General features: G+C 38.2%; 1 protein-coding gene across 2 annotated transcripts; it reads left to right on the top strand.

Moving 5' to 3' along the window:
* Positions 1 to 21,977: 21,977 nt before the first annotated feature.
* Positions 21,978 to 53,925, top strand: ZC4H2 (zinc finger C4H2-type containing; the record flags this gene model as incomplete). 2 transcript variants are annotated; one of them, XM_080719213.1, is made up of 5 exons in its annotated part: positions 21,978 to 22,113; positions 49,667 to 49,838; positions 51,333 to 51,505; positions 52,515 to 52,677; positions 53,812 to 53,925. In XM_080719213.1, the coding sequence occupies 5 exons, from the start codon at positions 22,061 to 22,063 to the stop codon at positions 53,923 to 53,925; spliced, it is 675 nt and encodes a 224-aa protein (XP_080575339.1). The 2 variants fall into 2 exon arrangements, with proteins under 2 accessions (XP_080575339.1, XP_080575338.1); XM_080719212.1 differs by having other exon boundaries at positions 22,061 to 22,113; positions 51,354 to 51,505.
* Positions 53,926 to 72,089: the final 18,164 nt, after the last annotated feature.

Genomic DNA, 72,089 nt, shown 5'->3' with positions numbered 1-72,089 from the left:
GGTTAGATGTGAAGCTAGATAAAAAATTTATAAGTAGTCATTCTGGAAATTGTTGTAGGTCAAATTCAAGGCCAAAGAAAGCTCATAGATAACAAAGATGGAAGTTTTGCATTAGTCAAAACCCAAGGTGACCAGGTTTGAACTAAGGTTTTGGAGGTGAAGGTAGATAGAAGCAAGTGGATTAGAGATTTTTAAAATAGGAATAATGAGCAAGATTGAGCCGCTATCGGAAATAAGTCATAACCTAAATATAAAACCTGAAACTAATAGAAAAAACATTTTAAAAATTAGTATATTGGTACAGACAATGACTTTTTAATATGATCACAAAGCACAGGAATCAAAATCACAAAATGGCAAATGGGATTGTATCAAAGTAAAAGGCATATGCACAGTCAAGGGAAAATCTAGCTGGTAAGATAATATCTATAGTATGAAAATATTTGCAGACTATTAATCTTACAGAATATTAATATCCAGAAAATTTAAGTAACTTAAAAAACTTAACAAAAACCAAGTAATACAATTTAAAGATGGGTAGCTGTGTGTGATGGCAAACACCTGTAATCCCAATAGTTGGGAGCCTGAAACAGGAGGATCTCAAGTTCTAGGACACCCATAGCAACTTAGTAAAATACTGTTTTAAAATAAAAAATAAAAAGCTGGGAGTGGTGGTGCATGCTTGTAATCTCAGTACTTGGCATGCTGAGACAGGAAGATCATAGGTTTGTGGTCAGCCTCAGAAACTTAGTGAGGCCTTCTACAACTTAGACCCTTTTTCAAAATAAAAATAAAAAAAATAGGGCTGGGGGAATAGCTCAGAGGAAAAATGCCCCTGGGTTCAATCCCCAGTACAAACAAACAAACAAACAAACAAACAAATAAATAAATAATAAGCCAGGCATGATGGTACATACCTGTAATCCCAGGACTTGGGAAGATTGCAGCTATGCAGCCAGCTTCAGTTACTTAGTGATAGCATCTGCAATTTTGTGAGTTCCTGTTTTAGAATAACAAATAAAAATAGAATTGGAGATGTAGCTCAGAGGTAAAATGTCCTGGGTTCAATCACCAGCACTTCAAAAATAAAAATAATAAAAAATAAAGAAAAAAGAAAATAGACTGCGATATAGCTTAAAAGTCGTTATAGAATGGCCCTTTGAAGAGCTCATAAATTGATGTTTGAAGTTGATGTAATTGAGTCATGAGGTTTATGGTTCCAGCAGTGGATAAATCCATTGTAATAGACTTATCTGGGTGATAGCCTAGGCTGATAGAGTGTGGATGGAGAAGGCGAGTCCCTGGGGGGTGCAGCCTTGGGGATTATATAAATAGTTCCTCTTCTCCATGAACTTACTCTTTCTTCCAGCCCCTATGATATGAGGAGCACAGCCCATGTGCTCTCCCTCTTTCTGCTTCTGGCTGCCATGCCCTGAGACCCATAATCCCCATGGACTGAACCTGAAAACATAAAAATATAAATCTTCCTTCCTCTAAGTTACATGATCAATTTTTAGGTGATAGCTCTAAGAATACTGACAGATACAGAAGTAGAATGCCACTAGGTTCAATCCCCAGTACTCTCCCACACATATACTCAAAGTGGCAAGTGATCTCAATAGACCATTTGCAAAGAAGAAATACAAAGAACCAACAAATATATGAAAACATTACTTAATATCATTATCCACCAGAGAAACAGTAATCAAAATTGCAATTAGATATTATGCCACCCCAGTTAGTATGACTATTATAGAAATAAAAACAAAAATGCCACCCCAGTTAGTATGACTATTATAAAAAATAAAAACAAAAATTATAAAAAAATAAAAACAAATGCTGGCAAGGATGTGGAGGGAAAGGAACACCATTAGTGGGAATGCAAATTAGTACAACTGCTATGGAGAATAGTATGGAGTTTTCTCATTAAACTAAAAATGGATCTGTCATATGATCTAGTCATCCCACTCTTGGGTACCTATCCAAAGGAAATGAAATCAGCATGCCAAAGGGATACTTGCATGTCCATGTTTATTGTGGCACTATTTTCAATAGCTAAGATATGGAATCAGCTGAGGTGCCCATCATCAGATAAATGTTTAAAAAATTTCAGATACATATACACTGGAATATTATTCTGCTATAAAGAATAATGAAATCCTGGGATTTTTTGAAGATTGATGAAATTAGAGAATATTATGTTGCATGAAATAAGCCAAATGCAGAAAAACGAGCACCACATGGTTTCTCTAATGTGGAGGCTAAAAATAAAAAAGTTGACTCGTTCATAGAATAATGATAGAAGTTGGGAATGTGTGTGGGAGGGGAGAGTGGCGAAAGGGAAGTTGCACTTGACCAGTGCACAGTGCACAGTGGACAGTGTATGCATGTGCATTGAATCCCATTCACATTTACAGCTAATACATGCTAATAAAAATATAATAATTATTTTAGCAGTAAATTATCAAAAATGACCACTAAGTTTCTGGTTTGGATGCTGTTAAGTTGCAAGTTTCTGGTTTGGATGCTGTTAAGCTGCTAAGTTGCAAGTTTGATCTGGTCCATTGAGTGTGGAGTGATGAGACATGCCCTTATTCCAGGAGGCCTATGCCTCTAGTAGTCAGTGGTGACCAAGTGAGTGCATGTAAGCTCTGAATGGAGACTTCCCCATAGTGCATCTGCCTATACAGCATCAACATATCCATATGTCTGATCTGCCTCTCCGCACAGTGGACAGTCCTGTCCAGTTTATGTACCAAAACAAAACAAAGATGGCTCTATGTCAGGTCCCAGGATTACCAAAGATAGCATTGTGACAAGGCCAAGAGTTGGAACACTATGAATCTCCAAGGGCATAATTAGTTACTTTCATATAACAGTGGCATTTAGCATAAAGGGAGGTGAGGGAGTCTAACTAATACTATGTTCTTACAGTCCCTACAGGTACTGTATTTGACCTTTATAGTTATTTTTAGTACTCTATCTTCATTTTCTCTTCCTTTCATAGTAGAATTCTGATTTTGTTTGGAAAAAAATGACCTGTCTACAATATTGTGTGTTGACTTGGCAAGACTATAAATCATGAAAGATACCCTACTCTATCCTTGATAATGGATATGCTCATGAACAAATTTAGCCAATGAGGTTGCTTTTTGTGAAACTACAAAACTTGAATGAAGCAATAAATTAATGGATAAAATATGTGAAGCTTATGCACTCCAGCCCCAGCACCCTGAAGAAACTGCCAGGAAGTCACTGCTATCCGGTTTGTGGATCTACCCTAGGTCCTATGCTTTTCCAGCCTTCCATTGAGTCTGGAGTTTCTAGACAGCCTCACATCTTCTTTTAGCTTAAATTAACCAGAGGCATTTCTTATTGCTTAGAATCAAAGAAAAACCCTTAATACAGGTATTTTAATCCAAGTCACTGATACTCATTAGTGATTATTATCCTTTAGCTCCAAACACATCTTTATAAAAACTCTGCTTTATGACCCGGGGCACTGTAAACCACATTTTCCTTTACCAAATGGCTCTCCGTTAAGCTCTGCTAATAGAGTACACTAAGAGGAAACTACAAGGGCAAAGGAGGAAAAAAAAGACTTTTCCTATCTATTGTTTCTGCTCCCATCAGCATTGCTCCAGCAATGGCCTTTCATTAGTCAGTGGCAGCTGAATTCAGTAGTGACTGGTTTCACTCTCTGGTTTCTGCCACACTTTCAGAACTCCCAAAACCAACTGCATCAATTTCCTGCAGAGACCCCAGCACCAGCAGGGTCTTTTTCTCAGGGAACTGGATTTTTGTTCCCCTATGATTCCTTCTTTAAATTTTTACAGTCAAGTAATCCCAATCTTTTCCCTTTATTTTACCAGCCACAGGGATATTAGCTGCTTCCTGCAGTTATCACTTCTGTAATACCATAGTGTCTTCATTTTGCTTTTTCTGCTCTCCAGTACAAATCCTTATATTATATTCTTTGTAAAAATAACATGTGTTCTCTATTTCTTGGAGGAACTTGAAGGTAGTATTGAGACATGGAAGGAGAGAAAGAGGGATAAATCAAGGGAAAGTGCAGATAATTTTATTTATGTTGGGCATGAAATATCTATAGTATATCTATGTGCAAATGACAAGGATGCAATTGTTCATATGAACCTGTAGTAAAGGAGATGCAAGCTGGAGTTAGCATCCTTAACATACAAGTAATTATTATTATTATTATTATTATTATTATTATTATTTTCTAGGCTCTAGGATCATTCTAGCTCTGAGTTACATTTCAGCTCACTTTATTTTTTTACTTTGAAACAGGGTCTTGCTAAGTTGCTGAGGCTCGCACTAAATTACTGACGCTGGCTCAAACCGGCAATCTTCCTGTCTCAGCCTTCATTGTACAGAGATTATGGGTATGTGCCACTACACCCCGCTACAAATAGTTATAAAGTTATGGAAGTGAATGAAATCATTTAAGGGGAGCATATAGACTGTAATCAGTAAGTATTTGGTGAGTGATTAAATGGATACATACCAAACAAAGAACTTGAGTCACTGAGGTTTTTTATGGAACACTCCTAACTTCTCAACTCCATTGCTTAGGATGGTTTAAATATATTTTTAATTCTTATTTACAGCTGAGAAACTGAATTTCCTCTTCATTGGTTTAATTTAAGTTGGGATTCCTCTGATTCTGGGTTTTAACTCAGAATTGCTTTTATTTTTATTATACATATATAACAAATGGAATTTAACCATTTTATGTATGCAATTCAGAGATAGTATTTTTACAATTATGCAAAAAAGACATTTATTTCTAAAAGATTTTCACTACCATACATAAACAGAAAATGTGATCCCATTAGGCAATAATTCCTCATTCCATGGTCCACCCCCAACTCCTGATAACTGCTAATATACTTTCTGTTTCTATGAATTTGTATATTACAGATATTTCATATCAAAATAATCAGACAATATTTTATATTTTGCCTCTGGCTTGTATCAATTATCAAATTGTTTTTTGAGATTCACCCATGTGCTAGCATGTATGATAGCTTTATTATTTTTATAGCTAAATTATTTCCCATTGTATGGCTATACCACATTTTGTTTAGCCATTCATCTGCTGAAGGACATGGATTGTTTCTATCTTTTGGCTCTTGTAAGTAATGCTACAGTGAACAATGGAATACAAATATCTCTCTGAGTTCCTGTTTTTTCTTAATTCCTGTTTTTATTCTTTAGAGAATGTATGTGTCATACAGGAATTTCATGTTTACCCTTTTGAGGAAGTCCCAAAATGTTTTCTATATAGTCTTTGCCATTTTACTTTTCCAACAGTGTCTGGGAGTTCAAATTTCTCCACAACATAACCAACACTTGTTATTTTTTTTCAAGTGAGAGCTATCCTACTAAGTGTGAGGAACTATCTCATTGTGGTTTTAATTTGCATGTCCCTAACAATTAATTTGTGTATCTGTTTTGGAGAAATGTCTATTCATATAATTTGTTGTTGTAGACTAAATGTTTGTTTTCCTCCAAATTCATATGCTGAAACTCTGATCACCAATATGATGGTATTGATCGGGAATTTTGTGGAGTAATTAAGTGTAAATGAGGTCATAAGAGTACGAACATATGATGGAATTAGTTTCTTTATTAGAAGAGACTAGAGCCCTCACTATCCACTGTGTGAGGGCACAGTGAGAAGTCAACTGATTCCAAGCTAAAGAGAGGCCTTATCACGGAAACAAATCAGGTGTCATCTCAGTCATGGATTTTCCAGCCTCTGGAACTGCTAAAATATATATATATATATATATATATATATATATATATATATATATATATATATATATTTCTGTTGTTTAATTTACACAATTTCTTATTATTCTTTTAATATGTTGTTCAATTTGGCTTACTGGTAATTTGTTAAGTATTTTTACATCTGTATTCATAAAGGATATTCTTTAATTTTCTTTCATTGTCATGTCTTTGTCTAGATTTGGTAGAAGGGTGATGCTAGCATTATATAATGAATTAGAAAATATTCACTCTTTTATTTTGAGAGTTTGAGGAAAAAGTATAAATATCTAAAATCATACATTTAAGTGGGGCCATCACTATGATCTTAAAAATTCAAAGGATTATAAGAGAATACTATGAAGAAGTATATGTCAAGAAATGATATGACATGGAAGAAATGGACTCATTTTTAGATACATAAAATTATCTAAAGTTAAGGTTTTGATTTAAAGCACCCCCTAATGAGAGGCTGAGACAGGAGGATCACAGTTCACTGACAGCCTCAGCTACTACTTAGTGAGGCCCTTTGCAACTCAGTGAGACCCTGTTTCAAAATAAAGAATATAAAAAATAGGGCTGGGGTTGTAGATTAGAGGTAGAATGTTCCTGGGTTCCATCCCCAGTACCGCAGAATAAATAAGTAAGTAAGTGAATAAATAAATCCATAAATTCCCCCAAAGCTTATGTGTTTAAAAGCATGTCAAAGCAGCAATGTTCAGATGTGAGGCAGGGATGGAGGAGGCTGCTCATTAGGCATGTGGTCTGGGGAGTTCTCTCTCTCTCTCTCTCTCTCTCTCTCTCTCTCTCTCTCTCTCTCTCTCTCTCTCTACTTTTGGACACCATGAAAAGAGAGACAAGTTCCTCTGCCTATGCCATCCTGTGGTTACCACCACAGGTTTATGCCTTGGAGCCAGCCCTATGGATTGAAACCTCAGAATCCATGCGTCTCCCACAACCTTTTCACCTCTAAATTGTTCTTGTTGGTTATTTTGTTCACAGCAATAGAAAAGCTCACCAAAACACTGATTCAATATGAAGTCGAAAATCTCAACAGAAAATATCAATAAAAGATATATAAAAGATATTGAATCAGTAAATAAGCATCCACATATAAACAAACAAATAAACATCCAAACACAAAGTCAAGGATCAGATGGCTTCACCATTGAATCCTCCCAAATATTTAAAGAAGAATTAACTCAAGGGTAATTTCTGATTTCAGATATTTGTGTTTTCTCTTTTTTTCCTAGTTTCCATTTCAAATTGTTCATCACTAGTGTATAGAAACACAGTTGATTTTTGTTTATTGGTCTTGTAACCTAAAATGTTGTTGAATAAATTTCTTAGTGAATAGCTTTATTGTGAATTATTTGGAATTTTCTCTATATGAGATCATGGCATCTCTTAGATATGGTTTTTCCTTTACAATTTGAATACCTTTTGGAAGATATTGGAAATTGGATCCAGAGGCATTCTACCTATGAGCTATACCCTAGCCCTTTTCATTTTTGAACAGAGTCTCATTAAGTTGCTACGGTCTTGCTAAATTTCTGAGACTGGCTTTGAACCTGTAATACTTTTGTCTTAGCCTCCCAAGTACTGGGATTTTAGATGTATGCCTCCACACCCAGCTCAGTTGAAGTATCTTTTTATTTCTCTTTCTTGTTTAATTCTTCTGGCTAGTATTTTTAGTGGAATGATGAATAACAGTGTTAAAAATGTACATCGTTTTGTTCCTGATCTTGAGAGAAATACTTTCAGTCTTTTACCACTGATGCTACCTATATGCTTTTCATAAATATTCTTTATGATATTGAGGAAATATCTTATATTTCCTACTTTTGGGGTTCTTTGTCATGAAAAGGTGTTGGATTTTGTCAAATGTCTTTTGTGTATCATGTCATCAGCCTTGCTAAAAGTTTGTCAATTTCATTAATTTTTTTAAAGAACTGACCTTTAATTTTGTGTGTGTATATATATGTATATGTGTAGTACTGGGGATTGAACTCAGGGTAAATATTACCTCTGGCCTCAACCCAGCCCTATTGTATGCTTTATTTTGAAAGAGGGCCTCACTAAGTAGCTGAAACTGGCCATGAACCCGAGATCCTCCTGTCTCACCCTCCCAAGTACTTGAATTACAAGCTTTCACCATCATGCCTGGCTCAAGGTATTTTCTAAAATTTCTGTGATTGCCTCTTTTACCCTTTGGTTGTTTAAGAGTGTGTTGCTTAACTTTAATTTTTTTGTGAGTTTTCCAAGTTTTCTTTCTATTAATTGATTTCTATCTTTATTCTATTGTGATCAAAGAAGGTGCTTTGCAGGATTTCACTTTTTTGTAGTACTGGGGATTAAACTCAGGGTCACTCTATGTCTGAGCTATAGTCCCAACTCTATTTTTAATTCTTTATTTTGAAACAGGATCTCACTAAGTTGAGGAGGGCCTCACTAAATAGCTGAGGCTGGCCTTGAACCTACCATCCTTCTGGCTCAGCCTCCCAAGTACTGGGATTACAAGCATACAACACCACGCCCTATTTTCACTTTTTAAAAATTTATTGAAACTTGTATGTTGGCCCAGCATATGATTTATCATGGAAAATATCCCATGTGCACTTGAGAAGAATGTGTATTTTAATGTGATTGAGCTGAGTGTTTAGTACATGTCTCTTAGTTCTGGTTGAATTACAGTGTTGTTCAAGCCTTCTGTTTCTTTATTGAATAGGTCAAGAGGAAAACTGTTGGTTCAGTCTTTGCTCAAAATGAAAAGATGTGGGCTCCAGGAACCTCCATGTCACTGCCTGCCACAGAGAAATCGATTCAGACTTTCCAGTGGTGCTGGCAACAGTCCCAACTCTAATAATATCTGTCTGGGGAACCCTTCCTGATTCTCCCAGGTGGAATTCCACAGTCCCTTCTGAAATCTAGTTAGTCCTGCATATCCCATGACATAAATTCCTTAATGTAAATTGTTTTCTATAAAAAGCCTCTAGGTCTTTTGCTAATGCTTCTTATTTTGGAAATGGCATGTACGGTGTGTGTGTGTGTGGGGGGCTACTGGGGAATGAACCTAGGGGCAATCTACCTCTGGTTCTACATCCCAAGCTCTATTATATTCTTTATTTTGAAATAGGGTCTCATTAAGTTGTAGAGGGTCTAAGTTGCTGAGGCTAGCTGCGAACCTGTGATCCACTTGTCTCAGCCTCTCAAGTACTAGATTAAAAGAATAAGCCGCCAAAACCATTTGAAATGGATTTTAAATAATAATTTTACTAGTGAATTGCAATTATACATCATAATGAGGGTCAATGTAATAAAAACATACTTCACATAGCACTTGACATATTTTGTTCTACATCCCACCCCATTCTCCCTCCCTCTCCCTATACATGTTAGTTAAATTGGTAGTAGTGGAATTGGCTTTTCAAAAATGGACACGAGATCTGGGTGTAATGGTTTATCCCTGTAATCCCAGGACTTAGGAGGCTAGGACAGGAAAATCATAGGTTCAAGACCAGCCTCAGCTACTTAGAGATGCCCTCAGCAACTTGGCCAGATCCCGTTTCAAAATAAAAACAAGAAGCTGGTCATGGTGACACATGCTTGTAATCACAGAATTCAGGGGTCTGAAACTGGAGGATCGTGGTTCGTGGGCAGCCTCAGCTACCTAGTGAGGCCCTCCACAACTTAGTGAGACCCTATTTCAAAATAAAGAATAAAAAATAGGGCAGGAGTTGTAGCTCGGTGGTCGAATGCCGTTGGGTTCCATCCCCAGACACGCAAAACAAACAAATAAATAAAACAAGGAAAAGTCTGGGGGTATGGCTTGGAGGTAGAATATCCATGGGTTAAATCACTAGTACCCCTTAAAATATGGCATCGAGCAGAAGATCTAGCTTGTCACATCAGAAATATCCCCCCACAAAACATAATTCCTCCTAAAAAGAAACATGCACTCCTTTTTAACATCCAACCAAAAAGCATCTTTTCTTCTCTCCCTTCCTATAAATTCCCCTACTACCAACTGATCAGGAAGGCAGAGTTAAACTTTTAGCTCCTACCCTACTCCCTGATTGGCTGCACAATAAAGCTTTTTCTTTTTGCAAAAACTGAATGCCATAGTATTGGCTTTTATATGTGGTGGGCAACAGGGAGTCCTTTCTCAATGACATGTCTATGTGATCCCAGAGCATGCCATTCACCCCTCCATTGTAATACAGCTCAAATTCTAATGTCATTATTTATGGGCTCATATCCAGTTAGGCTATAAGTATCCTGAAAGCAAGAACTGTTCTTATCTCTCTGGATCTCTAGCCCTTGATGTAAATTGTTATGTAGAGACACAGTATTTCTTGAATTTCACCCAAGAAACCCAAATCATTCAAAACAATTCCCAAAAAGCTTATCTAAAATTTAAGAAGGCAAATTGTTTAAAAAATATCCTGCAATAGTATTCGATAACTAGCATATTATTTTTATCTATTTTAGGATATAGTTGAGATGTATTTTATGTATGAACATGCTCTAAATAGGATTTATTCGATATTATTTTATTAATATGAAAGGTAGATTAGGTAATCAATGTATACAGTAAATTTATGGACATTTCCGTAGGACTGGGATCAGGAGTTTTTAGGGGAGGGTATTGGGATCAAACTCAGCAGCATTCTAACTCTAAGCTATACCTCCAGTGCTTTTTATTTTGAAATAGGATCTCTCTAGGTTGCTGAGGACCTTGTGAAGCTGCTAAGGCTGGCCTCAAATCTGTGGTTATCCTGTCACAGCCTGCCAAGTACTAGGATTACAGGTGTATGCCACCATGCCCACTGACATGAGTGTTTTTAATGATATAAGATATTTAAATTTGTTGCATCCTCCATTTTGTGATAGATTGGTGATATCAATGATGCATATATCTGTTATTTCCATGTTTAAGTAGACATGCACAATTATTCCTTTCATTCCTTGTGATTTAGAATATAATGGAAGAGGTGGTAGGGGAGACAAGCTACTAGTGATGGAAAAGAAGGATGACAATATAATGAAGAATATCCATTTTAATAATAGCAGCCAGACACAGTGGTAAACTTTGAACCCAGGGAGCCTGTCTGTAGCCTGTGAGTACCTCACCACTCTGCATCTACCACCTGTGCTAGGAAAGGGAGGACTGTCTATGTGGTCTATGCAAGGAGATTTTCAAAGCCCAGGAAACATGTATCTGCATTTCCACTCATCTCTCAGACTATTCACTCGATGATGGCCTGATGCTTCATTTATTGCAATTCATTCCTTTGACTTAAGACTTGGTCCACCGTTTACCACACAAACATTTCACTGGTTAACACTAATACTTAAGGGTTATTTCAAGTTTTCTAGTCTGTTTAATTTTTATTATGAATGTCACTTTTCATTGTACAGCTATATAACTTTTATCTTTACAGATTTGAATCTGCTCATGTTTTCTTTTGATGTCCCTTATGTGTCATCATGGACTTACAAGTTTTCATTCTCTAAAGTTTTTACTATAATTAGCCGGGCGTGGTGGCGCAGGCTTGTAATCCCAGCATTCGGGAGGTAGAGACTGGAGGATGTCAGTTTGCGGACAGCCTCGGCTACTTAGTGAGCACTTTGCAACTCAATGAAAGCTTGTTTCAAAAAAAAAAAAAAAAAAGACTAAAAAATAGGACTACGGTTGTAGCTCAGAGGTAGAATGCCCCTGGGTTCCATCCCCAGTACCGCAAAAAAAAAAAAAGTTTTTATTATAATTAACGTAGTTTTGGCCCTGGAATTAGGGATGACAATAGCCCCAATCTTCACATCAGTTACCACCCTATGTCGAGATTTCTACATGAAGCTTCCATGATAGTCTTCTCAAACATAAGTCAACACAACTTATTTAATTTTTTTTCATATTCTGTGCCTATTTCTTTTGAGTGAATTATCTCCAAATTTGTATTGTCAAAACAACTCTTGATAATTAGGAGAAGTGGGCAGGAGGAGGAAGAATATCAATATGTGATGCATGCCTACTCTATTTCATCCATTGTGCTTGGTCCTTTCTCATACTTTCTTTTCATTTAATCCTTAAACAACCCTATGAAGGGAAGGAGGCCTTATTGATAGTTCTAAAGTGCACCAGACTTTGATGTGATGGGAACCTGACAAGACTCGATACTTTTGGAATCCTAGTCCCATACTTGCTCCTGGTGATAAAAAGTAAGTAATTAGAAACGAGGATATGAAAGTCATTGTGAATAGACTATCAGTTTTGGTTACACCGAAAGAGGTGAGAATTGAAGGAGAGGAGGGGCTTCTGTCACTTCTTTGAGGAATAAATCAGAAGAAAAGAGATTTCATGCCAATACCTTAAGAATTGATTCTATTTTGAAGTTTGGAGAAGGAAACAGCTAAAGAAGAATAAATTCATTAAGAGAAATGAGCACAGTGCTATACTTAAAAGCCAGAAAGGGAACCCAATCTCTGCAGTATCATCCTGGGAACATGACTTTGACCATCTCCCAAGATATCAGCACAGACCCTGAGCTTGGTAGCCAGCCTGCTGCTCTCCTACTATAAAAGCCAATGAAGCCAGGCATGGTGGTACACGCTTGTGATCCCAGCATTTGGGATGCTGAGACAGGAGGATCGCGGTTTGCAGACAGCCTCAGCTACTTATTGATGCTCTTTGCAACTCTGTGAGACCCTGTTTCAAAATAAAGAATAAAAAATTGGGCTGGGCATGTATTGGGCATGTAACTTGGAGGTAGGATGCCCCTGAGTTCCATCCCCAGTACTGAATAAAAAGCCAATTAAGACAAGGATAGATTACAGTAAGAATAAAACAAAGAAGCAAAAGCAGTTGGTGAGAAACAAACATATTCACATGAATTTGAACACACACAGTCTTGGAAAATCCTTCTGATCATTATTTGCATATATATTTATTGGGAAAGGAATGTCCAAGGATTAAGAAAATTAAAAAGATAGTTATTTAGCCCCTTTACCTGCCCAGTAATCCTGTAAGATGCCTGATCACAACATCCTAGAATCCCCAAATAACAGAGCTAGAAAACCACATTGGTTAGCCCAAACCCTTTGCATTAGAGGTGGCAAAACAGAAGCCCAGAAAAGGGTACATATCTTCATACAGTCCCATAGGAAGTTAATGGTAAGTCTGGGCAGAGAACCCAGGTCTCCTGAATCTACTTCCCAGTTAAGTAATTCTGAGTAAGTCAGAAATTAATGAGGTTGATAGAAAATGCTCCCAGTAAGTTGATCAATTTTTAAAAGCTTATTTTAGAATCACAGAATTCCAGCACTAGAACAGGCCCTGGTTGTGATGTTAGTTTAAATATGAGGGAAATGAGGTCCAGAGCAGGCTTGGTTGATTATGGTACAGCCAGTCCCTGAACACAGTTCTGCTTCATGAGTTTGTCTCTTCATGGGACCTGATCTATGAAAACATTTTCAGATTTATAAAACATGTATAAACATTTTTTGGGCTGGGCGTGGTGGTGCACGCTTGTAATCCCCGCGCTTGGGAGGCGGAGACAGGAGGATCGCGCTGGTTCGGAGCCAGCCTTGCTGGCTTAAGAGACCCTGTTTCCAAAGGGAAAAAAAAATAGGTCTGGGAGTGTAGCCCGGACGTAGAAGGGCTTCCAGGAACTCCAGTACCACCAAAAAAATAAAAATAAAAATAAATAAAAATAAATAAACATTTTTTGGTACTGGGGATTGAGCCCAGGGGCATTCGATATCCAAACTACACCTTTGGCCCCCTTTTTTTTTTTGGTGGTGGTACTGGGGTTCCTGGAAACCCTTCTATCTCTGGGCTACACGGCCAGACCTATCTTTTATATTTTTATTTGGAAACAGGGTCTCTTAAGCCAGCGAGGCTGGCTTTGAATCTGCGCGATCCTCCTGTCTCCGCCTCCCAAGAGCAGGGATTACAAGCATGCGCCACCATGCCCAGTGCACCTTTGGCCCATTTTAACTTTTTTTTTTAATCTGAAAACAAGGTCTCAATAAGTCAGTGAGGATCTCACTAAGTCTCTGAGTCTGGTCTTAAACTTTTGATCCTCCCGTCTTAGCCTCTCAAGTACTGGCATTACTGTTGTGCACCACCATGCCTGGCTGCATATACATATTTAAGACATAAATACAACGAATAGTTGTTCACATAATATCTTGCCTCTCCTAGTCAGAATATAAGTGCAGTGAAAACAATCATGTAAGAAAAATGTTCAAGAAAATAGTCAAGATTTTTAGAACAGATTAAATAGGAAAGGACAAGGGCAGTTGGTTAAGTGACTCACATTTACTGGGTGCTTGAGGGGATAGACTATCTGGGGGAAACAAACCAGAGAGGGTCCTAGGTTGAATTTTTAGACATGTATCCTCTGTTAGACATTTTAAGTTTCAGAGTTCCATTTTATCATTTTATAGATGAGAAGACTGAAGTCTAGTAAGGGAAATGGATTTGCCTATGGCCATACAGTAAAGCAGTCAGAGACTGAGTTTAAGTCTAAGTCCCTGGATTTGGAATTCAATGGGTCTTCTTTTCCTTTGAGTTTTGGAGAAAGCTGGTGATAATTAAAAATAAAACTCATTAGATATACATCAGGCTACTTTTTTGTGCTGGGGATTGAATCCAGGGGCATTCTAACTCTGAGCTACACTCCCAGAATTTTTTAGTTTTTATTTTGAAACAAAGTTTGCTAAGTTGCTGAGGGTATGCTAAATTGCCTAGACTGGTCTTGAATCTTTAATCCTCTTGTCTCAGCCTCCCAAGTACTGGGATTGCAGGCATGCACCACAGCATCCATATACCAGGCTACTTTTATAACAGAGGTTTTCACATTAGTGTTTACAGACTTGGAGAAGTGAAAATTGGGGCTCAGGCTCCTCTACTTCCACTCTCAGTTCTTCTCTGTTCTCTGAACTTTGCACTTGGAGTATCAAGTTCCGTGATATTGGGTAGGTAAGAAATATTAAAGTGAAAGCTCAGTGACATAAAATCATCAAAAATAGCAAAAATCGTACCTGAAATATTGCCAGAGAGTACCTAACACAATCTATGTAGGCAGATGCAAATTATGTTAATCACCCACAACACTCATCTACAGGGGTGATCTTAGGTAAGGCTCAAATTACCACTCTTCCCAGTTGAAGGGTTGAAGGCATGGAGAACATAAAAGAGTTTTCTGGAAGACTGTGAAGCATTGCCTATTATAGCCCTTAATTCCCTAACCCAGGCAGGTCAATCACTATTTCAGATCTTTAGTTTTTCCACATGTCACAAATAGGGTGCTTCCAGCTCTAAAAATCTTACGGTTTACTTCTAGACATTCCTGTCTTAGTATATGGCACTATATTATTTCTCAGGTTGCAAATCCAAGACTCATTATTTTAAAATTATTATTCTTATTTGTTTCAAATTTTATTTTTGACTGACAAATAATTATATATATATATATAGAACAATATGATGTTTGAATACATGTATACACTATACAATAATAACATCAAAATAATTAGCATAAACTGGACACAGTGGTACATATCTGTAACCCCAGTATTTGGGAGGCTGAAACAGGAGGATAGCATGTTCAAGGCCAGCCTCAGCATCTTAGTGAGACCCTGTTTCAAAATTTAAAAAAGGTGGGGCATGGTGGCACATGCTTGTAATCTCAGTATTCAGGAGGCGGAGACTGGAGTATCGCGATTCCCAAACAGCCTCAGCTACACAGTGAGACCCTTCACAACTCAGTGAGACCCTGTTTCAAAACTAAAAAAGACTAAAAATAGGGTTGGGGGTGTAGCTTGGAGGTAGAATGTCCCTGGGTTCTATCCCTGGTACCACACACACACACACACACACACACACACACAAAAAAAAAACAATCTAAAAAAATTTAAAAAGGGCCAGAGATGTAGCTTGGTAGTGGAATGCCCCTGGGTTCAATCCCCAGTACAAAAAAAGTTATTAACATATCTCTCACCTTAAATTTCTGTCATTTTTTGGGGTAAAAACATTCTAAGTTCCCTCCTCCAGCTATTTTGGAATCTATAACACATTATCATTAATTATAGTCATCTAACTGTGCAAATATAACACTAGTACTTATTCCTCCTATCTAGCTGTAACACTGTACACAATATGGGAGTCATTTTAGATGCCATTTCTTTCTCTCTGTACCTCTCCATCCTATCTGTGAGTTACTTCTATAAATTTGATGTCCAATAATATGCTTCCAGTAAATCTATTTTTCTTCATATCTCCTATTACTATTGTAATTCAAGCCACGATCATCGTGTTCCTGGACAATGGTAATAGCTTTCTTGTTTTTATGCATCCACTCTTGCCCCAGTATAATCTATTCTTCTTAAAACAGTCAGAGTGATCTTTAAAAACTAGATCATGTTGCTCCCCTGCTGTACCCATCAAAATTTTTGTAGTCATTATCTAAAGATCTGGACACATAACTTAAAGGAAAGATGATATATTTTCTTATGGCTTTGGGCTCAGTCCATGTGGAGCTGGGGACCATGGATGTCAGGGCAAGACAGTAGGAGGCTGAGGGGAACACATGAATTATACTATCACATCATGGAAGCCAGAAGCAAGACAGAGAGACAGCAGGGGAGGAGGATCCATAATATAATCCTCAAGGCTGCACCCAAAGGGACTACCTCCTCCCTACTGGCATATTGGGTACCACCCAGATAAATTCATTACAATGGATTTATCCACTGCTGAGATTACAATCCTTATGACTCAATTACATTATCTCCAATTACCAATTTATGAGCTCTTCAAGGGGCCATTCTATATCTAACCATAACACCCGCTTAAAATAAAACCTCTAGTTTTCACCATGATTTATAAGATCCTGTTATTTTCTATTTTTGTCCTGCTTATCTCTTCAAATTACTACTGATCCCCTCAGTCAGCCAGAGACATGCTTGTTTTCTTTATTTTTTTCCTCCCAATAGGCTAAGCATGTTCCTGCCTCGGGATTATTGCACTGGCTTCTTCTTTCTTGAGTACTCTTCCTCCAAATCTCCAGGTCCCTTGTACAGTGCCATCTCTGACAAGAGGACTTTCCTGACAATCTTGGAGAAAACATTCTCCCTTCTACCACCATTCTATTCTATTGCCTTTGTTTAGAGCCTTTATGGTATAACATCTACCTAATAGTATTATATTTTCAATTTTTTCTTTTCTATAATTATTGTCTGACTCCTTCCCCTGGGATGTAAATTGTATGAGGACAGAGATCTTAAAGAATCAATCTATCATAGTGGCTGATGGTTTCTGAAGCCACATTATAAATTTCAATCCTGGTTTTCTTACTTACTCTGGGCAAATTATTTAAATTCTCTGATTCCTTTTCTGTAAAATGGAGAGAGAGAGAGAGAGAGAGAGAGAGAGAGAGAGAGAGAGAGAGAGAGAGAGAGAGAGAGACTGTGTGTGTATTCCTTATAGAGTTATTGCAAGTATTAAACACTACATGAAAAGTACTATATTGCTGGAACCTAGGATAGTGCCTGTTACATAGTAATTGTGTAAAAACTATCTGATGACTGACGTATTAATTAATCCTTGCTATTTCCTGCTCATTCCCTCCCTTCCTGTCTAGTTTTCTACCAGAATTTCCTTCAGGAAGCTTTTTCCTATCTCTTTACTCACTTCTCAGGACTGAATTTATTCTCCTTTAATGCATGCTAACAGAAACATAGGCTTATTCCAAGTCCTGATTGCTTAATAAATTTATATGTTTGCGTGTTATCTTTGGAGGAGCTGGTTTCTCCCACTGAATAGCAAGCTTGGTGAAGGCAGAGCCTTCTGTATGCCATATCTATTATGGTGTCTCCACTGTCACGCATGTTATTTTCACTGCAATGCTTGACCATGACAGATACACAATGAATATTTTTTGGCTGAATGGCCTGAACACTTTGGCTCATTTTTCTCTTAGAAATGCTGATTAAGAAACATGACGTGAAATTTAGTATGAATTCGCACTACTTTTTTAAAAGGAATTCAGAGGACAAGCTTCCGAGAAAGCATCGCTGCCTTCTTAGTTCAGCTCAGTGTTGAAGCACAGGGACAACCCTCTACATTCAAACATTCTTAATATATTCCTTGAAAGCAGAAATATTCCAGTAACCTTCCCTTTTGTCAATTTCTTCTATATTAATGGTATTCACTCCAACACACCTTGCCCTTCTTACCTGTTTCTTAGCAATAACAAGTATATTGGCCCTAACAGAACTAAGATTTTTAAAATACTTACCTCAAATCAATTAGTTTTTCTTATAAAATGCACATTAGAACTCACTGCTAGCACAGATCCTAAATAGTGTCCCATACATTCAAGTGCTATTCAGTCAAGAGCTCAACATTTACTATTGGAAAGCCACCAGGTTGGCTTCGAGACACTGTTTAAAAATTTGCTTCAAAAGGAGCAGAAAACTGTAGTTTCTTTACCCCCTCTGCCTCTGTAACATTTCCCTCCCTCAAATTGCTAGCTTGGTTCTTAAAACTCTTTAACAAGTGAGGCAGGAATCAAGGCAAACCCACTAAAACTAAGTGGCATATTACTCTTTCTTTCATTGGGCAACTGAATTGTACTAAATATCATGGATCTTCATCCAAGTTCAAGGTGTTCTCAAGGCCCCTTCTCCTAGATCAACTGTTATCTCTCGTTAATGTCCATGGATTGGGAGCACAGAGCATGCTTTGTCCTGTGAAGTTATCATATATTGGATGGCAGCATCTGGTTCAAGTAACAGAGATTTTCAGACTCTATGGAAACTGTAGCAGCTTGATAAAACTATATGGAACCATAGGAAGATAACAGGCCTTTGGGTCTGGTTCTATGTTTGCCAAGCCTGCAGACTTTGTACAAATCCTTTCCATCTCCTGTCCTCAATTTCCTCATGCAATAGGATTTTGGAAGGGTTTGAAATACACTCACCAATTACTTTGAAAATCAGAGTATAAACCCATAATGTATTTAATTTAAACAGATATTAACTATATTCAACCATTTACCAGACATATGAACATGTAGTGAGGTAAAGATTGTAGATGAACTGGATTGTGAAAAGGAGAGAAACATTAGTTTTATTTAAAGACTATTCCTATGTTGCTTCCCACACATCATCATACACACCTTCATCTTTTCCACAAACCAATGTTAACTCAAATTGTAAAGCACTTCATGTTCACCTAGGACCCCATCTTACTTTTTGTCTTCATCCTTTTTTCATATACATTCCCTTCATTAATCTGCAGGTAACTTGGTCCAAATTGGGCTCAGTATTTTTTTGTTTGTTTGTTTTTGGTTTTGTTTTTGTTTTTGGTGGTACTGGGGGTAGAACCCAGGGGCTTTCTCCTTCCAGGCTTACTCCCAGACCTATTTTATATTTTATTTGGAAACAGGGTGTCACTAAGTTGCTGAGAGCCTCACTAAGTAGCTGAGGCTGGCTTCGAACCTGTGCAATCCTCCTGTCTCAGCCTCCCAAGCGCGGGGATTACAAGCATGCACCACCACGCTCAGCTGAGCTCAGGTTTTTGCTTGGTAACTTAGTGTGTGGTCTTGACAATACCATTTTCCCTATCTTAGTAAATTTTCTTCCTTGTAAAAAAGAATGAATCATTGTGAGGATGAAATGATATACTAATGATATACTACACATTTAGCTCTTAGTACAGCAGTGGTACATACCAGACACAAGGACGTTGTCTTCTTTTTTTTTAGGACATGGTGGGGCCAATTCATGGTTCTAGGCCCACAGGCATTGTGAAATACCAATTCAGTGGTCTTTAAATGCCACTAGTGGAGCTATAAGATAAGGAACTTCAAGATCATGAGAAAAATGTTAGGCTACACAGCAGGGAGAATTCCTGGTTACAAAAGTTATTATCTTTGGGATCCAAAGAAGACATCTGTTCCTTCCCTGGAGAATATTTAAATTTTGTGGTCATCCGGAATGACCTGAGATTCATGTACCACATACTTTTCTTGAACTAACTCCCATCAGATATTATGTCCTAAATTCAGTGCTACCATATACTATTTTTTTTTTTTGGTGGTACTGGGGTTCCTGGAAGCCCTTCTACCTACGGGCTACACTCCCAGACCTATTTTTACATTTTTATTTGGAAACAGGGTCTCCTAAGCCAGCGCACGCGGCTGGCTTCGAACCTGCGCGATCCTCCTGTCTCTGCCTCCCAAGCGCGGGGATTACAAGCGTGCGCCACCACGCCCGGCTACCATATACTATTTCACTGAGTTCTCACAAGTCTTTTTTGTGGTGCTGGGGATGGAACCTAGGGACATTCTATCCCAGAGGTACATCCTCAGCCCGATTTTATCTTATTTTATTTTTATTTTGAAACAGGGTCTCACTAAATTGCTAAAGCTGGCGATGAACCTGCATTCCTCCTGTCTCAGCCTCCCAAGTACTGAAGAAACAAGCATTTGAGGTAGAGATCACTAGGCCTATTTTTCAGTTGCCAAATTAAGGCTCAGACAAACTGAAGCACAGGCAGAGAGAGATCTAACTCACCTTTTATTGTCAGCCAAAAGTTCTGATTTTGTTCAAAGGCTAGCACTCTGGACCTATCATTGCTCTTTAAATAACTAATTTCCTCTTAAATGCTTTCATCTCTAATTATTCTCCACATTGCTTTCATTATCATCTCACTAAAACATCCCTCCACCTTCATCGGTCCTGTGCTTTTAAAATTATTTTATATTGGGGACTGGGTATATAGTTTACTGATAGAGTGCTTGCTTAGCATGTACAAGGCCCTGGGTTCAATCCCTAGCCCTCCAAAACATTATTTTAATACATTTCCACATTATTTGGCACAAAATAAACACTTAATACATGTGTATTGGATAAATATGTGACCATACAATTAAGTTTAAATTCTTTAGTCTGACAGTCAAGGTATTTCATAATCTTTCTCCAACCTATATTTTACAGTTATATCTCCCACCTCTCTTTCTCACCTCCACACCCATATAAGAACCCTATGCTTCAGAGACCCTGGACAACATTTTCTTTCCTTTCTGTATGTGTTGAATTCTCTCCCGGAAAGCCCATTTCCCTCTAGAGTTTGGCAAATTTCCTTTCTTCTTTCATTCCTTAATTCCTTTCTTCCTTCCCTCTCTCCCTCCCTGCTGGAGACCCAAGTGTTGCTGTACCACTGAGCTACACCTCCACCCCTTTTATATTGTGATAGGCTCTCCTTAAGTTGCCCAAGCTGGCCTTGAAATCTGTGATCCTCCTGTCTCAGTTTCCCAATACTAGGATCAAAGGTTTGCACTACCATGCCTGGCTTCTTGGCTAACTTTTGAGGCTTAGTTACATCTTCTCTGCTCAGGTTACATCTTGTCTATTCTCAGAACACCTCACTGTATCGGAATTAATGAATTACTTTTAGGTCTCCTGATTCTCAATGGCAAGAACTTGCATATATATATATATATATATATATATATATATATATATATATATAATTTTTTTTTGCCTCTTCCAGTACCTCCTTCACTAACTGGCAAACTCTGAGCTCTATAACTGTTTGTTAAATGAATGGCTAGCTGGAAGGAAAGAGGTCTCCCCCATTCCATTTCTCCCAGGTTTTATTTAGCTGCCCCGTCCTTTCTCCCTTCTTCCTCTTGCCCAATAGCATTTTAATGCCAAAGCTACAAGTCCCTGGGAAGTAGCTGGAATGCTTGATGTCTCAGAAGCTAATTCCCTTGCAGATTTTCTCTCCGGGCAAGGTTTGAGTAATTAGCGACTCCTGGTAACCTTTGGCGGTGGGTAGGTATGAGGGTCCTTGGAGGGGGTGTAAAAGGCTCTGTTTCTCATCTCTACAGTTACCTTCAGTAATCCCCCCTCCTAGTTTTTCCCCGCACACGATAACACAAATATCCCCATTCCCTTGCACTCCTCTCAACCTTTGACATAATTATCTGTGACAAATTGATTTAAAGTGCGGCTGCAGGAAGAGAAACAGGCATGTCTCGCTTGGCCTTCTGGGAGTTGTAGTTCTGCGGACCCCCAGGCTGCCTGTCTGGCCCTGGAGCTGCGGACTACAGCTCCCAGTGTTTCTCCAAGCCCCTAACGCACAGGCTCAGAGCCCCAAACCAGGAGGAGGTGGCTACATTGTATCTATTGTATCCCTTGGCTGGTGTATTTGTACAATTCTCCGGACGTGAAATTGAGAGTGCAAAGCATGGCAGATGAGCAAGAAATCATGTGCAAATTGGAAAGCATTAAAGAGATCAGGTAAGCATTACATACAGAATCCCTTCTCATCCTCCTTGAGCCCCCCCAAAATCCTTCGCTAAGAGAGAAAGAGCTGTTTAGCCATGGAAAGTATCTATTGTTGGGTTACTTGCAGAGGGGAGCTGGAAAGGGGCCAATTAATCAGACTTACAAATAAGATGAGATGGGGGGGGTCGTCTGGGGAGAGTCGAAACTGAGAGTAGTGGAGAGTAGACACAGAGCGAACAAGCGAGTGAGCGAACGAGCGAGCAATTGAGCGCTTTTGCTAGATGTTGTTGAAGAAGCGCTGATGGAGACACAAGGGGCTGGTCCCAAGACAGCTTTATTCTTCTTGGGGCGGGAGTTAGGATCGGCATTCATGGACGCATTTTTATAAAGTATTTGTTGACTTCAGGATGTCTTTGGCTTCTTGCTCTGTAGGAGTCTAGACTATCTTCAGTCGCGGGTTCAACTTCAGGACGCAGAGGTCAGGAAAGCCTTTTGGGTACTGAGTCTAGGGCGTCTGGGCTGGTTGAGGCTGCTGGTGGCTGCGGGGCGGAGGGTGCAGAGGAATCCCAGGCGGGCGGGGGTTGGGAGGGTGGCGCGCGCTGGTTTTCCTTTTACTCACTCACCACTTTCTTCCAATCCCGCGCTCTGGAGGGGGATGGGAGTTTTGGGTACAGAGGACGCGGTCACCGCTCTGATGTGGATGGTAGGATCGCGATAGCGGCTCTGAGGAGCAGGAGGTGAAGGGCAGGCTGGCAAAGTGGGAGTTGCCAAAGTCCACCAGTCCTTTACCCCCGGGAGCACTTTGGCAAGGCCGTGATGTTGTCCTTGCTCAGAACACAATAGCGCCCAGCGGGCTGACTCTGGGCCGGCACTAGGCCTTCCTTTGCTTCCCCTCCCCTGCCCTATCTCCAGCTCCAAATGGACTCTCATTCTCTTTCTGAGGGTGGCCTGGGTTGGGCTGACTAGGTGTCTCTGTGGAGTGTTTTTCTAAAAACTGGGAGAACGGAGTGGAGGATATCAACTATATCCCTTTGAAAAATAAGACCAAGAGATTTAACCATGAAACATTTGACATGAAATTTAAGCCTGGGATGGGTGGAGTGAGATCCATGTATAGTGGTGGTGGTGAAGCACCTTAGTTCCTTTTTAATCTAAAGAGGTTTCATCTCTCTTTCTGCAGTGGAAGGGAAAGGAAGGAAATTGTCTTTTATTGAATCGTTGGTGTAGTTTGCACTTTGACCTTTTACTCATTTGTATAGGAATCCTTCCTTCTTTTCTTATGGTACTGGGGGTCAAACCCAAAGGCTTCTACCCTTGAGCTATACTTACAACCCTTTTTATTTACTTCTTTTTTGTGTGTGGGTCTGGGGATGGAACCCAAGGACATTCTTTTTATTTACTTCTACACAAGGCCTTGCTAAGTTGTGGAGGGTCTGGAAGGGTTCTGTGATCTTCCTAGTCCTCCTTTACAGTTGGGAAAATGGAGGCTGAGGAAGTTGAATGGGTTTCTCAGAGCCACAAAGCTTGCAAATGCCAGATTTTGCTTTTGTTTCATGATACAGGGAACTGAATTTAGGGACAAGAGCATACTAGGCAAGTGCTTTACCACTGAGGTATACACCTAGCCCATTTAAAATTTTATTTTGGGACAAGGTTTTGCCAGATTGTCCAGGCAGGTCTCGAACTCTGTCTTCCTGCCTCAGCTTTCTGAGTAACTGAGATTACAGCTATGATGCCACCATTCCAAGCTAAAAATGCCACATTCTGACAGTAACTCAGTCTGCCTACAGACACACTGTTCTTAACACTGTCACCACAGTAGGGCTGGAATATGGCGAGGAGGGTCAGATTGCAGTTTTTCCCTAATAAAGCATTTGGAAATAGGAAGTGAGACACCTTGGTGTTAGAGAATGCTAGCTCTCCTAAACAATGCAAGAAGCTAGGTCTGTAAGTAGAAAGCTTGGTTTTATACTCTTACTCTGTTTTACAAGAAGCCTGACATCCCCAGAGAAGTATCATGCCAGAACAAAAACTTCCATCCCCAATGAAAATGAACCCTTCCCAGGGGAGCCTGCCTAGGGAGCTACAGCTTCTACTTTCATTAGTGGTAACGACAGGTTTTTTTTCTCCAACTAGCTGGGATGGAATCAACAAAGGTTTGGAGAGAAAGGTGAACCCTCCCCCTTAACCATCAGTAAAAAGTGACATCACAACTTGAATGTCAGAACACACTCAGTAGAGGAACTAGATGTCCGTTGCCTGACTTCCATCCAGGAGAGTCAGAGAAGGCCTGCTAAGCAAAAGATTAAATTAAAATTCATTGTGCCAACTTTTAATGAAATATTACTCATTATATCAAGATATTCACTTGAATTTGAAGGGAAAATATAAATATGACAATAATGAGTTTATATAGATGTTAAATTACCTGAAAAAGTTTATTTATTTATTTTTGTTTATTGTGTGGTACTGGGGATTGAACCTAGGGGCATTTTACCTACAAGCTACACTTCCAGCCTGATTTTATTTTAATTTGGAAACATGTCTTGCTAAGTTGCTAAGGGTTTCACTAAGTTGCTGGGGCTGGCCTAGAACCTGTGGTCCTCCTGTCTCCGTTTTCTCCCAAGTACTGAGATTATAAGCATGCACCACTACGCTCAGATTGACAGGGGTTTTAAAATATCTAGCATAAAAATTTGTCAACGAGCCAGGCATGGTGGCACATGATTGTAATCCTAGGATTTGGAGGCTAAGACAGGAGGATCTCTGTTTGCAGCCAGCCTCAGTAACTTAGTGAAGATCTCTGCAATTCATTGAGACCCTGTTTCAAAATGAAGAATAAAAAATAGGGTTGAGGGGGTAGCTAAGAGGTAGAATGCCTCTGGGTTCCATCCCCAATACTACACACACAAAAATATGTCAATTAGCCAGGCATGGTGGCACATAACTGTAGTCCCAGTACTTGGGAAGAAACTGAGACAGGAGAACCATAGGTTTGAAGTCAATGTGTGATAACTTAGTGAGATCCTCTTTCAAATAACAAATAACACAGGATGGGGTATAGCTCAGGATTGCAACACCCCTGGGTTAAGTTCCCAGTACCGCACACACACACAGACACACACACACACACACACACACACACACACACACACACACACACCAACTTCAGTGAACAATTACAGCACATTTTAAGAAAAAGGAAATCCTATAGAGGAGCAAACAAGACAACCTAAAGGAGGAGAAAGGAGGGGAGAAGAAGGAAAATCTCTAAAACACACAATGTACTTAAACATATCGAAGTCAACCACTAAGCCAAGCAAGGGTGGGGGGAAGAATGGGGAGGGAATGGGGTGGGAATTGGGTGGGGGTTAAATCAGTGATGTGTACATGTATGTACACACAAGTTTTTTTACCCCAATATGATGTATGAATATAATGCACCAATAAAAAATTAAAAAAGAAAATGGATAAAATAGAAATCCACAGAAAATAAATAGAAAGTCTCAAAAAGTAAAATATAAAAAATAACTGAAATTTTTTTTTGTGGTACTGGGGTTCCTGGAAGCCCTTCTATCTCCGGGCTACACTCCCAGACCTATTTTTTTACATTTTTATTTGGAAACAGGGTCTCCTAAGCCAACGCGCGCGGCTGGCTTCGAACCTGCGCAATCCTCCTGTCTCTGCCTCCCAAGCGCGGGGATTACAAGCGTGCGCCACCACGCCCGGCTAATAACTGAAATTTTAAAAAATGAAAACTACAAGCTGAGGGTGGTGAAGTACACTTGTAATCTCAGTACTTGAGAGTCTGTGATAGGTAGATTGCAAGTTTGAGGCCAGCCTCAGCAACCTAGTGAGGCCCTCCACAACTTAGTGAGACCTTATTTCAAAGTAAAATAGGGCTGGAGATGTATGTAGCTCAGCAGCAGAATGTCCCTGAGTTCAATCCCCAGTATACACATGCACACCAAAAAAATTAAAAAAAAAAAGAAATACAACAATACCCCAAAATCTAAGTGGATGAGCTCAACAGCAAGGTATAGAAGTAGGGAAAAATCAGATAGTCCCAACATAAGACAAATCTCTGTGAGACAATCACAAAAGCTCTAACATTCATGCCAAAAATTCCCAGGAGAGGAGAAAGAGGACAGGACTGGAAAAGAACATAAGAACTATACTTATAATCCCAGCATTCGGAAGGCTGAGACTGGAGACCCTGTTTTAAAATAAAGAATAAAAAATAGGACAGGAGGTGTAGCTCTGAGGTCAAATGCCCCCCCTAGGTTCCATCTCCAGACCTGCAAAAAAAATTCCCAAACTGAGTCAAACAATCTCCAGATTCAAGGAGCGGAACAAAAAACAATAGAACCAACAAAAAGAAATTGACTTCACAGCACATTGTAATCAACCTGAAAAATCTTGAAGGTAAGATAGCCTAATAAAAACAATACCTTATCTACCTACAAGGGAAAAGATAGGATAATAGATTTCTCATAAGTATATGACACAGCCCTAGCAGCAAGTGGCACAACATTTTTCAATTGCTGAAGAAAAAGAACTGTCAACCCAGAAGTCTATGTCCAGTGAAAATTTCCTTCATTTATGAAGGGGTAATCAAAACATTCTCAGTTGAAGTAAAACTAAGGGAATTTAAACAATGACAAAGTAAGTTCTTAAAACAGAAAAGTAATCTGGGTACAGTGGCACAAGCTTGTAATCCCAGTACTTGGGAGGCAGAGACAGGAAGATCCTGGGTTTGAGGTCAGTTTTAGCAATTTAGCAAGACCCTCAGCAATTTAGTGAAACTGTTTCAAAATTAAAAAAAAGGTTGTGGGTATAGCATGGAGGTAGAATGCCCCTGGCTTCAATATTTGGTACTAAAAAGACAGGAAAAAAAAACCCAGAAAAGAAAAGAAAAGAGTGTCTAGAAACCTCAGGGAGAAAGAACAAAGCAAGCAAAAATATGGATAAATATGGTAGACTTTCTTTTTGGGGTTTCTCAATTAGGTTTGCTAATTGAAAAAAATTATAACATTATATAATATGATCTCAATGTATATTAATATGAAATTTTTTTTGCGGGTCTGGGGATGGAACCCAGGGGCATTCAACCTCCAAGCTACACCCCCTGCCCTATTTTTTATTCTTTATTTTGAAACCAGGTCTCACTAATTTGCAGAGGGCATCACTAAGTAGCTGAGGCTGTCCGCGAACCGGGATCGTCAGGTCTTAGCCTCCCAAATGCTGGGATTACGAGCATGCACCACCACGCCTGGCTTATAAATATGAAATTTTAGAAATGGGATGTAGAGACATATAAAAAGGAGAGGTTTCTATACTTCATAAAAGCTGGTAAAATGATGATGTCAGAAGATAAATATATGTAACTAATACTATACAAAGATATGCAAACAAAATAAAGTTAAGTAAAAATGGAATTTTAAAAAATGCATTTTGAGCTGGGTGTGGTAGTGCAACACATGCTTGTAAACCCAGTTTTTGGGAGGCTAAGACAGGAGGACCACAGGTTCATGGCCAGCCTTAGCTACTTAGTGAGACCCTCCAAAATTTAGTGAGACCCTGTTTCAAAATAAAGAATTAAAAATAGGACTGAGGGTATAGGTCAGAGGTAGAAGCCTCCTGGGTTTAATCCCCCAGTACCATACACACACACACACACACACACACACACAAATATATATATATATATATATATATATATATATATATATATATATATATATAGTTCAGCTGGGGTGTGGTGACACATGTCTGTAATCTTAATACTTAGGAGGCTGAGACAGGATTGCAGATTTGAAACCTGCATTAGCAACTTATTGAGGCTCTCAGCAAACTTAGCTAGAACCTGTTTCCAAATTTAAAAACAAAAGCAACAGGGCTTGAGGAAGAAGTTTGGAGGTATAACTCAGTACCAAAAAAAAAAAAAAGTTAACTCATCCAAGGAAGGCAAAACAAAGGAAACAGACTATAAACAGAAAATAAACAATAAAAATAAAAAGGCAGATTTAATTTTAATAGATCAATAATTTTGTTAAATGTAAATGATTTATATAGGCCAATAAAAAGAGAGATCAGTGGAGTAGATTTAAAAGACGTAATATTCCAGGCATGGTGGCAAATGCCTGTAATTCTAATATTTGGAAGGATGAGGCAGGAGGATTGCAGGTTCAAAGCCAGCCTCAGTAACTTAGTGAGAACTGACACCGCAACTTAGTGAGATCCTGTTTCAAAATAAAATTTAAAATAGGGCTGGGGGTATAGCTTGGAAGTAGAATGCCCCAGGTTCAATCCCTAAAACCACAAAAAAAGCATAATCCAATTATATGCTGTCTATCATAAGCTCACTTCAAATAAACTGATATAGTAAGTTAAAAGTAAAATGCTAGGAAATGATTCCTTACCAGTATTAATCAAAATTAAGCAAGAGTGACTGTCTTACTGTATTTCAGAGTAAAAAACAAATCCCTGGGTGCAGAGAGGGACATTACATAAGGAAAAAGGATCAATATGCCAAGAATATATAATTCTAAATTTGTATGTTCCAAAAGTGATTTAAGCTACTTCTGGCTATTTTAGAATAACATACAGAGTTCTAATCACTTAGTTTGTGAATTTAAAATGGAAAAAGTGCTACAAATATATACTTGATGTTCACAAAAGGTCAGGGAATCACATATGGGAAGTAGAAAGAAGAAAGGGGCCAGAAGAAAGTAACTAATATTTGTTGAGAACCTACTAATTTAAAAGCTCTTGGCTCATTTAGTGTTTAGTCTTCCCAATGGAAACCTGGATTAAGAATTCATATTCCATTTTTATGCATAGGGACACTGAAATTCAGAACAGTGAGGCAACTTATCCATGGTTATACAGCTAGGAAAGAATTAAAGAATATACCTATTCACATGGCACATGCTTTTCATTTTCATTAGTGCTCTTCTGAATATTGGTAATCGGATTAATCGTTATTTATAGTTCTTCAACTACTATAAATTATAACTACCATTATATTCAGCTTCTTAAATTGTATGGAGAATGGCCTATTTCTCTTAAAATGGAATTCTTAAGGTTGAAACAGCAGTAATGATGGGATTACCACCTCATGAAGTCCAGCAAGCCAAGAGCCTACACAATCCAGATAGAGGCTCAGAAACATACACAATCATACCCAGAAGTTATACACAGAAATGGCAGAATTTGTAGCTAGAAAAGCCTCAGGAATAGATTCTCTAACCACGCCCATTCTCTGTTCTTGACACTTGACCATGTTCCCAGTCCAGCTCCAACAATACTCCAACATCATGCTTTGGACATCAGCCTGCAGATCTCACCATGTATTTCTTGGTCTTTTAAGTGGTGAAGAAGAAGCATGTGGATGTGTAGAGTAGGACAAATAAGCATGGAACAAAAAAGAAAGGGAGATAGAAAAGAGGGAAAGAGAGGAGAGCAGTAGTGAGGCTGAGAAGGTGAATATAGACACTATAACATGAACCACAGCCATTTACCAGCTCCCTATGTGCATACTAATATTTCTTTAACATGGTCATGTCATCCTCACATGCACATTGCACACACCGCTACACAGATGCACACATATCTATAAACAGCAGACTTCCATATACAACAGACTTCCACATTTCAAAAGAGAAAATAATTTGGAAGTACATATTGTGCTGTTAAGAATAGGTGAAAAAGCAGATCCCATAGAGGAGCAAATAAGGCACCTAACTGAGGAGATGGGAGGGGAGAAGAAGGAAACTCTCTAAAGCATAGGATGCACTTAAACAAACATATAGATGTCAACCACTAAGCCAAGCATGGGAGGGAGGGATGGGGAGGGAATAGGGTGGGGATTGGGTAGGGGGTAACTGGGTGATGTGTGCATGTATGTCTACACAAGGTTTTTTTTTTTTTAAATTTTATTTTATTGGTGCACTGTATTCATACATCATAGTGGGATACAAACTTTTGTAGACATACATGCACACATCGCCCAGTCAGCCCCCACCCGATCCCCACCCCATTCTCTCCCCATCCCTCCCTCCCGTGCTTGGCTTAGTGGTTGACATCTAGTATTATAGCAATTTATCCAAAATTAAAAATGACAATCTCACATAACAGTTTCATTTGTCTGATACCAAGCTTTTGATGACTTAAAGACAACATTTCAATATTTCTTTTTGCTTTCTTTCTTACCAGAGAATATTTTTTTCTTTTTTTTTAGGTGAAACTATCATATATTTATTTTTCAGAAAAAAATCTATCCTGATATGGAATATGGACTCTAGATACCCAAAACAATCTCGAAGCAAAAACAAAGCTAGAAGATGTATATTTTCTGATTTCAAACCATATAAAGCTACAATAATTGAAACAGTGTAGTACTGTTCTAAAGGCAGATATATAGACCATTGGAGTTAAATACAAGCCTAGAGCTAACTTCTTCCCTATATTGTCAAGTTATTTTTGACAAGGTTTCCACGAAGATTTGGTGGTGGAAATAATAATCTTTTAACTAAATATTGTTGAAAAATAATAATTACATGGAAAAGAATAAAATTGGACCCTTACCTAATCCTACATACAAGTATTAACTCAAACTAGATAAAAGACCTAAATATAAATCTTAAGACTATAAACTTTTAGGAGAAAATCTGGGTCATAAAACCTCACAACATTGAAATTGGCAGTGATTTCTTGGATATGATTTCAATGGCACAGGCAACAGAAGAATATACAAACTCCCTAAAAAATAAAAGAAAATATTGTATATCCAAAGACAATGTAAACAGAGTTAAAAGTTACTAATAGAATTGGATAAAATATTTCCAAATGCTATATCTGAAGGTATATTAATATTCCAACTAGAAATCCTAAAAATTAACAACAATAAAGGCAAACAATACAATTTAGAGATAGGTAAAAGACTAACATAAATAATGAATCTCCACAGATAACCAATCTTAGTTGTCTGTTGGATGGAAACTCTTGTTTCTCTGGTTCTGGTGAGTGTTACCTATTTCTTCTTTGTAGTTAATCTCTTTGAGTATTTTCTCTAGCGCTGGTTTTGAAGACATAAATTCCTTCAGTTTCTGTTTGTCATGGAAGCTTCTTATTTCTCCATCTAATTTGATAGAAAGTTTTGCTGGGTAGGAAATTTTTGGCTGGAAGTTGTTTTCTTTCAGAGTTTGGAATATGTTACTCCAAGCCCTTCTGGCTCTCATGACTTGGTTTGGGAAATCTGGAGTGATTCTAATTGGTTTGCCTCTGAATATCACTTGGCCCTTTGTTTTTGTTGCCTTTAAGATTCTCTGCTTGGCTTCCACATTGGTCATTTTGACAATTATATGGCATGGGGATCCTCTTCTCGGATCCTGTCTAAAGGGAGTTCTATAAGTTTCCTGGATCTGTGTATCAACCTCTTGCTCTATATTTGGAAAATTTTCTGCTATTACTTCCTTGAAGAGATTGTTGATCCCTTTGGTATCACTTTCTTTTCCCTCCTCTATTCCAATTATTCTTAGGTTAGCTCTCTTAAGATGGGCCCATATTTCTTCAATGTCAGATTCCTGCTGTTGGATATCTTTTTCTAGATTAGAAACTATGCATTCATTTTTTGATTGCTCATCTTCTAAGAGTGAGATTCTGTTCTCCATGTGGTCTAATCGGTTGTTTGTGCTTTGAATTGAGGCCTTTACTTCATTAATTGCATCCTTTATCTCTTTTTGGCTCTCTCTGAGTTCTTTTCGAAACACCTCTATTATTTCTACAGTTATTTTCCTGATTTGATCTTCTAGAAATCTCTGATTTTCTGTTTTATCAGGTTCTGATGTTGTGGGGTTGTGCACATTCATTACTTCCGTGTTATTCCTCTTTCCCATGATTTCGGAGGTTTGTGCCTTCTCTGGGTTCTTCCCTTGGGTCACTATGGCTTCACTTAAGGTGCTCTGGATCTCGAGTCTGTATTATCTCAGACCCTACTACTCCTTTACTGGGTTGTATCACAGAGTCTCCGACCCAGGGAGTCGATAGAGGCTGCTTTAAACTATGGGGGGTGCCAGGTTGCACGCTCTCCTATGGTGTGATATCTCTGCCACCACCACTCCCTCACTGGGTCAAGTCCCAGGAGGCACAATACTGGGATTTCTCCTCTGTGGCCCGCAATTTGACTCACTGTTCTTGAGTACGTAGATGTAGCTGTACTGGACTCGGTGAATTCACTGCTGCTGCCGCCGCTGGTGGCAATATGGCGCCTCTGCCACGCCCTCGGCCATGAGGCTGGCGTATTTTTTCTTCTCTGGTTTTGATTTCCACTCTGAATCCCTGCAGCGTGTGCTGAGCTCAGCCACTGGGAGCTTTAAATGCTGTCTGCGCCGAAAGATCCCGCCTGGCTGTTCCGCATCGGCTCACCTCGGCTTGCTGTAGCCGTCCGCTGAGTTCGCCGCTGCCGCCGGCAGTATGGCGCTGCTGCCGCGTCCTCGGGCGCGTGTGTCTCCTCTGTGGCCCTGAGCTCTGTTCTCAGTCCGCTTTCTCTCTGGAGCCTGGTGGTTTTTTTGTTTTTCTGGTGATGGTGTTTTCTGGCTATGAAAGGCGCTCTTTTTGTGGTAATGGAGATTGGTTGTTAGCGGGACTCTTAAGCCCCGCTTTTCTCGGTCGCCATCTTCCCGGAAGTACACAAGGTTTTTTTTATTAATCCCATTCTGATGTATGAATACAATGACCAATAAAAATTTTAAAAAAGAATCAAGTTTGAGAAAATATATTAATTTCAACGAAAAAAAATATCTTCCCAAATGTTAGTTTCTGTCCTGTGACCTCTTTCCCCTCACTCTCCATTTTCTCCTGTGGAGAAACGACTATACCCCCATGTCTTCATATATTGTTTGCCAAATCTCCAGACTCTTCCAAGGTTCAGCCTCTTGCATAGAATAAACTTACTGGGCTTGTCCACCTGGATGTTGCAGAGGTAAAGCCGAGTGTCTCTAACACTTAGGGCTTTATGTCACTCAGCTCTTCCTCCTCAAACACTAAATTAATGCCATCAATCTGTGCAATTACTCTGGATTGAAATCTAAAAATTAGTGTTGTTCCCTGTGTGTTTTCTGACTCACCTTCAATCACTTAGCAAATATGATTCCACCTACAACATCTTGTTCAAATTCCTGCTTCTCTCTGTACCTGCTCACTCACTGCCCCACTTCAGGCCTTCATTATGACTGCATATTTGTATTGTTATATCCATTTCCACCTATAGAAGTATTTCCATATCTCATTTTTCCTCTACATTAATGTCATCCAAACTGCTCTGAGGACTCCTTTCCTAATGCATGTGTGTAAAGTTTTTCCTCAAACATTGAACTGGCATATTTTGTTCAAAGAAATCTTTTTGAAAATGCCTATTGTTAACTTGTCAAATGAATTCAGTCAATTGCTAGCAGTATTATTAAATTTTATTTTAAAAATAAGGAGATTATCAACATAATGTTGCATAAGAAGTAGTAGGCATACACTGGAAGGTTTTTGTTCAGTTTAATATGAGTGACTGTGCGTGTGTGTGTGTGTGTGTGTTGAGTCATGATTTGCGATTCATTTTTCACTTAACTTATTTAATTTTTAAAAATATTTTTGTGGAGCCGGGCGTGGTGGCGCACACTTGTAATCCCCACGCTTGGGAGGCAGAGACAGAAGGATCACGCAGGTTGGAAGCCAGCCGTGCGCGCTGGCTTAGGAGATCCTGTTTCCAAATAAAAATGTAAAAATAGGTCTGGGAGTATAGCCCGGAGGTAGAAGGGCTTCCAGGAACCCCAGTACCACCAAAAAAATATTTTTGTGGCAATGGAGATTGAACCCAGGGGCATTCTACCTCAGAGCTACACCTCAACCCTTTTTAGTTTTGAAACAGGGTCTTTGTAGATTGCTGAAAATCTTGCTATATTGCTGAAGCTGTCCTTGAAACTGTGATCCTCCTGTCTCAGCATTATGAGTATGTGCCACTATACCCAGCTAGATCATTTATTACTGTAGATCTTTTGGACACACATTTGCCTTTCATTGTTCCCAGAGCTTTTATAACTCTTCCCCACAAGTCACTTCCAGATTCACTACTTCTTATTTACCACTACTCTATTTCTTCACTCGCTCCTTTAATTGCATAAAAAGTTCCTCACTTCCATTTCTCCAGGACTTTGTCTGTGTAGACTCTCATTCTAGATTATCCTTTCCTCATTCTGAACCTGTAATTCCTACTAACTTTTTAAGGAAGACCCAGGCAGCTCTTGTCCAAAACTTTTTCAAATTCCCCAGTTGAAATGAGTCAGTCCCCCATCCTCACCAGGAAGATTGATTATGGCACTAAGTTAACCTTCCCTATGATACAGTTTTGAATTTTCATGTGTCTTCTTCCCTCCTTCTTTCTTCCTTCCTCCGTACATTCCCCTCCACCCTTTCCTCTTTTCTTTTGTCCTTCAGCAAGTACTCTGGCAACCTCAGTAGGCTCTTGTCACTGGGCTTCAGAACTGACTCAGCCCTAGTGCCCACTCAAGAGCAATTTCAGGCCAGCTGGGACATTTGGGACTTGGTGATGGACAACTTAAGCCAAACACAGCAGAAAGTGTGGGAAAGAGTTGGCATTTGGTGGTGAGCTGTAAGAAAAGCTGTCTTTAAAGTGAACTCTCAAAAAATAAAGTGAATTCTCCTATGAAACCTGCTTTTCTGACAGTAGTTGTTTTCCCAGACAATCAAATAAATATTAACTGGAGAACACTTGGTACCTAAGCAATGTTTCCACATGATTGGAAGAAGCATGAAAAGCTGACTCATTTTTATTCATTCATAGACATTTACAGAGATCTCTTTTAGGCCATATACAAGGTCTGAGCTATTCTCAGAGGTTCATCACTTAGGATGCATTGGACCTGATCAAAGTCAATAGATCTGATCAAAGTCAATATAGCTGATCTCTCCCTGAGTTCCAGACTCACACTTCCCACTGCCCAGTTAATCAAACCCCCTGTATGTATCACTGACATCTCAAACAGGCCCCAACAAAATTCTTAAATCTATGCTCACCTGCCAACATTCTTCTTTCTCTGACTTCCCCATCTCAGTAAGTATCTCAGCATCCTGAAATCCTAGAGTCATTCTTATATTCCCCTCTTTCTATGTCCACCTACATCCATATCATTAGCACAGTGTGATCAAACTTGATCATGAGACAGGTTCCACCTAGGGTCTTGTTAAATTATAGATTGCTGGGCTTCTTCTCAAGGGCTTCTGATTCCATGGATCTGGTGTGGGGTTTACATTTCTAACAAATTCCTAATCAGTGTTGTGATTCCTGGTCTGGAAACCACCCTTGGAGAACCACTGTGTTGGTAAGGCTTGGCCAGTTACTTCTCTACACTAAAATCTGAACCTCTTCACTTCTCAACATATTCTCAAACTCATCAATAGCTACCAATAACTTTCCATCTACCTCCACTAGGCAGTGTCTTTTCACTGATCAGGCCATCCTGAAGCAATACAGGTGCCAGCTGTCTTGCACTACTTTTTGATTTTGCATTTTTATACTTTTTCCTTTGTTTTTTACAAGGCTAAGGATTGAACTCAGAGCTTTGCAAATGCTAGGCCAGGGCTCTGCCACTGAACCAAATCCCCAACCCTTGCATTGCTTTTGAATGAGCATTGGTACTGAGTTGCCTATGAAATTGGGTCACAGATGAGCTCGGGAATAAAAAATCCATGCCCATAGTACCTCTGCTTTTCTCCTCCATTTTAGCCATCAAGGAGTAATTGGAAAAAAAGGAGCATTGAATGTTTTTGTTTTGGCTAATGACTATCGGAAGAGGTGGGTAAACTCAGTAAACCCAGTAAACTGAGTAAACTCAGCAATCCTTCTTCAGAAGTTTTACATAAGACTATGACCCCAGTGATGTAGAAACTCTATGGATGTGTTCTGTGGTTTTCTTGTGATTCATTGGCCATACCGGCTGTCCTTTAGCTTTTGAGATGGATTGTATTAGGTAATGTTACACAGTTACAATGTTACAAACCTTTAAGGGCTTGGATATTTTTCTCACTTTTAAAGCCAAACATTCGAAAGATGTCATCTCATGGATCCATCTAATAATTCCATCCAAGGCTTCACTGAGTAATATTTCTCAGATAGAATTTCCAAGATAACAACAGGTTCCATTATGTGTTTTGTTTCACCCTGAAATTTGTTGACTGATCCAGGACCAAAACTTACCCTGTTTGCTTGTTTTCCATGATATTAAATCCATCACATGATGAAAATTTCTAGGTATCATAGAAAGGTGATCAGGTTTACAACACTGATTTTCCACTTCCTGAATTTGAGATTTTGAGCTAGTCATTTTACTCCTATCAATTTCAAATGCTTCGTCTATAAAAATGAAACTGAACATATCTGCTTGTATGCCTGTGATGAATATTAAATTTCATAGCATATAAAGTACCTTGCATATGTTACTGTAGTTCTCTGATTTAAACCCCAGTAACATATGCATACCCATGTTCATAGCAGCACAATTTGTAATAGCCAAAATGTGGAACCAACCTAGGTCTCTATCAACAGATGAATGGATTGCAAAATTATAGGAAATACACACAATGGAATTCTACTCAGCTATAAAGAAGAACAAAATCATGTCATCCGCAAGAAGATGAAAAGACTTGGTGAACATTATGTTAAGTGAGATCAGCCAAGCACAGAAAGAGAAGGGACATATGTTTTCACTAATATGCCCAAATTAGGGAGAATTAGGGATACCAGAGGGACTCCAGGTAATGGAGTGGAGACCACAGCAAAGCTAGAATGGAAGGGTAGGAGACAAAGAAGGCTGAGGTTGATTAATGGAGGAGCTACATTCGAATATGTGTATAAATGTGAATGTAGCATCGTCAACCTGGACACTCATTGTTGGGAGGGGGAAAGGGAAAGCCGGGGGGGTGGGTGCATCAAGCATTCTGTGAATATATGCAGTTTTCAATATGATCGACATTATGATGTGAAACTGTAGTGTACCAATAAAAAATAAAAATCATTCATCTTAGAAAAAAAAGTGCCTTGCACAGTTGTAGGAACATAGTAGGTTACACAAAGATAATAGTTATTATTATTATTATTATTATTTGTATAAAGTTGTTATTAAGCAGTGCTTTTCTTAATATTGGATTCCATTGTAGTTGCTGGCACTTATGAATTCTTAATAAATGCAAATAAATAAAATCCTTCTTAATAATTTAATAAATTTAAAGAATTGTGCAATCATTGCCAAGAATCTATTTTAGAATATTTTCATCTATCAAAAATGACCTATTTAGGCTGGGCGTGGTGGCGCACACTTGTAATCCCCACGCTTGGGAGGCAGAGACAGGAGGATCACGCAGGTTCGAAGCCAGCCGCTCTGGCTTAAGAGACCCTGTTTCCAAAAATAAAATAGGTCTGGGAGTGTAGCCCGGAGGTAGAAGGGCTTCCAGGAACCCAAGTACCCCCCAAAAAATGATCATTTTTCCAGTTTCAGTCAATCTAAGCTTCTACTAACAGCCCCAGGTAACCAAGAAATATATTTATTTTTTATAGGTTTGCCTTTTGTGGAATTTGCATTATAAGTGGACTTACACAATTGTAATCTTTTGGCTTTACTTTCAGTTACTTTGGTAATTGTTTTTAAGATTCATCCACATTGGGGTCTAATTAGCATACTCTTTTATTTTTGGTGGCACTAAGGGATGCAAGCCACACCCCCAACATTTTTTCATTTTTTGTTTTGAGACAGGATCTCACTAGGTTGCTGAGGGTCTTGCTACATTGCTGAGACTGGCTGAAAACTTGCAATCCTCCTGTCTCAGATTCCCAGGCGTGCATCATCATGTCCATCATACTCTTTATTTTTATTGGGATCCTATCTCATTACAGAGATATACCACATTCCAGTAGTTCATTCACCAGCTGATGAACATTTTGGTTTCTACCTTTTTGGATCTTATGAATAATGTTGCTATATACAAACTTCCATGCAGAAATATGTTTTCAGTTCTTCTACTTAGAATCCCAGAAAGAAAATTTCTGATTTAGATGATAAATGCATCTGTAAGTGTTTAAGATACTTAAAAGTTGTTTTCCAAAGTGATTGTCCCAATTTTCATCTTTAGAAGCAGTGTATAAGGGTTCTTATTCCTCTGCTTCCTGCACAGTATGCATTTTGTTTTGTTTTTGTAGTTTTTATTGGTGCATAAAAGTTATACAAATTGGTGGGATTCATTGTGGCATATTTGTTCATGTTCATAACAGAATTCGATAAATGGGATTTACTAGTACCTTTCACTGTCCTTCCTTTTTCCCTCTCCCTGAATCTTGTCTACTACCCAACTCTTCTCCCTTCTGTTTTCATGAGATTGTGTTTTTCCCCCATTTTATGTGAGAAAAACATTTGACCCTTTACTTTCTGAGTCTGGCTTGCATTTATTTATTTATTTATTTATTTATTTATTTATTTATTTATTTATTGGTTATGGGTTATGAACTCAGGAGCATTCTACCTTCAAGCTACACCCCCTATCCTATTTATTTATTTTTATTTTATAACAGGGTCTCACTACTTGCCAAGGCTGTCCTTGAACATGTGATTCTCTTGTTTCTGCCTCCTAAGTACCAGGATTACAGGTGTGCACCACCATGCCTGGCTCTGGCTTACTTTTTGAAACCTGATACTCTCCAGTTCCAAATGAAATAATTTTGTTCTTCTTTATGGCTGAGTAAAAGTCCATTGTGTGCGTAGACCACATATTCTTTATCCATTTGTCTACTGAGGGGCACTTAGACTAGTACTATAACTTGGCTTTTATGAATTGTGTTGCTAAATACATGGGTAGGCATGTAGTATAGTATGGTGACTTTAATTCCTTTGGATATATATTGAGGATCTTGTGGTGGTTACATTCCTATTAATTTTTTTTTGTGGTGCTGGGAACTGAACCCAGGGGCATTTTACCTCTGAGCTACACCTCCAGACTGATTTTTTATTATTTGGAAACAGGGTCTTATTGCAGAGTGTCTCACTAAGTAGCTGAGACTGGCCACAAACCTACAATTCTCCTGTCTCAGCCTCCCAAGTACTGGGATTAAAAGTGTTTGCCACCATGCCTGGATTCATTTCTATTCTTTTGAGGAAACACCATACTGATTTCTATAGTGGTTGTGCTAATTTGTATTCCCATCTACAGTATATACAATCCTCTGACCCTTACCCTCATCAGTGTTTATTATTATTTAAATTTTTGATGCTTGCCATTTTAACTGAAATGAGGTAGAATGTCAGTGTTGTTTTGATTTACATTTCCCTGATTGCTAAAAATATTGAATTTTTTCCGTATATTTGTTAGCCCTTTTATTGTCTAAATGACATAAATTTGGGCTATTCATGTCCCTTTAAATTACTATGAGAATTTTATATTTCCCTTAAAAATTTCTACAAAAACATTCTGTGCTTTTAATAGCAGTGTATTGGAGCTATATATTTATTTTTTGGATTTTGTCAGTGTGGGGAAAAAAGGTGCCTAAATAAGGATTATTGGTTTGGATCTATTCCAGGATCCAATCCAAGGTACCTCACTGCATTTTTGTGATTTGAAATTACCTAATTTTGCTTATTACCTAAAAGTCTGTTTTGTCATTTCAATGGCAACTTTAGAGTTTATAATATATACATATCTTTATAATTGTGCTCATTCTACCTAGAAGGAACTTTACAACATTATACATTAAGTTTTCCATTTCAGACATCCTGAATTGTTGTACTTTTTATTTTAAACTCTTGCTTATATTCTTGCATAATTACATCATATTTTTCCATGTGGTTACCATTTTCAGTGCTCTTTATGTGAATAGATACATGTTCCCCTCTTCCATCATTTTCCTTTTGCTTGATGGACTTCCTTTAATTTTTTTTTTTTTTGTAGTGCAGACTTGCTGGTGATGTAGCATTTCAGCTTTTCTGTATCTGAGAAGTTTTCATTTCACCTTACTTTTCAAACTTATTTTCACTGGAAAAATAATTCCATATTGTCAGGGATTTTGTGACTACCATCACCTTACTTCCATCATTCTTTGTGCCTCTTATTTAATGTGCATCCCCTTCTGGCTGCTAAAATTTTTTCTTTATACCAATTTTGAATAGTTTGATTATAATTTTGATTAGTGTTTTTTATTCTTCCTGTGCTTTTTTTGGTGAAACACTTGAAGTGTAGCTTTTATCAAATTTGGAACATATTTTGCTATTAATTTTTCAAATATTTTTCTTTTCTCATTCCTTGATCTCTAGTTTCCAGTATTCATTATGTTTAATTTTATCTTAATTTTATTTTATTGTGGTAGGAGCATTGAATATTAGATGTAACCTTTTAACAAATATTTATATTTACAACAGACTTGTTAACTAGAGGTGCAATGTTATCCAGCAAATCTCTTGAAGTTTTTCATCTTATATAAATGAAATTTATGTATAATTTGCATACATTTGATAGAAGCTCTACATTTTCCCATTCCCCATGTCCCTGACAACTTCCATTTTACTTTCTGATTCTATGAGTTTCGCTAGAATAGGTATCACATATATGTACAATCATGTAGTAGGATTTTTCCTTCTCTGGCTGGCTTATTTAACTTAATATTATATCCTCAAGGTTTATCCATATTGTCACATTTCATAGTATTTCCTTCTTTTTAAATGTTGGATAGTATTCCATTGTGTAACTATACTACATTTTCTTTATCCATTCATCCATTGATACACATTTATTTTTCCCAAATTGTGGCTACTATGAAAAATGTTGCAGTGAACATAAGATTCCCAATACTTCTTTGACATCCTGGTTTAAATTATTTTGTATAAATACCTAGAATTTTTATTGCTGGCTCATGTGATAGTTCTATTTTAACTTTTAAGATTTTCTCTTTCTTTCTTTCTTTCTTTCTTTCTTTCTTTCTTTCTTTCTTTCTTTCTTTCTTTCTTTCTTTCTTTCTTTCTTGTACTGGTATGGAACCCAGGGGCATTCTTCCTCCAAGCCGTACCCCTTTTTTATTCTTTATTTTGAAACATGGTCTCACTGAGTTGTAAAGGGCATTAGTAAATAGCTGAGGCTGTCCGCAAACCTGAATCCTCCTGTCTCAGCCACCCAAATGCTGGGATTACAAGCATGCAACACCTCACTCACCTTGTTTATTTTAAATTGAAGTTGTATGTGTTTATGGAACAAATATGTGTTTTTTTTTTATAACCATTAGCCATTTTTATGTTCTTTGGAGAAACGTTTGTTCCTTTGCCCATTTTAAAATTTAGGTATTAGTTTTTGATATTGATTTGTAGGATTTCCTTAAACATGTGATTTTTTTTGTGGTACTGAGGCTTGAACCAAGGGATATTCTACCACTGAGCTACATCCCCAGCCATTTACATTTTCTTTTGAAATGGGGACTTACTAAGTTACTGCTCCCTAGCCTCAAATCTGCTGTCCTTCTGACTCAGCTTCTTAAGTCTTACGATTATAGATATATATCACCACATCCTGCCAAAATGTGATGTTTTGATACATATATACATTGTGTAATGATCAATTCATGGTAATTAATATATCCATCATTTTAATATATATCACTTATTTGTGATGAGAACATTTAAAATCCTGTCTCCTAGTTATTTTCAAATATACATTTGTGGTATACACAATGGAATTCTACTCAGCAATAAAGAAAAATAAAAGTACATAATTTGCAAAAAAATGGAAGGACCTGGGAACATTATGTTAACTGATATTAGCCAATCACAGACAGTGAAGGGTCATATGTTTTCTTTAATATGTGCAGGATAGGGAGTAATTGGTATACAAGAGAGATTCCAGATGATGAGGAGAAACCTCAGGGGAGCCAGGGAGGAGATATAAGGGTAGGGATGGAAGAAGACTTAGGTTCATTAATAGGAATACTACCATAGATTATGTGTATACATGTGAATATATACCAATATCAACCTGGATACTGTGTATTAGGAACGAGGGAAATGGGGAGCGGGCACCAAGAGCATGTGCATGTATGCCATTGTCAACATGATTTACATTATGATGTGAGACTACAATGCACCAATAAAAGCACAAAAATAAACAAATATACATTATTGTTAACTATAATCACTCTACTGTATAGTAGAACACTAGAATTTATTCCTCCTATCTAATTGTAACTTTGTAACTGTTGATCTGTCCTTAGCTTCTGGTAACCATCATTCTAGTATCTACTAAGTGTCTATCAGTGGATATATAGGTAAAGAAAATGTGGTACATATGCATAGGGAATAATACTCAGCCATAAAATGGTTAAAATGTTGTTATTTTTGACAAAGTAGATGAAGTTGGAGAAAATAGGCTTCAAAAATACTAATACTACAACTTACCCACTATGAAATACAGATATATCTTAGAGATATTGTGAGTTTGCTCCCAGATTATTACAATAAAGTGAATATTGCAATAAAGTGAGTCACAAATATTTTGGTTGTCCAATAAATACAAAAGTTATGTTTACACTGTAGTCTATAAAGTATGAAATAGTACTATACCTAAAGAAACAATGACAATGACTTAATATTGTCAGTAAAAATGCTTATGATTATCTGAGCTGTCAGTGAATTGAAATATTTTTGCTGATGGAGGTTCTTGCCTCAATGTTAATGGCTACTAACTGATCAGGGTGATGGTTGGTGAAGGTTGGGGTGGCTGTGGTAACTTCTTAAAATAAGTTAATGATAAAGCTTGCCACACTGGTTTACTCTTACATACATGAAATACTTCTCTGTAGTATGTGATGCTATTGATAAAATTTTATCTACAGTAGAATTTATTTCAAAATTAGCATCCATTCTTTCAAATCCTGTTCCTGCTTTGTGAACAAAGTTTGTCATATTTTATAACTCCTTTGTTATCATTTCAACATGGTTCACAGCAGCTTCACCAAGAGTAGATTCTATCTCAAGAAATCATGTTTTTTTGTTTATCTATAAGAAATAATTCTTCATTTAGTCGAGTTTTCTCATGAGATTGCAGCAATTTGGTCTCATTTTCAAGTTCTATTCCAATTCTAGTTCTCTTGTTATTTCACTACTTCTGCAGTTACTTTTTTCACTAAAGTCTTGAACCCTTCAAAATCATCTGCGAGGGCTGGAATTAACTTCTTCCACATTCCTGTTAATATTGATATTTTGACCTCTTTCCATGAATCACAAATGTTCTTAATGACATCTATCTAGAATGAGTAATATTTTCCAGAAGGTTTTCAATAAACTTTGCCAAGATCCATCAGAGGAATTATTATGGCAGCTGTAGCCTTATGAAATGCATTTCTTAAAGAGTAAAACTTGAAAGTTGAAATGATTCCTTGGTCTATGAGATGTATAATGGATACTGTGTTAGCAGGCATAAAAGAAGCATTAATTTTATTGCACATTTTCATCAGAGCTCCTGGGTGAAAAGGTACATTGTCAATTAGTAGTAATATTTTGAAAGAAACCTCTTTTTCTGAACTGCAGTTCTCAACAGTAGGCTTAAAATATTTAGTAAACCATATTGTAAACAGATGTCCTGTCATCAGGATTTGTTGTTCCATTTACAGAGTACAGGCAGAGTAAATTTAGTCTAATTTTCATTTTTATTTATTTTTGGTACTGGTGATTGAACACAGGAGCATTATACTCTAAGCTACACCTGATCTCCTTTTTTAGAAAAAAATTGAAACAGGATCTCATTATGTTGCTGAGGCTGGCCTTGAACCTATGATCCTCCTGTCTCAGTCTTCCAAGTGCTGGAATTACAAGCATGTGCCATAGCTCCTGGCTAATTTAGTATAATTCTTATTTCCCTAGAATTTTTTTTTTGCAAAATTAGATGAACTTTGGCTTTCACTTAGATTTAGTACCTACATTACTCCATACCAAGAGAATCAAACTGTCCTTTGAAACCTAATCTTGACTTCTTTCTACCTATGAGAGTCCTAGGATGCATCTTCTTCCAGTAATTCATCTTCAAGTTTGCTTGTTGCAGACTGTACATCAACACTTGCTCATTTGCCTCTCATTTTTATGCTCTGGTAATGGGTTCTTTCTCTAAGCCTCATGGACAAGCCTCTGCTAGCATCAAATTTTTCTTCTGTAGCTTCTTCACTTTTTTCAGCTTTAATAAAATTGAAGAGAGTCAGGACAATGCTCTGGATTAGGCTTTGATTTAAGGGAATATTGTTGTTGATTTGACTGTCTAACCAGACCACTAAAGCATTCTCTGTATCAGCAGTATAGCAGTTTCCCTTTCTTATCAGTAACATGGTTTTTGGAGTAGCACTTTTAATTTCCTTCAAAAACTTTTCCTTAGCTGGGTACAGTGGCACATTCCTGTAATCCCAGTACTTGGAAGGCTGAAGAAAGAAGATCATTGGATACAGGCCAGCCTCAGCAACTTAGCGAGACCCTGTTTTAAAAGAAAAAAGAAAAAATTATGGGGATGTAGCTCAGAGGTAGAATGCCCAAGGTTCAACGCACAGTACACAAAGAAAAAAAGACCAGTTGTTTGGCACAAGAGGCCTAGCACTTTTCCTATGCTGGTTTTCAACATGCTTTCGTCATTAAGCTTAATCATTTATAGTTTTTGATTTTAAAATTAGAGACATGTGATGCTTCCTTTCACTGGAACACTTAGAGGCTGGGCTTGCAGGGTCATTAATTCTCTAATTTCAGTATTGTCATGTCTCAGGCAATAGAGATGGCAGAGGAGAGGGAGAGAGATGGGGACATGGACAGATGGTGGAACTGTTAGGAATACACAACATTTAGTAAGTTTGCCATCTTATATAAGCACAGTTTGTGATATCCCCAAATCATTTCAATAGTAACATTAAAGATTACTGATCATAGATTGCAACAAAAGATGTAATAACAGTGGAAATGTTGGAAATACTGTAAGACAAGAAGTGAGCACATTGTTATTGGGAAAAAAAATTGTTCTACCCAGGGTTGCCACAAACCTTCAATCTGTAAAAAAAATGTGCTATGTGACATCTATAATGCATAATAAAGTGAAGCTCCATAAAATGAGATACACCTGTAGAGAATTTGAATAACCCTATGTAACTACTTAGGAATTTAATTTGTAATTTAACAGCTCTCAAAAATGGAATCTCAGGGCCCAGATGGTTTCCCTGGAGAATCCTTCCAAACGTTTAAAAAAGAATTAACACCAGTGCTTCACAGTCTCTTACAAAAACTATCAGTGTAAAGAACACTTTCTATTTCATCTTTGAATTTCTTATTACCCTGATACCAACTCCAGGCAAATGCAGTATAAGAAAACTAAAGACTCATATCCCTCTTAAATATAGGCATAAATATCTTTAACAAAATATTATTGATAACTCAGCAATATACAAAGAGAAATATATACTATGACCAAGTGGGTTTTATTCCAATGATACAATGCTAGTTACTTATTAAAAAATCGACCATTGTTCCAGGCTTGGTGGCATGCACTCATGCTTGGAAAACTGAGACAGGAGGATCACAGATTCAAGGCAAGCCTCAGCAAGTTAATAAGACCATTTTTCAAGATAAAAGGGCTAGGAACATAGTTTTATAAGTATATGAGCCCTATATTCAAATTTCAAAACTCAGTTTACTGGCTTGTGGTCCTATCAGGTTTCTATCCTAAACCTCAATAAAGTATAATTTGTCAGGTGTGGTAATCACGCACACAAAAATCAATTAATGTCACTTATATTAACAGGACAATTAATGCAATTAAAACACTTGACAGAATCCAACACACATTTATGATAAAATCTTTTAGAAAATGAGGAATGGAGGGGAACTTCCTTAACTTAATAATTGCTTTACATATTCCCTACATTGTACTTAATTGTGAAAGAATAAATGCTAATCCCCAAAGATAAAAGAAAGCAAAAATGTCAACTCTCAGCATTGCTATTTAATATAGTACTTGAAGTTCTAGGCAAGACAGTTAGGCAAGACAGGCAAGAAAGTAACATTGCAGACATCATTATTACCTGTGTAATAAATCCTAGGAAGTCTTAAAAATCCTTGAAGCTTAATGAAACCTGTAGATTTTATTTGAAGTGAGTTCAGCAAGGTTGCAGGATACAAACTCAGTGTACCAAAATCAATTGTATTTTTATATACTAGCAATGAACATGTGGAATCATAATTAAAAAGACAGACCATAAAAGCAAAACCATTTATTTATTTATTTATTTATTTATTTATTTATTTATTTATTTATTTATTTATGGTACTGGGGTTCCTGGAAGTCCTTCTACCTCCGGGATACACTCCCAGGAGCTACACTCTCAGACCTATTTTTTAACTTTTTAAAATGTGGAAACAGGGTCACTTAAGCGAGCGAGGCAGGCTCCAAACCAGTGCGATCCTCCTGTCTCAGCCTCCCAAGCGTGGGGATTACAAGTGTGCACCACCACTCCCGGCAGCAAAACCATTTATAATCACTTGAAATTGTGAAGTATTTGGTCCCTGCTATTTCTTGCCTCAATGGCAATTGGCAAAGGCTCAAGCACACCATGGCTAGAGGAAGACACTATAGCGGTTTGTGTTCTCATAGCCAGAGGAAGAAAGAGGCTGTTTTCTTGATGGTATTGGACCTGGCAGCACTTAACTGTGACATCACCAGGTAAAAAAACCCTTAGTTTCTTCTTATTTAACCTCGGATTGTGAGGTCTCCTGCCTGACAACAAGGAGTTCTGTAAACAGCGACAGATGTGGAGAGAAGAGGGAAGATTAAATAAAACACACCCGTCCAAGCAAAGATATCTGCACTATGCTAATTTCTATAAAGTGTCATTGAAAGGGATTCTTCAATCCTGGTTCTAACAAGTAGTAGTTGTTACCATATTAATTGAATTAATTTTAAAGTAGGAAGACTTGGTTTGGCCCCATAAAATGTCATCATTTAGTGAGATGTTCCAGCACATGCCTGCAATCCCAGTACTTGGGCAGCTATGACAGAAGGATCACACAAGTATGATACCAGCTTCAGCAACTTAGTGCGATCCTCAGCAATATACCAAGTCCCTCTATCAAAATAAAAATAAAAAGGGCTGGGGGTGTAGTTCAGTGATACAATGTTTCTGGGTTCAATCCCCAGGACCACAAAAATATTGATATTATAAAGTTGGCCTTGCTAACAATTATTATTTAAATCTCAATAGCCAGCAGTATACCTGGATACTCACACCAGTATATATACACACACTAGTGCACATGTGCACACATGTATACACATACACACATACACATATACATACATACACACTCACGCTCTATCTACTGTAAACTCTTTGTAACAAATTCCAAACCACTATGGTGAAGGCATAATCATGGCAAGAGATTTGGTCAGAGTGAGCTGGGTGCATGGCCAATGCCTGTAATCTCAGTACTTGAGAGGCAGACAGAGGAGGACCATAGGTCCAAGGCTAGTCTCACTACAGATACTTGCAATCTTAGTGTGTATACTTTTTCATGGAAAACATCTTCAATATGTTCCATTGCATATGTCTTTAATGACTTCCAAACTTCCAGTTTTTAAGTACTCTTATCCATACATTGTAATTATAATATTATACTAAGGTATAAAGTGATAGGAATATACATGCACACAACACTTGGTGCATTTCACTCTGAATTCTATCCTCTTTCTCCCCTTCCTCTTTAAAATTGGGATTGGTGATTTCACATACGCACATAGCATTGTTTCAACTATTACCTTCTTTATATTTCTACCCCCCTACATCATTCCATTGGAGTTTTTGTTCCTCAATCTGAGGTTACCCTTGTTTCCCATTTTCTATCTAGCTTTCATATAAAACATACACCTGTTCACATTTTGAGACTGACTAATTATAGTTTCCTTCTTAAAGCTATTCTCTCAGTGGTTGATAATCACTGCTCTTTCTCATGTGTTTTCTCTGATTTAAATTTTTCTGATAATTGTTTCTCTCTTTCATGGAGTTGGTGCCTCTGAGGCATCCTGTGATTCCTTCAAAGTGTCCTTATTTGTAGTTGTGCTTCTCTTTCAGGTGTTTGGGTATTTAGCTTATGAAGTTTACAGCCAGTCTTTTTGCAACTACGTTTTCAATGATTCTATAAGAGTAAGGTTGCCTTCAGTAGAGGTGAATCTACTGGGCTCTTTTCTTAAGGGTTGTTTTTCCCCATTTTCCTTGAGTATTACTAAATGTCTAGAGCACTGTCTTTTGTCTCCATCCATTAGAGGTCTACCTGGTCCAGTTTTCCCCGTGTATTATTGTTATTATTTGTGTGTGTGTGTGTGTGTGTGTGTGTGTGTGTTGTATTGGAGATGGAGCCCAGGGACATTCTACCTCTGAGCTATTCTCTCATCCCTATTTTATTTTATTTTTATTAGTTTAAAACAGGTTCTCATGAAGTTGCTGATGATCTCATTAAATTGCTGAGGCAGGCCACAAACCTGGGATCCTCCTGTCTTAGCCTCCCAGTTACTGGGATTACAGGTGTGTGCCAGCCACCACACCTACCTTTCTGTGTATTAACTTTTTCTGTCTTTAAACTGCTTCCTTAAAATAAACTCCCAGGTGTGGAATTCCTGATCCAGAGGGTATACAATTCAGATTTAACAATCATAAACTGGGCTTTTTTTAAGTACTGAGGATTGAACCCAGGGGTACTCTACCTCTGAGCTACATCCCTAGCCCTATCTTATTATTTTAAATTTTAAAACAGTGCATCACTAAGTTAGTTTGTGCTACTGGTCTGGAATCTGTGATTCTCCTGTTTCAGCTTCTCAAATACTAGAATTACAGGTGTGTACCACCATGCCCTGCTGGTTTGGGTTTTGTTTAATAAATAAAGAAGTGATCTATAATAATTCCCTTCCCCTTTCTCTTTTGGAACTCTTAAGTGGACACCCTAAAGTGGTACAGTCTATTAACTATTAGCCACATATGATATTTTAAATTTAAAGTTCAATTCATTAAAATTAAATCCATAACTCAGTTCTTCAGTTATACTAGCCACATTTTAAGTGCTCAAAAACCATGTGTGCATAGGCACACCATATTGGAATGCACACATAGAAAACATTTTTTTATCACTGCAGGAAGCTATTGAATGGTACATCTCTTGAGTTTCTCAAGAGGTCACTGTTGAGATCTTGGGTGGGCATTCTTTGTGGTGTGGGAATTGCCTGAGCATTGAGAGACTATTCAGTAACTCTGGACCATGTCCAGTAACTCCATTTGAGACCCATTGAACTTTTTTTTTAAAGAAAGCATCATCTAACTTTTTTGGGGATGGTTTTATGCTAGAGACTACTTGGAGAGAAGAAGCATTGGAAAGATGGTTTAGGAGAAAGCTTGGCCTCAGGGCTTCTTTTTTCCATCTCTATTTTCCTCCCTTCTTTCATGTTTCCTATTTGTGTGGAATTTTAGAAACAAGACCTTACAGATGGAGAAGATCAAAGCTCGCTTGAAGGCTGAGTTTGAGGCACTTGAGTCAGAGGAGAGGCATTTGAAGGAATACAAGCAGGAGATGGACCTCCTGCTACAGGAAAAGATGGCCCATGTGGAGGAACTCCGACTGATCCATGCTGACATCAATGTGGTATGTACCTGGCTGCCCGGAGTTTACCTCTGGGGTTCACTAAGAGAAAAGACAGTAGTGAGTGCTATGGCCTCTCCTTAAGATGTGGCTGTAGCTACAATGGACTCTGAGAAAGCAGGCATCAGGCTCTGTGGTGGAGGGGAAAAATCCAGGAGTTTTGAGATCAGCACTTGCTCTGTTATTACTAACTTACTGGATAAGTCTCTTCTCTAGGGGCATCAACTTTTCTTTGCACTCAGTTACCTAACAAGGGATCCTTTAGCTCTGATGTGTCCTCATTCTGAGGGATTGAAAGTTAAAAGCTAGCCCTGGGGAAAAGTTGGAGCAGGTACTGCTTCTGGAATGTTGTGTATTCCAAAGCTTCTAATTGGATCGAGCAGATTATTTTTGCCTGAATACCAAAGTGGGTATCCTTCATTAGAGTCTCTGTCTTGCAGACCTTTGGAACACGAGCAATGAACTTACTGGTAGGGTTTAGCTCCCCTCCTTTGAAGTTATTCAAGTGGAGTCAAGGCTGCTTCACTAGGAAGGAGGTTAGAAGTGCTGACCTGTAAGGTCCTTTCCAAACCTTAGAGTCTATGACAATAATTACTTTTAAAATTACTGTTGAAGGGAAACCAATTTTGGTAAACCAACTTTTGTGGTAATATTAATTTCCTGATGTGGTCAGGCCAATAATCTTAAAAGAAATATAAGTGAGGTTTGGATAGTAGACACTTGGGGTCTGTGTCTACTGGATCACAGTATTTTGGGATTCACAAGGAATTAGTAGTTTTTCTGTGAGCTAACCCAGGATACTGAGCCACTGAAATGAATAACATATTTTCTTCAGAGTGTCTGAGAATCCAGGTCAGTGGATCTCAGACTCAAACATCAAAGTCACCTGGAGGGCCTATTAAAACACAATATTTTAGATTTTACCCAGAGTTTCTACTCCCGTACATCTGAGTTGGAGCCTGAGAATTTGAACTGAAATTTCAAATGATGGTGATGCTGCTGATCTGACAGTGTCATTGATCTAGGAGAAAGGTCATTGATCTAAGGAGATAGAAGCCCTGAATATTTAAATAGACCTTGTCCTTAAGAATTATTTTTCTGGGGCAGTCCCTTCTTGCTAAGCCTCAGTTTTCTGGCCTGTAAAATGGTGATAGGGTGCACTAAATGAGCTCCAAAGACCATTCCAGCTCTGAGATGATATATTTGAATAATAACTACAACTTACTGAGTCTGTTAGCCTCATACTGAGTGCTTTGTATGGATCTGCTCATTGAATCTTCACTGAGATTATGTGAAGTATATACTATTAAGGTGTATCACTATTACTAGAGATGAAGGAATTAAGATCTGACCACAGTCATGTAGAAAGGGCATGGCAGAGAGAGGTCTTGAACATAGATTGGGCTGTCTCTGGAGCCCATGTTATACACTTGGCTATTAAGCTTCTCTGAGAACTTTGGGATCTTTTCACTGTGCCTAACCCACTCTATTTTTCAGATGGAAAACACCATCAAACAGTCTGAGAATGATTTGAACAAACTGCTAGAGTCTACCCGGCGGCTGCATGATGAGTATAAGCCACTAAAGGAACACGTGGATGCTCTGCGCATGACTCTGGGCCTGCAGAGGCTCCCTGACTTGTGTGAAGAGGAAGAAAAGCTCTCCTTGGAGTAAGCTGCTTGCCCTCTGTCCCTATAACATACCATATAAATACACATGGAGACATGCATACGCTTATAATCATGGCCTGAAAGTCTGGGTACTTAACCCAGGTCTGTCACTGGCTGATGTGTTTCATGACCTTGAGCATGTCTCAGTGTTGGGCTGCTATACCATCAGGGGATGATTAAACTAAAATTACTGGATGACTTTTAAAATTCTTTGTGTGATTTTGACAATACTAGATTTTGCTTGTGACTTGTAAGGGATCATTTTCCATGTCAAAGTCTAGAAGGGGTGTCCAGAAAACTTTGAAAGCATGCAGCTTTTGTGGTCTCCAGAGGTTAGCCAGGGACTTCATTTCATTTCAAGGTATATGAGTTAGAGAACAGGCTTATCTTAAAGAGAGACAGAGAAATAGAAAGAAACATTTTCTTCTAAACTTAGAGCAGATTGCTGTGGAAGTGGTGATTTTCCTGTTCTTTTTTAGGTAAACATAAACATAGGACTGGGGACACTGACTAGGAATGTTACAAATGAGCATGAGATGGAGGACAGGACTAAATATATTTTAAGGATCTTGTTATCCCTGTCATTTCTTGATAATTTGAGTCTGTCAGAGCTAAAGAATAAAAGGGTTACCTTTCCTAACAAATAATGGGCCTGGCACTCAGGGAAAAGAGCCTTGTGTTGTTGAGGGCACAGGAACTTTCTAGAGTGAGCCACAGTCCAACATTTGGTTCTCTAAAGAGAGAAAAGATGGTGCGCGCCTGTAATCCTAGTACTTGGGAGACTGAGACAGGAGAATTGTAGGTCTGAGGACAGCCTCAGCAACTTAGTGAGACCTTGTTTCAAAATACTAAAAATCAGGGGCTGGGTGTAGAGCTCAAAGGTAGAATTCCCCTGGTTTCAATCCCCGGTATCACAATGTGTGTGTGTGTGGGTGGGGTGGGTGGGGTTGAAGCAGCAAGGTTTTCCTTGCTTTCAGAATGATCCAACCAGTGTCTCTCATCTCTAAAGTTACTTTGAGAAGCAGAAAGCAGAATGGCAGACGGAGCCTCAAGAGCCCCCCATTCCTGAGTCCCTGGCTGCTGCAGCTGCTGCTGCCCAACAACTTCAAGTGGCTAGGAAGCAGGACACTCGGCAGACGGCTACCTTCCGGCAGCAGCCTCCACCCATGAAGGTGAGTGAGATAGGAAGAGGTTGTGGAGGAAGCAGTGTATTCCCCCATGGAAGGTCCGTGGAATGCTGGTTTTGGGGCTTTGCCCTTATTAATATGGAAGTCTTTCTTAAACAGCCTTCACTTGAGATATAGAAACAGCTTTCACTTGGGACATAGAAGAAGGGGTGCTATGTCAGGCCCTGGTTTTGGCGCCCCACATTCCCAGAGGGGTTAGAATTTAGGAAGATTGGCAGGTCCTGCTGAAGTAGAATTTTCTGAAAGTTAGAAACATAATTTTTCCACAAATATATAGTGGGCCTGCATCATTAATAAGGGAGCCAGCAGGATTACAAAGCTGGTTCCAAGAGCAATTGAGGAATAGATATTTACATAGTCAGCAAAAATGCTGAAATGAATTTGTAAACTTAGATACAAAAGTGATTTATGTCCTCTGGGGTAATAAATCTGTCATCTCTATAGTTGCCTTTTCTTCTGAACAGAACTAATTTGCATTTCTACTGGGCAAAAACCATTTGCAGTTTATCAGTGTGACATCACAGAGTTTAATCAATAGTAAATAGTCAAAGAGGAACTCTCCTAGTACCTGGGCCAGCAAAACTATAGCCTATAAGCCAAGTCTGACCTTCTCCTGGCTTTTGTTAATGATTTATTGGCACACATGTATGCCTATTTGTTTATATATTGTTTATAGCTCCTTAAACATAAAACAGAGTAGAGTACTTGGATCAAAGACCACATAATATAAAAATTCTAAAATATTTATGGTCTTGGACTTCATAGGAGAATCTTATAGAAAAGTTTGCTGAACCTTGTCCAAGACAATGAAATAATCCTTGGGGTTGGTCTGTTAAACAATGTTCCAGTATAATGCTGAATGGATACCTGTTTCTCATTTTGCCTTGTTTCTAAGTTATGCATATGTTTTCCAAATATTGCTCTATGAGCCATGCTATATCCTTCATTCTCATCTTCTAACACCTCCAAGTGTATTGATCTCTACTTGGATCTTATTGATTACTGTTTCCTTCTAATAGAAAATCATAATTGTTTTTGGGCCCGTGGGAATCAGAATTCTGAGTTATGGCCTAGAAAAATCTGACCACTAACTTTCTTTATCCTGTGCTCCCCCACCAGGCCTGTTTGTCATGTCATCAGCAGATTCACCGGAATGCACCGATATGTCCTCTGTGCAAAGCCAAGAGTCGGTCCCGAAACCCCAAAAAACCTAAACGGAAGCAGGATGAATGAAGACAGCGAGAATACATGGTGCTCTCCTGATCCTAACCCCTTCCCTTGGCTGGAGTGATTGATGTCTTGATGTGAAAAAAGCCTCCCCTATCCCCATCGAGTCTCCTATTTAATGTGATGAAAGCACAACCCCTTCTCATTCTGCTCTTACTTCTTTCTGCTCTTGGAATTTCTGATTTAGGAGAGATGTGGTTTAGGTGCTAATGACTATGTTTGATGATCCCTTCTCTCCCACCCACATTTCAATCTCTGTCCTTTTTTTTTTTTTTTGAGCTAAGGGAAGGGCAAAAGGTCCAGATGTCATTCTCTGTCTCTGTGACTAAAGCCTGAAGCCTAAGTAGCTACAGAGTCTGAGGGCTAGAGGAGGCCCATGTACTGTTCCAGGAAAAGGCTCAGTGTTTCTTTTCCCTGTACTTTTACTTTAGGGTCTGAAGTGACAACTGTCTTCTTGCTGGACTTCCTAATAGGTGGGGTGCATTTTTCTCCCTACTCTTATCCTTAAGGCTCAGAGTTACTGTGGACCAACTTTCCTTTTCATATTCATTTGCACGGCCTGGCTGTTATTCTGTATCTCCCCCTCCCATGTCTCCCAGATATACTAATGTTCCTAGGTACCAGGCTGTGTGTGGGGATCTTGAGATCTCTTGGCCTTTCTCCCCATACCTCTACTCTTTTGCTATCAGTAGAAGTTTTCTAGAGTGAAATTAGGGACCCAGTCCCACTCTATGAGTCCTGCCTAACTTGCTGCTTAAGACTGCTTTGGGGCTACCTTAAGCTAAGAGGAACCTCAATTGTAATCAGTGTTCGCTTTTGTACAAAACCATGAATCTGGCACCTATCTTTTGGTATGTCATAGGCAGGAGAGAAGTGGGTTCAAGTGAGTGCCAATTAATTACTTTCCATTAATCCTTCCCTCTCCTGGATCTGTCCTCTTCTGTAAGGCAGCCTTAGCTCAGGACAGCTTCTGGCTACCCCTTTCTTGTAGCTCGTTCAGAGGGCCAAGCTCCCTGAGCCCCACAGCTATCCTCAACAAAGCTGAATCTCCTAGTCAACTTACTCTTGGACTTCTGGGATGAGGCCAGGGTCTGGCTGAAAGATTAAGTCTTAGCTCTAGATCTAAGTCCCTGGCTGAGGAGGGGGTAGTATGTTTCTTCTTTCCTTAACTGTAATCTTAAGTTGCTACAGTGTATGTGTTAATAATATAAAACGTTCATCTACTCTTAGGAAGTAAGAGTGTTGTCATACAAATCCTTTTAAATAAACATTCATTCATTGGAGTAAATGCTGACAGAGTGCCAACTGTGTTTTTTATGTTTTTGTTTTGTTTTGGTGGTACTGGGGTTCTTGGAAGCCCTTCTACCTCTGGGCTACACTCCCAGACCTATTTTATACTTTTTATTTGGAAACAGGGTCTCTTAAGCCAGCGCAGCTGGCTTCAAACCTGCACGATCCTCCTGTCTTCGCCTCCCAAGTGCGGGGATTACAAGCGTGTGCCACCATGCCTGGCGCCAACTGTGTTTTGTATAATAGAAAATATGTAATGCCATTTATCCTTCTAGGTAGCTCTTTGCTTTTATTCAACCCAGCTTACAAAGGAGAGAGCCAAATATCAAAGCATAATAATTTACCCAATTGTCAAAACCTCTTCCATTTATTTATAACCTAGCTTATGCCATGTTTTTATTCAAGGTATTTTATATAAATGATTATATTTTATTTTAAAAACAACTTTAAGTATTTAAAGCTAAGTATTCTTATTATAATTTTACAAAGAAGCAAACTGAACCCCAGAGAAGTGAAATAACTTATTCAGAATTAAATAGCTAGTAAGGGAATTTTCAAGGTTTGAATCAATTTTTTTCTGATTCCAGAGCCCATTTTTTGTCTGCTTCTTCTCCATGATCATCATTTTCCTTTTTAGATTTTCTCCCTTTCGGCATGGCTCAATGATGGAGATTGTTGAGATTACTCAATACCTGAAACTGGAGACTATATATCCAGTGACTGATGAATGCATGGATATGAAGGCTTGGTGCCCCATAGGGATACAGTAGGAAAGAATTATGACAGGGCATCTCAGCTTTAGAGCTCCTAATAGGGGACTCTCAGGTTGCCATTATGGCCGCATTACAGTTTAACATCTCTAATCCTGTTCCAATTCCTTCCCTTCCCTTCTATTCCCTTTCCTTTCCTTCCCATATTGATCCCAATGACTCTCTGATTACTATCCTATCCTCACTAAACTGTCCCAGCACTTCCCAGGAAGCCCAATAGCTGAAAAAAAAACCTCTCTGTGCCTCTTTGTTCTCATCTGGAAATGGGGAAAATAATAGTACCTTTTTTGACATTGTGAGCAATATCAGATATACAGTAAGCATTCAATAAGTGTTAATTACCTTGTCATTCCTGTGCTTCAGGGATCAAGTAGATTGGGAAACCAGTCAAGAGATGCTATTTGTCTGACCTGACATTACTCCATTACTTGAGATTTTGTACAGTGACAAACCTTTTCCTTTTTTTTTTTTTTTTTTGAGGTATCCCAGGGTCACTATAAGCAAAGGGAATGCTCAGCTGTGTAACTGGGGATACATCTTAACCTGCATAGACTTCAGTGGGTCCCTTCAAAGTATAGGAGATATGGTCATTTCTCTGCTTCCTTGGCACAATAGAGGTCAGGTCTGTCAGTTTTGTTGTACTGAAAATTAAGGAGAGTTGATCTTTGAAGTCCACCATCAGGCAAGCTCGTGACATATCTGAATGGGAAAGAAATAATGACGTTTTGAACACATATATCTGCCAATCACTTGGTGTGCTACCATTTCATTTAATTTTTCTGGTTTATCTTTGAGGAAAAAAAAACACTTACTGGTTTAAAACAAGAATCATTTATTTGCTTACAGTTTTTCAGTTTGAGCAGGACTGGCCAGGAATGGTTCATCTCTGTTCCATGAGGTATTGCTCCAGACAGGTTGGCTGGTGTTGATAGGTTCAAGATGGCTCCACTCTCATCTGGTACCTCAGATGGAGGTGGCTGAAGCGGCTCTGGGCTGGCTTAATACCCCCTTTTTGTAATCTTCTATTCTTCAGGGCCTCTCTGTCTCTATATGGCCTCTCTCTTCAGCACTCATACTTTTCACCTGGCAGCTGGCTTCCAAGATAGTAAACGCCAAATATGCAAAGCCTTTTGTGGAATAAAAGCAGAAGTCCTACAGCAAAGTTGTGCTACAGAGCTCTCTATAGATCAAAGCAAGTCACAGGAACAATTCAGATTTAAGAGGTGTGGAAATAGACTTCTCTTAATGGGAGGAGCTGCTGTTAGAGATGGGAAGAATTGTTTTCATGTTTTTAGGCAATCTGCCACATTTTTTGACAAGAACCTTGCAAGGAAGGTGTTATATGTGTCTGTTTTTACAGATGATAAAGAGGCTCAAAAATGGTACTTGCCTAATAACTTGCAAGGGACAAAACCAGTTCAGACTGAAGTATGTCTGCCTCTAATCTGTGTTCTTTTTATCTAAGTGCATAGCTGTAGGTAAGCCCAAGACTTTATTAGAGGAGAATAAAGAAAGAAACAGAAATAACAAAGTAGAGTGAAGACAGAAGAGGATAGAAAAGAGAAAAGGTAGGAGGTGAGCAAGAAGAGTATCATATTGGTAACATGTTACACTTAAAACACCTTTAATATTACCATTTTATAGGACATCAGTAACACTGTATAGTAGAACATGTTTTATCATTGACTTTATAGATGAGGCCCAGAAAAGGGGACTTTGCTAAATTTTATTAACCTCACTAACTTTCTGAAACTTCAGTGTTCCCATCTGTACATTGGAGATAACAATTTCTCTTGCTGGATTACCAAGGTGATTAAATGAGTTAACATTTATAAAATGAATATAGCAAGCATTGTTTGAGTGTCTGATAAATAACTAAACTAATAAAAATTTCCCAGCAACACTCCATGTTATCAATTCATCAACCAAAAATTGAGATTGGAGCCAGGTGTGATGGCACATACTTGTAATCCCAGTACTTAAGAGGCTGACACAGGAGGATCATAGGTTTGAGGCCAGCCTTAGCAACTTAGATTCTTACCAACTTAATGAGAACTTATTTCAATTTAAAAAAATAATAAGGTATGGGGTATAGCTCAGAGGTAGAATATCTTTTGGTTCAATAACCATTAACAAAAGAAAAAAGAAAATTGAGGCGGAAAGAGATATGCCATTGGTCAGTGTGACTCTAATATGATCACAAGGTACCTAAACCAGTACCTGGTACCAAGTAGGTCATTGATAATATTTCATTCCTTCCTTTTAATCATGGACATGGAAGGCCTGGATGTGAATCTTGTCTTTCTGAGCCAAAGAAGAGAGGAAGAGAATTGAGACAATAGTAGACAAAGTCACATTACAAAAGAAGCCACTGGAGATTACTCCTTTATACCCAGGATTCAAGCCAGCCTTTTTCCTCTTGGAAAGCACATATTTGGTGACCTAGAGGTGACGTCTAATGGGTAAATGTGCAGGGAATCCGTGAGGTATTGGCTAACTGGGTAAACTTCAGAACAACTACAGAAAATCTTTGAGATAATGGTTAGTAACAAAACTGCTGAGGACATACAGAAGGTCCTTGAGACAAGCTTTGACGCCAGCAAGAAACACAGGAATGTTTACTTTGGAGGAACAGGCTGCTTTTAGCGAGCTCAGCAATCTGGTCATAGCTTCCCATGACCCTTAGACCTTTTCAGCGCAAATTTTAACCTGTCTTTGGCAGTCACATTCTCCACATTTAGCCCATTTTATAAATTTTTTGAAACAGGGTCTTGATAGGTTGGTGAGTGTCTTGATAAGTTGCAGAGGCTGGCCTTGAACCTTCTGCCCTCCAGCATCAGCCTCCCATGTCCTGGGATCACAAGCATGTACCACCACACTTGGCCAAAATAAATCCCTTTCAAGATTAAATTTCTCACATCCTACCTTCTCTTTGTTTTTTATCCAAATTTATAGAGAGATTTCTGGATAGTCTGTGCCCACTGCCTTCATCTCCTCCTTTTCATCATTACTACTATAGTTTACTTTGTTTCCTGATCCATGCAAATCCCCTGAGAAACCTCAAATGATTTTCACATTATGAAAGTTGGTGTACATGAGTTACCCTATTTGATCATTCTTGTCCCCTTGTATTGCTAATTCTTTGTACTTTTGGCCTTCCCTGTTTCCATGCAATGCTCCCTATAGATTTTACCTCCTGGCAAAACCACTCATTTGTATTCTCCTCTGAATTCTTGTGCCTCTTTCAGTTTCCTAGAGGCTGAACATATCTGGGGTGCCAATCTCAGTTCTTTTTGCATTATCTACCCCCTGGTTTCAATATTTCCTACAAATAATCACCTGCTTATGTGAATCTCTTATCCTGATACCCCCAGGCTCTAGAAAAGTAGAAAATAAATAGAAGCATTTATTCAGCACTTTCAATGTGCCTAGAGCTGTGTTTAGTACTTTACCTGCATTTTCTCAGAGAACTTCACAAAAGCTTTGTGGGGGCAGGAATTACTCTTACTATCCCCCATATTAATTATTGAGGAAATTAGGCTCAAATTGTGTAACTAATTTGCCTAGTCAAATAGCTAAGAAGTGATGCAATTAGGATTTGAATCCAAGTCTATCGATCTTTAGTCTTTGTTCTCACCTGCTTTGTTCTACCAGGTAAAGGGTAATATTATGAGGTTACAGGAGAATGGTACAGAATTCTTCAAATGGAGAGCTTGTTTCCTGCTTGAACAGACAGGGAAATGAGAGATACATTCAAGGAGGGAGCAGCATGGGCACTAGGAAAGATTTAGCAATGTGGAACTAGAGAATAAAGAACTTTCCAGGATAGAGGACAAGTAAAAAGCACATAATATTCATGTCAAATAAAAGAGTTTGGTCTTTACTTCAGAAGATTTTCTTATAACAGTATGAACAATGGACACAAGGGAGAAGCTAGGGCAAGAGATCATCCGAGAGTATGCTGCAACAGACAAGGCAAAAGTATGTTAAACTAGGACAATGTAGGGGGATAGATACAGTCAAAATTCAGAGAGAAGCAAAAAGGCTTCTTGGAGAGGAAGGGAATAAAAACATGGCCAGAATAAGAGAGAAAGTTTTTCTAGACCTTGAAACCCAGAGTGTTCTACCTCAGGCTAATCTAGAGACAAAGTCATGGAGGGCATTTCTGGTCTACAGAATTCGGAGAATGATTGCATGCTTGTCATTTCCCTAGGACACTAGAACTGAATTTCAGCCCTGGGTGACATTATTTTTTGTTCTGAGGTTTAAAGGGGGTAGTTTGCCAATTGGGAACTGTGATTTCTGCATTATGTTCAATTGCTAGGAGCCAGAGCATTCGTCCCAAGAAATTGCCCCACATGGAAGTTGACTAGATTGGCTGGTGTAGGGACAGAAGCTAGATGTCCCTGAGACATAGAGAGGGCTATACCCTTCACAACTCTGGGAGTCCCAGATGCTGGAACACAACCCTCGATGCTGGAACAGTAATTTCCTTTCATAGAAAGGCTCAACTATTCCCACAGGCCCCAAATAGGCAATGGGATAAGGTTTGCTGGTAGGGATGGATTAGAGCTGAGGAACTCTTACTATACTTTATATTTCTGGATTGTTATTTATTTATTTATTTATTTATTTATTTATTGTGCTGAGGATCAAACTCAGGGCCTTATGCATGCTAGGCAAATGCTTTGCCACTTAGCTTCAACCCCAGATCTGAAGTGTTTTATTTTTAATAAAACAGGCCATGTATGCCACTATATACCCACATGAATGGCTAAAATGAATGATGACAATAAATTCAGGTGAGATTTTTGAACAACCAATGCTCTCATGCACTGCAGGGGAGAATCTAAAAATTTTTAAATCACTTTGGAAAAATATCTGGCAGGTCATTTTAAAACAAAACAGTCATCAACACTTTGATCTAGCACTAGCATCCAGTAGTACTTTTGGATACACATAGAAGCAAAAACTTTCCATTAAAATTTATATAGGAATGTTTGTAGCAATTTTATCCATAAAATATCTAGTCAGAAAACAGCTCAGATGCTCACCAATGAATGGATAAACAAATTATGTCATATTTATTTAACATAATACTATTCATCAATAATAAAAGAGCAAACTATTGATACATGTTACAACATGGATGAATCTCAAAAAACGTTAAGTGAAAGAAGCCAGGTATGAGAATACATACTATATGATTTTAGTTATATGTTATTCAAGAAAGGAGCAAAACTAATATATAAGGAAAGAAATTAGAACAGTATTTGTTTCTGGAAAGTTGGGTAAGTATTAATAGGTAAGCAGTATGAGAGGACTTTTTGGGAGTGGTAGTTGTGTTGTGAATTTTCAAGAACACCCTGTCTTAGATGATGCGTTAGAAAGGCTTAAAATATCAGTATATAGTCATAATCACAACTATGATTTATTGCAATTAATGAAAAAAAGTAAAATCAGCAAACAGAAAAGACACATAGAAGTCCAGAAGGGACCCAGAGTAAGCTTCCAAGACTCCTCTTTCAGTGGAGTCACACAGAACACAATTTCCTCGGCAATCATCTATGACAACACTGTAAAATGCTGTTTTCCAGAAGCTTATCAGAGATTCAGTGTGAAGTTTCTTTTTAAATGGAAGATTGTCACAATGCCACCCTCTACCCAGTATGTACTAAAATACCAACCTTGCTGAACGAAAATATATCTGAGCATAAGCCATATAATTTGCACAAATAGTTTAGGCACATTAGCCATTCTCATCATGGAGTGGTGGGAATTCACTCAAAATCCAAGTTCCTAAATGTCAGCTAAGGATCAAGCTGTAAGCAGGACTATCAAATAATTGCAGTCAGACTTGCTAAGTGAACTCTTTTATGCTCAGTGGTAGTGTTGTACATTTCAGTAAGAGTTGGGTTAAACAGTGTATTCATTTGTCAAGAGTCAGAGAATAGTAACCTAAGATTAGTATACTTAAATTGTATGTAAATTTAACCTCAAAAGACAACAATATAAATACTATTAATTCTATCAATATACATATTGATATTAATGATAACTAATTAGAGATGGCATGTACTATTATATACAACTTATTTTGAAATGCATCAATTCTTAGGTGGATTGATGGATAGAAAGGAAGATATATGATAAAATAAATCCAGACAAATGCTTATTGTAGAATCTGCGTGGGAGAACAAGAGTATTACCTATAAAATTGGCTATATTAATTATAATTTCACATTTCACAGTAATTTAATAATAAAATAGAAGGAGAAATAAATATTTATATGATAACATTATTGTCTAAAAGCCTTGGCTTGCTCCCCTGCATTTAAGACATTTTACAATCTGACATATAATCGGCATAGCTCTCATTGACCTCAGTGGAATTAGCACAGGACCAGGGAGAATAAGTGCATAGTGAAGAGGGGATGATAGTGATGACCAGCTTGTCTTAGTCTTCCCAGAACTTCTGTGATGTGAGCCATTTTTCTTTCTGGTAGTGTTAAGGGAAGCTGCCATCTGTTGTTTCATTATTTTCATCCTCTTCTTTTTCCCCCTCCCCACCCCTTTGTGGTACTAGGGATTGACTACACCCACAGCCCTATTTTATTTTATTTTTTTATTTTTAATCAGGGTTTTACTAAATTGCTGGGTGTCTCACTATTTGCTGAGGCTGACCTCAGACCTGCAATCCCCTTGTCTCACCCTGCCAAGTACTGGATTGCAGGCGTGGGTCATCATGCCTGGTGGCCATGTGTTGTTTCCAAGCCAGATCATGTCATGCTCAGAAACTTGGGACAGTTTGAGGTGTGCTCTTGACCCATACTCACTCTGCCATCTGCACAAATGTTGCCCCCTGCTGATGATGGAGTGTATATGTTACAGAACCCTCTGTGAACTTGGTGCAGTGACAGTTATAACTTCTTTCTCTTTTACACCTCATTGCAGTTCTAGCCTTTGGGGCCTGAAATCCCACAACTTCACCATCACCAGAGGGCACTGAAACACTGCTGCTGCTCGCAAGTTCCTAATGCTAACTCTGATTCCAGACATTCCTCAATATCCTAAACACATAACCATACTGTCCACCAGGAGGCGTCTAGGTTCTATTCAGGAGGCAGCCACCAGATTTATCCAAAAGGAGCAGAGAGCAGATGCTCATACATCACAACACCTGGGCAAAATGGAGAACTAGTGCAGGGGGTCCCAAAAATACAAATTACTGATTATGTATTTCCAAGAGTAAATCTCACTTAGAAGTGTACTCCTACTTAATGATACTTTGTCAGAGAGCCATACTCATTTTACAAAATGTGAATTGCCAAGGAGTTTGATAGCCCTGGTTTTGGTTGGATGCCTTTCAGTATATTTCCCTCTTTGACACAACTGGGGTGAATATAGATCTGAAAGAGCAAAAATGTAATAGCTCTGAGGGAGCACTTAACTCTGGGCTTCACATAATGCTTATATTTTTAAATATAATTCTATTGGTGCATTGTAATCATACATCCTAGAGATGTTCAATGGGGTACACACATACAGGCACACACCATTTGAAGTATATAAAACTCATTTAACACAACATTCAAAAAAGGTATATGTTATTATTATTCCCACTGTACAACAAACTAAAGCATCAAGTGACTGAGTTTCTTGCTGAAGGTCATGCAGTAAGTTGCAAAGCTGGGACTTAAATCTGAGAAATCAGACATCAAAACCTGAGTGCATAGCCAGTCTTTCGCTGAGAGCCACCATCTGATTTTCAGTGTGGAAATACTGCTGGACCGAATTACCATTAGCTTTACAAAAAATTTTAGGCTTCTATATCCATTGCAGAATTTGGGCATGATGATATTATGGAAATTACTGCTCATCGCCAGCTACCTCTTTATATTTTTAGCATATCAACTACAACCCAGGAATAATTTGGGCCTAGAAAGAAAATCTCAGCTGCTAACCTTGTTACTGAAAATAAGCTTGGTCTACCTATCTCAGTAATCCTGAAATTTGGGAGTATAACCCACTGCTATTCTCCATTCTACCCCAAAGATGACATTTACCCCTGTTACCACCCCACCGCATATCACTGGCAGCTAACTGTGATGGAAAACTGAAGAGCAGAATGGAGGAAGTCTGAGCTTTCATCAACAACAGTGTATGGTGCAAAGAAAGGCTACGAGACAGATGAACACTTGAGAAAAGCCACTTTCCATCTCAAGAAGAGCTAGAGTCTTTCACCAACAAGTTCAGAAAAGTGAAGAGCAGATTTAAATTATAGATAGGAATACTCCATCTTGAAAGCTACACACACTAGTCAAGGCTGTGTATGATAAGACCTTGAGGTATCTTCATCCTTATTCTATCTATCTAAATATCTATCATCTATCTATCATCTATCTGTCTATCATCTATCATCTGTCATACTGCGGATTGAACCAAGGGTCAATCTACCACTGAGATAACTCTCCAGCCCTTTTATGATAGGGTCTTGTAGATTTACCCAGACTGGCCTCAAAATTTGATTTTGCCACCATACACAATTCATATCCATTTGTATATTTTTATTCCTTTTTATGCTTTTGTTGGCTCATTTTAATTACATATCATAGTGAGGTTCAAAGTGATGCAAATATACATGTACATAGCTCTTGGTGTATTTCCTTTCACATTCACTACTTCCCAAACTTATTACCAAGACTGATATTTGTGCATAATTATGAGGTTGAGTGTGATGTTTTGATTCATATGTGTGTTTGCATGTGTGTGTATGTGTCTACACGTGTGTGTGTTTATTCACTTAGAGGTAATTTATACATTCATCACCTTGTTCCTGACCTACATTTGCTCTAATTTCATCCTTTTAGAATGTATATTATCAACTTTGCCATATTTCCTCACCTATTATAATTATGCCTTAGGGTTTGTGATTGAGTCAATTCTGGGAATCCGGTTCTCTTCCTGACATTATGCTTTGGTTCTCTACATTTGCTTCCAACTTGTCTAAATACAACTTTGACCTTGGTCACTAGGCTATTTAGTCTTAGTGAGCCAGCTTAGATTCTGCCTTATGAGAGGAGGGGCAATCAGACACCTATCCTTCCCCTTTCCCTGCCCTTCCTACTAATCATTTCATTTCAAATGCTGCCACAACAGTGGTACAGCTTTGAATGAAAATGACCTATGTCTCTTAATCCTTCCCCTCTCTGACTTAATGCTTTGGCAATTATTGGCAAAGTTGTGGAAGCTTGTAAACATACAGGTTGATTTTAATTTGTACTGTAATGATATTTCTTTTGTATACTAGCATTTAGTTCTAGAAAGCCTCTAACCTTCTTTTTGATTTTATAAACAGTATTCTTTAGAAGCTGTGCACGGTGGCACACATGTGCCAGTACTTCAGAGACTGAGACAGGAGGGTCACAAGGTTTGAGGAGAGCCTCAGCAATTCCTCAAGATCCTCAGTAACTTAGTGAGACCCTGTTTCGGAAAAAAAAAAATTGAAAAGAGCTGGGAGTGTAGGACAGAAATAGAAAATATTCCGCAAGATCACTCATAATCATCCATGGCAGGGGTTGAGTTTGGGGATGGGGGGACCTGAGACTAAATCCTGGAATGCCAGCTCAAAGATTTTTGATGAATTTATTTAACATATTATAAATGCCAATTTACACACACCTATCCATCATTTGTTGAAGTACAGGGTTGGAGGAGAGAAAGAAGGAGAAAAAACAATTTTAGTTTTGTCTGGGTGCTTGGGAGTATATGATGTCATCCCCATAATTCACTCATAGAGCACATATAATTTATGATCCTTATAAATTGGTAAATGGACCTAGTGAAGCAGAGAATGATTTTGCTGCATTTTCAATGGGAAGTTACATTTCTTATCTTTCAAGAAGGGAATGTAACAATATATAACAACATGAGATGCCTTATAATTGCCATGTCCATCTCTGACACTTTATTTGGTAAAGTTTGGTCTTGATAGAATATTCCAGGTAGTTTATCATATGAGGGAATAAAAGTAAATTTTTGTGGATGTTCTACACATACGTCTGTGGATTGATGTCCTATAAAGAAAAAATGTTTAAGTCCTTATTTGATCAGATCTCTTCCCTTGCTAGGGCATATAAGTCAAATTAGGGTTTCCATGGTAGTCTTGAAAACATGAAGCTTTGTAACCATTTCAGCTATGAAAATAAGTAGTCTAACAGAAAGGATTGGAGTTTCCAACCCCAGAAAATTGTCACTATTTGATCTGTCAGTAAGTTTCCTAGAAATGCTTCAGGTATGGCACTTTTCATTATTTGTACTGACTTACAGTTCAGACTCAGTAGTCAAAGATCTATGCCAAGGGAATTATTGAAACAATTTGGTGGCAATGGTTCAACATTGCAACCACTTGAGGGAATGATATTAGTTGGGTCAAATGAGAGAGGCTAGTATAAATACTTTAAAAATGTGTGAAAAGAGATGTCATTAGTGGGCTTTGAAAAGCTCCAATATATTTGCTATATTCAAATAAGAAGGTATCGGCACCAATTTCATATTTACAGAGATAGGGGAGTGGTGTGGGATCTGGAGGGAATTACACCAAGGGCTGTATGCATATATGTTTTATCACTTTGAAACTCACTATGTTGTGTAAGTATAATATACCAATAAAAGTATACTTTAAAAGCCTCAGTAATGTAAGCAAATTGAAATCATTCAATCTTTTAATTAGCCATAATGAATGTTATTTAGAAACCAGTATCAGAAGGAAATGCAGAGAATCCTCAAATATGTTTAAATTAAACAATATACCTCTGAGTGAAAGAAGAAATCACAAAAGAAATTAGGAAAATATATTTAGATGAAGATGAAAAAAGCACATTGAAACATATGAGATACAGTGAAGTAATGCTTAAAAGGAAATTTATAGCTCTAAATATCTATATTGAAAAAGAAGAAAAGCCTGAGATCTAAGACATAAAACTCTACCATAGGAGTTAGAAAATGAAGAATGGGCTAAACTCAAAGTAAGACAAGGAAGAGAATAATGAGAATTAGAGAAACAAATGAAATCGGGAATAGAAAAATAATGAGAAAAATCAATCAATGAAGACATGCATGTTGATTTTTAAAAGATCAGCAATATTGACAAATATTAACTATAATGGTGAAGGTAAATAATAGAAAGGACTCATAGTACTAAAATCAGAAATGAAAGATGACGCATTACCATCAACCTTACAGATCCAAAGAACATAATGCTAAGTGAGATTAGTCAGGCACAAAAATTAAGAAATCAGATGCTCTCCCTAATATGCAGAAGCTAGGGAGGAAAAGGGTCATAGGAGGAACTCTAGATGAGGAAATAGTGTTAGTCCCTGTAATTCTAAAAATTAGATAACCTAGATGAGATAGATAAATTCCTATAATGATAGAAATATATAGCAGGAAGGAATATAAAATGGTGTAGTCACTTTCCAAAATGGTTTGGCTGTCCCTCAAAATGTTTAAAATAGACTATTTGATTCAGCAGTTTCACTCTTAGATATATAGCCAAAAACAACAGAAATATATCTACTCAAAAGGTTTTCATAATGGGGAAAAAAGTTTAAACAACTAAAATATACACCAAATAATAAAAACATAATAAAACTTACTTCCATTTAATAGAATATATTATAATAGCATATAATATATAATATATAATAATAGCATATAATATATAATATATTATGATATTAATATAATTCCAAATTATACCTATGCTATAAAATGTTATTTTGCAATAAGATGATGGAAATACTGATCCATACTATGATGCAGATAATTTTTGAGCCATCATACTAGAAGAAAGTCATGAAAGGCTTTGTATCACTGTACATTGTATCACTGTACATTTAGACCTTGAATGTATCCTGAAGGTTCATGTGATATAGACTTGATCCCCTCCATAGTGCTATTGAGAAATTGTGGAGCCTTTAAAGGTGGGACCTAGTGGAAGATATTCAAATCATTAGGGACATGCCCTTGAAAGAAGACACTAGAATAATAACCCCTTCTTTTTCCTCTTTTTTTTTCTTCCTGGCCATGAGGTAAGCAGCTTTGCTCTGCCATTCATTAGCAAAAGCAGGGCGTCAAACAACAATGGAATGCAACTTTCCAAACTAAGCCAAAATAAACCTTTCCTCTTTACCAGTTGATTGTCTTAGGTATTCTTCATAGTGAGGGGAAGCTGACTAACATATTCCACTTGTATAAAATGTCTTGAATAGACAAATCCATAGAGACAGAAAATAGATTAATAGTTGATAGTGGCTGGGAGGATGGGGAAATGGGAGTGACTACTAAGGCGTCCAGTTTATTTTTTAATATTTATCTTTTTTACAAGAATACAGTGATTATTGTTGAACAATTCTGTGAATATATACTAAGGAAAAACGAATTTGGTTCTTTGAAATGGTTAAATATATGGTACATAAATTACATCACAATAAGTAAAAATACATAAATAAAAAAGGAAAGGAAAACTCTGGGTATTATATTTGAAGGGCAGTGGCCATATACGCCAAGAAGCCCAGTAAATAAGGGCAAGAAGCTCTGGAGAAAATTCCCTCCCTGGCCCTGCCTGAAGTCGGAGCCTCAGCAACTGAAGCTTTCCTTGTTATAGATGATCTCCACCTCACCTCGGGGCTTTCTAAAAATCAGGCTGCAGGCTCAAGGAAAATCAGGCAGAGACTGAAATCAAATCCATTAAATATGGCTGTTTCACACCAGGCGTGGTGGTGCACGCTTGTAATCCCTGCAGATTACAAACGGATTATGGCGGAGGCAGGAGTATCAAGCAGGTTTGAAGCCAGCCGGGCTGGTTTAAGAGACCCTGTTTCCAAAAATAAAAAAGTATAAGATAGGTCTGGGAGTGTAGCCTGGAGGTAGAAGGGCTTCCAGGAAACCCAGTACCATATACAACAAAAAAAAAAACAATAAATATGGCTATTTCATCTAGGTGTGGTGGTGTACACCTGTAATCCAAGTATTTGGAAGGCTGAGACAGGAAGATCACAGATTTGAGGACAGCCTCAACGAGTAGTGAGACTCTCATCAACCTAGTGAGACCTTGTTCCAAAAGTAAAAATTAAAAATAGGGCTGGGGGTATAGTTCAGAGGTAGAATGCTCCTGGGTCTAATCCCCAATACCACCCCCCCCACACACACAAATATGGCTGTTTCTTCCTACTTCATTTGATCTTTCTGTTGCACGCAAAGAGGGAGGTGCGAAGTTCGAGTTAGGGAGAGATTGAAGGAAGGAGGGGTAGGCTTGGAAGCAGTTGCCACAATTTATATTCTTGGAGCCTCTGGAGACACTGCTAGGATGATGGAGAGGAGGGAGGGATGGTTAGAGGAAAGGTTCACACAGAGTCTGCCTTGCCACATTAGTCCTAAGGTGTCATGAATAAGATTCAGTTGATCTCCAAATGGTTCCCAGACCACACTTCCTGGCTCACAACTATGGATTGAGAGAAGCTCCAGCCTCCCCATCCCCACTTCAGAGGTCTCCCTGCTCTCCAGAAGACACTGCCAACTGCTGATTAGGTTTGGCTTCTCAGAGTGAGAGTTCTTGAGTCTTTCTTGAAAAAAAAAAGTATTAAACATCTATACCGGTTTATATAGCTGTGAGGGTTTTTAAAAACTTCATTTAATCTTTTAAAACAACAGGTTGGTATGGGAGGTGTTATTTTACCCATTTTTCAGATTCAATTATTCAAATCAGGTCTTTGCTCTATCTTTTATTCATGCGTATCAGTCGACAAATATTTACTGAACACTTGTTACATGCCAGATATCTGTGCCAGGTGCTGGGAAAGCAGCAATCAACAAAACAGGTAAAATTCCGGTCATTTTGGTACCCCCATTACGAGGAGGTAGCAAACAAATGAACAACTTCTCCTATAATATCGGTATGATAGCATAGCATTGTGGGGGAAAGGTAGAGCTAGATGATGGGAGAGTGACTGAGTTGCAGATAGCTGGTGCAAAAGCAAGTGCAAATGTCTTAAGAGGTGAACATGCTTTGTGTACATTGGAAATGCATGTTGATAGAGCGACCTCGGAGCTATACCCCATGCCCTATTCTGTATTCTTTATTTTGAAACAGGGTCTCACTGAGTTGCAAAGAGCCTCACTAAGTAGCTGAGGCTGAGAACTTCCATCATCCTGTCTCAGCCTCACAAATGCTGGAATTACAAGAGTGCGCCACCACACCCTGCTTGTTTTTCTGAGAACAAACTGCAGGGGGCAATGATGAAAAATGGAAGACAGTGGGAGGTTATTGCAGATGAAGAATTAAGTCTAGTGGGATGATATCCTCTCGCTTGCTTCCTAGAGAGTATTGGTGAGATCATCCACATATATAGACATATCCTACATACAATCACAGTCAGGCAGACATAAAAACACATGAAACCTAATATGAATTCACATTTAAGTAAACACACATACACATGGATATATAATATACCAATATAAGTGCCAAGAATAATATATATACACAGAAATCCAACACAGAGTATTGTACTTCCAGGCACAAATGCATTCAAACAAAGGCACACACCAATTGACATATGCATACTTATTTATAAGTATAAATCCTAATTTACATATGTATATTAAATGTATATGTATATGCACACATATATGAATGTATACACACATTTATACATGGTCTATTATCTCTCTATGTGTCATTGTTTATGGTGCTACTTAGTGGCCTTTAAATGGTTAAACTTCTTTTGAAAACTGCGGAAGAGTAGAAGTTTCTGTCTTAGTGTTTTGGACAATTCTTACAAGGCAGGAAATCATCATGGTGAGTGAAATGACTGCATCATTTTTCTGGTTGAAGGGTGGAGGAGAAGAAGGGGTGAAAATACATATTTTTTCTGAAAGTACCCACAAGAGGGGAGGGACCATGCTATAATCAATCTCTTAGGGAAAAAGTGTGGTCTTTTTGTATGCTTATGGTCAATGCAGATTTGTAATTGCTGATCAATGACTCTAATCCTATGCTAATCATATAGTGATTGATATGAAACCTGAGAAGTTGGGGCTTTAACAGGTGGAAGAAAGGCTGTTAATTCAATTCAATAGTATATTATGTTACTAGAGTTTGATGTGTTAGCAGTGGATAGAATGGAAAGAACTCAGGTTTCACAGGACTCCAGAGAGACTCACATTTCCCTCTTAGTAGCTAGGCATCTTCCTCCCTTCTTTCCTTTCTTTCTTCCTTCCTTCCTTCCTTCCTTCCTTCCTTCCTTCCTTCCTTCCTTAATTCCCCTTCCTTGCTTCTTCCCTTTCCTTCTTTTCTATCAAACATTAACTGAATACCTACTAGATTTCAGGTACTGTGTTCCTATAATTAGAAAAATAGTCTCAAAATTTAACCATAGTTAAGCCCATCAGTCTTATTCACTGATGAGATTAGAATCCTCATGATACCGTTATTTCACATCTGAACAGTTTTTAATTGACAATATATGAGCTTTTCCAGGGGACATCCTATATTCAAACTACAAGAGTCTTGGAGTGCAGGGATTTCTGATCTCCCATGCAACAAGTCTAGAAACTGATGCCCATTTTAAGACGGTGTCTCCTGCATCGCACTATCTGAATCTATAGGGTAGTGCAGGGAACCTCTTCTCCCATTTCAGATCATTTTGCAGAATCCATCTGCTCAGACTGCATATATGTCTTATAGCATTTAATGAGAAAGCTGGTATTCTCTCCTTCATCCTCTGAAGAGGGGCTTCCCCTCCTCCACAAAATGATCATGTGCCTAACACTTGCACAGTTTATTTCTTTTCTTATTAAAAAATCGTTCTGGGATTTATCTGGTCACTGACTGACTCTCCTGAGTTTCACTCTAGTATTTTTTCACATCTTGTATCTCATCGTGCAGCCAATTAACTGATGATTTGATTCAGTCTCAGAGGGTAACTGGTATATGCCAAATGCTCAAGCCCCACCATTTTTTACTCTCCAGAATTTTTTAATTTTCCCCTAGCCTTTTTTTTCCCTACAAAATCCCTTAGCATGTTACTTGAAGTTATATTAAATTGC

This window comes from Muscardinus avellanarius, assembly GCF_963383645.1.
Source record: "Muscardinus avellanarius genome assembly, chromosome: X".
NCBI lineage: Eukaryota > Metazoa > Chordata > Mammalia > Rodentia > Gliridae > Muscardinus > Muscardinus avellanarius.
This window is presented reverse-complemented; position numbering and strand designations above follow the sequence as displayed.